Source organism: Dermacentor silvarum, unplaced genomic scaffold (assembly GCF_013339745.2).
Source record: "Dermacentor silvarum isolate Dsil-2018 unplaced genomic scaffold, BIME_Dsil_1.4 Seq1132, whole genome shotgun sequence".
Taxonomy (NCBI): domain Eukaryota; kingdom Metazoa; phylum Arthropoda; class Arachnida; order Ixodida; family Ixodidae; genus Dermacentor; species Dermacentor silvarum.
The window spans coordinates 1-59,519 of NW_023605597.1; the positions used below are offsets into that span (position 1 = coordinate 1).

The 59,519-nt window shown below is 46.8% G+C and overlaps 1 long non-coding RNA gene and 1 pseudogene across 4 annotated transcripts; one reads left to right on the top strand and one right to left on the bottom strand.

The window, feature by feature from the left end:
* Nucleotides 1-24,512: 24,512 nt before the first annotated feature.
* LOC125941703 (uncharacterized) lies at nt 24,513-36,508 on the bottom strand. 4 transcript variants are annotated; one of them, XR_007464560.1, is made up of 5 exons: nt 35,900-36,508; nt 35,141-35,234; nt 31,618-31,735; nt 30,302-30,566; nt 24,519-24,634 (listed from the first exon to the last, which is right to left on the bottom strand). It is a non-coding gene; the product is annotated as an uncharacterized LOC125941703 (long non-coding RNA). The 4 variants fall into 4 exon arrangements; XR_007464561.1 differs by having other exon boundaries at nt 24,513-24,631; nt 30,302-31,735; XR_007464559.1 differs by lacking the exon at nt 31,618-31,735.
* Nucleotides 36,509-50,715: 14,207 nt separating this feature from the next.
* LOC125941702 (zinc finger BED domain-containing protein 6-like) lies at nt 50,716-52,065 on the top strand (annotated as a pseudogene).
* The last annotated feature ends 7,454 nt before the right edge of the window (nt 52,066-59,519 follow it).

Here is a 59,519-nt window from a genome sequence, read left to right on the forward strand (position 1 = left end):
CGAGCGGTATCGGTGGCAGCTCCTCCGCGCTTCTGCGATATGCGTTTCACCAAGTGAAGAAGTTTCTTCCACGCAGGTTTTAGTTCTTTGAGCCAGGTAGCCGCCCCTCTATCCTCGTGAATTGGAATGCCGAGTATCTTGACGTGGCGTTGCAGAGCTCTCTCAAGCTTCTGGTCAGCTAAGTACAGCTCGACTTTTTCCTTTCCTTGCGCCGTGCCACCGGGGAGGATGTACTTTTGTTTTTTCCGGAGTCAGCTGCATGTCTGTTCCTTTCAAGTAATCCGTCAATGTGTCGAGCGCATGCTGCATTGACTTGGTTGCTATTTCTGTTGTCTTGAGAGGGCCGCCACGTTCCGTCCACAGTGTCACGTCATCCGCATAAATGGTGAAACGGACGCCGTGACCCTGTCGTAGACGCACAGCCAATCCTCGCATGACTAGATTAAACAGCGTAGGCGATAACATTGCGCCCTGAAGAACACCTACATTGTTCGTGAATGTCCTTGGACATGTGTTGTCACTACGGGTCTCGAAAGTCCGATGCTCCAGGAACGATTTCACAATGTTTACAATTCGTATTCCAGGGTGCGCTGCTTCGAGCGCCGAGATTACGGCTTCGTGTGTGACACTGTCGAATGCCTTCCGTTGGTCCGCGGCGACCAGGATGCCGGGAACCTTCTGTCTGCCCCGCCGCTTCCTGGTGCAATGACGGAGCAAAAAAGAGGCTGTCTGGAGTGCAAAGACCTGGTCTGAATCCAGTCTGACTTGGGTCAAAGTATTGTTCGTTGTGACTTTCCTCGAGATGGTAGGTCAGTCGCGTGAGGACTAAGCGTTCGAGAAGCTTGCAAAGTGTTGATGTCAACGAAATAGGCCGCAAATTGCTGACATCGTTTGCAGGTTTGCCTTGTTTTGGGATAGGGGTCACCACGGAGTGCTTCCACTCGGCGGGAATTTCACCTGATAACCAAACTTTGTTTATCTCTTCCTTAACTGTTCTTTTCCTGGTTCGCTGAGGTTCCGCAACCACTGCCAGGTAATACCATCCTTGCCCGGTGCACTCTTGGCATTCACATATAGCCATGATCAGTTCTTGCATAGTGAAAGCCGATTCTATATCTGCGTCTGGCGTGGGAACCATGCGTTAGTAAATTTTAGCATCAGGTAGTAGGTCTTGCTGAGGGAAGAAAGTGTGCGCCGCCTTCGCTTGGAACTCAAAGAGTGAACAGCCAGTAGCCAGCATTACATTCCTGACGGTATTGAACTTCTTTCTCTTTCCAGGCATGCCCTTGAAAGTTGACCACAGCTTCCGTGTCCCAGTCCGTTCGTCAAACGAGGCGCAGTGGTCGCACCATCGTTCTCGGTGAAGTTCCTTAGCATAACGACGCGCCTGCGCTGTCTTGTTACGTACCTTGAGCTAGTCGACGTGTTGCCGTGTTACTGTGTGTTGCTTCCCATTCTGGATGTATACCTGATGTAACATGGCTCGCGTGTCCCAGAGATGGAGGAGATGCTTGTCAGGTGTTCGAAGATGCTCGTCCACTTCAATAATTCTAGTGGCTTCCCGAGCTGCACTTGAGAGCTTCTCTAGGAGCGGTGTGTTTTGTCGCAGGCCTCAAAACAGGAACGGAACAAGTCCCAGTCTACGGCTGACGTCATTCTTTTCTTCTGTCCGGTGTCCTTCGCCTCGACTTCAATCCAGATTGGGTAGTGATCGCTGCCCATTGGGTCGGCGCCACACCTCCAGTCATATACAAGTCCCGGTGTCGTCCAAATCAAGTCAGGCGTGCTGTCACGCTGCCCCGAGTGGAGTGCGCGACGAGTGGGGTAGTCCAGGTCGTTCGCCAAGATAACGCCGGCTGCTTCAACTTCTTCAAGGAGTATACATCCCCTTTCTGAATTCCTGTCATATCCCCAGTTTTGATGTGGAGCATTGAAGTCTCCCCCAACCAATAGTCGATCCTTCGGGTAAATAATTCGCAGTTCACGCAACCATGCGAAATTAGCTTTCTTCGCACCACCTTTCTTGTCGTAATTGGTTTTTGGGCGAAAGTAGGCGGACACAAGTAATGTTTGACGACCTCTCAGTTTACATCGCACCGCCACCACCTCTTGGATTTTGCTACAAAACTTTGCCGTGTCGAGCTTTGCGTGCGGCACATCCCTCCGCACAAACACAGCCGCCTGTGCTTCAACTTGTTCTTCTCTCTGTTGGTCGCACTTTTAGGGGCGAAGCACCTTAGGGCCGAGCCTTGTCCCTGATAGTCCGTAGCTCTGGTTGGCATGGAGACCGCTATGTATGTATACGCATATATATATATATATATATATATATATATTGTTACGCGAAGGACCAGTCAGTAAGACAACCAACTATTTACAGGTTGTATTTACAACAGCGGTTGCAGCGCTGTTGTTGTTGTAGCCTATCACGCCTGTGTTGCAGCGCTGACCGGTTAGACTCACAGCGCGAGCCCACCTCCTTCTTCCTCTTCTTTTCTCGAGTGATGGCGCCCGCGCGCATCGTTTAAACAAACAAATACCACACGCGTGTAGCATAATTCCCCGACGGCAGAAGCGACGTCCCGGAGCGTCTAAATGTCATCACTGGTAGGGTAATACTGCTTCAGTCGTGTAACGTGCACGATATCACTGGACTGGGAAGCAGTTGGGGCGTCAGGGGCGATCTCGTAGGTGACGGAAGTCACGGCACGAAGCACTCGGTAGGGGCCCGTGTAACGAGACAACAGTTTTTCCGACAGGCCGACCTGACGCGACGGAGACCATAGAAGCACCAAAGAACCAGGCGGGAAGTGCACGTCTCGGTGTCGCTGGTCGTACAAACGCCTTTGACTCTCTTGGGAGTGCAGAAGGCGGTCACGGGCAATTTCCCTTGCGTGGGCAGCGCGGGCGACGGCATCAAGTGCGTAATCACTGGTGGGCGCTGCGTGAACAGGGAGGGTTGTGTCGAGGTTCAGTGCTGGTTCTAGGCCAAACAGAAGGAAAAATGGCGAATAACCGGCTGTGTCGCGGCGCGAGGTATTATACGCAAAGGTGACAAACGGTAAAGCGAGGTCCCAGTCAGTGTGGTCGGAAGAGACATACTTTGCGAGCATGTCTGTGAGAGTGCGATTAAGACGCTCCGTGAGGCCATTTGTTTGCGGATGGTTTGACGTGGATAGTTTGTGATTCGTGGCATAGGACTGCAGGATGTCCGCGATAACTTTTGGCAGGAATGTCCGGCCACGGTCTGTGAGAAGTTGTCGCGGAGCTCCATGTAATAAAATCACGTCGCGTAGAAGAAAATCGGCAACATCTGTGCCGCAGCTTGTAGGGAGCGCTCGGGTGATGGCGTAGCGCGTGACGTAATCTGTGGCCACAGCGACCCACCTGTTCCCAGAGGTAGAAAGAGGAAAAGGACCAAGAAAATCTAAACCAACCCGAAAGAATGGTTCCGCGGGAATGTCAATTGGTTGAAGGTACCCAGCAGGGAGCGTCGACGGTGTCTTGCGTCGCTGGCATTTCTCACACGCAGCTACGTATCTTCGAACGGAGCGAGCAAGCCCTGGCCAAAAGAAGCGTCGGCGGATCCGGTCGTAGGTACGTGACACACCGAGGTGACCGGCAGTGGGTAGGTCGTGAAGTTCGTGGAGAACAGCCGAGCGAAGGTGTTTAGGGATCACAAGGAGTAATGCTGGGCCGTCGGGGTGAGCGTTGCGGCGGCAGAGTACGCCATCTTGAAGTGTGAATAAGCGAAGGGAGCTGTCGGCAAGTGACTATTCCAGGCGGTCAATGATGATACGCAAGGACGGGTCACGGCGCTGCTCGTCCGCGACATGGACCAGAGGAAAAACAGAGAGAACGCAGGCGTCGGTGCCAGGCTCAGACGTAGAGGCCGGGTCTTCGACTGGGTAGCGAGAGAGGCAATCTGCGTCCTGGTGTTGGCGTCCCGACTTGTACGTCACTGTGTAGGGATATTCTTGTAGTCGGAGAGCCCAACGACCGAGCCTGCCAGTAGGATCCTTGAGCGACGAAAGCCAACACAGCGCATGATGGTCTGTGATTACTGAGAAGGGCTTGCCATATAAATATGGGCGGAACTTTGAAACAGCCCAGACGAGAGCAAGACATTCGCGCTCGGTAATCGAATAGTTGCGCTCTGCAGTTGTCAGGAGCCGGCTAGCGTAGGCTATAACGCGGTCGTGTCCGTGTTGCCGTTGCGCTAAGACTGCGCGGTCATGTCCGCGTTGCCGTTGCGCTAAGACTGCGCCGATCCCATAACCCCTGGCATCGGTTCGGACCTCTGTAGGTGCGGACAGGTCAAAGTGGGCCGAGATCGGTGGATTGGTCAGAATCGTGATAAGGCGTGAAAATGCGGCAGCCTGAGGGGAACCCCACGTAAAAGGCACGTCTTTCTTCAGAAGTTCAGTGAGTGGTCGAGCGATTGCTGCGAAATCTTTCACAAACCGTCTGAAATAAGAGCAGAGCCCCACAAATCTCCGGACGTCTTTGACATACTGAGGTACAGGAAAAGCTGTTACTGCTCGAACCTTCTCCGGGTCGGGTTGTACTCCGGAAGCATGGACGAGATGGCCGAGCACTGTAATCTGTCGGTGCCCGAAGTGGCACTTCGATGAGTTTAATTGGAGCCCAGACTTGCGGAAGACGTAATGGATAGCTGCGGCGCGCTCAAGGTGCGTCTCAAACGTAGGAGAAAACACAAGGACGTCGTGGAGGTAACAAAGGCAAGTTGACCATTTGAAACCTTGAAGCAGAGCGTCCATCATCCGTTCGAACATGGCTGGGGCATTGCATAAACCAAACGGCATAACCTTAAATTGGTAGAGGCCATCTGGAGTGACGAAAGCGGTCTTTTCTTGGTCTCGCTCATCGCCGGAAATCTGCCAATAACCAGATCGAAGGTCAATGGACGAGAAGTATTTGGCACCGTGAAGACAATCAAGAGCGTCGTCAATTCGTGGTAACGGGTAAACGTCCTTTTTAGTGATTCGGTTTAGGTGGCGGTAATCAACGCAGAAACGCCACGTGCCATCTTGCTTTTTGATGAGCACGACCGGCTCGACGAGGGCTCAACAATGCCTTTGGCGAGCATCTTGTTGACTTCCTGCTGAATAACTTGCCGCTCTGCCGTGGAAACGCCATACGGTCGGCGATGAATGGGAACACCATCACCAGTGTTTATCCGATGCTTAACAAGGGACGTCTGACCAAGTGGGCGATTGTCAGTGTCAAATATGTCGCGGTAAGAAAGCAAAAGGCGATATAGGGCGGCTGCTTGGCCAGGGGCGAGGTCCGGAGCGACCATGGGACGTAATGGGCCGTCGAGGTTCAAGGCATCCTGCGGGTAATCAGGAGGATCTGGAGACGCGTCGGCTGCAAAAGCAGTGACGTGGTCGTCTGTCACTGACTGGAGCGTGGCCACCGCTGTGCCTTCAGGTAACACTTGCTTCGTCAAGCCAAAATTTACAACGGGGCGACACATCCGATTAGCGGCAAGGGTAACGACGGAGTGTGGTACAGAGATGTCGCGCGCCAGGAGGACATCACGAATAGGGGCGACGACATAGTCGCCATCAGGCACGGTTGCCGTTGAGGCCAATTCGACGAATGTTAGGGTTTTTGGAGGCAACCGAGCAAACGCTGTAGTGCATAGGGTGTTCGGTTGTGCGGGGCGAACGTCGGAAAGAAGAGGAAGCTCGAGGCACAGCGTACCGGTGGAACAGTCGATGAGGGCAGAATGCGTCGTCAGAAAGTCGAGCCCGAAGATTAGGTCATGAGGGCAACTGGTCAGCACGGAGAACAGGACGGTAACTTGGCGGCCAGCAATTCCTACGCGAGCAGTGCACATACCACAGACGGCAACAGTAACGCCGTTGGCGACGCGTACGGCTCGAGTGACGGCAGGCCTAAGAACTTTTTTTGAGGCGACGACATAGGGTAGCGCTCATTATGGACACTGGGGCTCCAGTATCAATCAATGCCGTCAACGGGACACCATCGACGTCTACTTCAATTAGGTTCGTGTTCGTGAGAAGCGTCAACGGAGGATTTGGACAGGACGAACGGGATGCAGCACTACCTCCAAGAGCTGCATGGCCTAGTTTTCCGTCCGGCGGTTTGGCGAGGAAAAGTGGCGAGGTTGGGGTGACGGTGAGCGACGGCGTTGAGGCGACGGCGATCGCCCGTAGGAGTGGCTGTCAGGGTCATCAGTAGTAGGTTACGGACGCCCAGGTGAGTAACGGCGAGCGTCGGCGTATGGGCGAGGAGCAGGGAATGAGCTCCAGTACGGCGGCATCCAGGTGGTGCGGCAGTGGCAGGATACGTGACCACCTCGGTGGCAGCGGAAGCAAATCGGTTTGTCGTCAGGTGTTCGCCATTCAGCAGGATTGCGTGGACGGGGTGCGAAATACTGGCCATTAAAGGTTGAGGACATAGGAATGGGTGCCGAATCAGGTCGGGAGACAGAGCAGGTGGTAGGGATGCCAAGGTTGGCAATTTCTTGCCGCACCAGCGCTTGTATAACGGAAATAGTAGGGGCCACTGAGTCAAAGGTACCGTCGAGGGGTCGAGGATGAAAGGGGGCCGGACTCGCCGCTTCAATCTCACGGCGAACGATACGCGTGAGGTTCTCTTGAAATGGTCGGGTTGCAGGAAGAGTGGAGCAAGAGGACGTGGCAGGGGTGTTTGGGAGCCGGGAAAACTGTGGGATGACGCGGCGGCTTTTGGCTACCTCGAAGCGGCGACATTCTTTCACGATGGCTTCGACAGTAGAAACGTCGTTATAGACGAGCAAATTGAAGGCGTCGTCCGTGGTGCCTTTTAGGATATGGCCCACCTTGTCAACCTCGGTCATGTGCTCGTCGACTTTCCGGCAAAGCGCGAGCACTTCCTGTATGTAGGAGACATACGATTCTGTCGACGACTGGTCACGGGAAGCAATTAAGCTCTTGTCGCGCAGCCTGTTGGCGACCTGACGGCATGCCAAATAGGTCGCGAAGCCTCTCTTTGAAAGTGTCCCAGCTGGATATCTCAACTAGAGCACTGCACGGGCTCGGGCTTACCCGGGTAGAGGAGTTTTTTCACGGGCTCGGGCATGGCGTGTGCTTTTTGACCCGGGCCCGGGCCGGGCTCGAGTTTTTTGACGCGGGCCCGGGCCGGGCTCGGGCTTTCTGCGAGTTATTCTCGGGCTTCTCAACTCTGAAAAACCTGTATTTTTCGGTCTCGGGCCGGGTTCGGGCCGGTTTCGAGTCGGGCTCGGGCCGGGCTCGGGCTTAAGGTAAAGGGGTGGCAGGCCGGGCCGGGAGGGTAACGTAGATTATTTCCGGGCCCGGGCCGGACCCGGGTCTCACCATGAAAGTTTTGATCGGGCTCGGGCGGGCCGCTCAATGTAAAAACGGGCCCGGGCCGGGCCCGGGCCGCAAAAATCGGCCCGTGCAGTACTCTAATCTCAACCTCATGGGTGCGAAACCAGACACGCGGTGTCCCGTCCAGATAAAATAGCACATTGGCAAGCATGATGGTAGGGTCCCAGTGGTGGCTTCGGCTAACACGCTCATACATGCTGAGCCAGTCATCGACGTCAACGCCATTTTGTGCGGAGAATGTCCCAGGATCGCGGAGACTAGGAACCGTAACGTACGTTGTGGTTGGCGCCGCTGGTGTAGGTGGCGACGAGGTGTTTCAATCGGAAGCCATGGCTGAGAAGACGACGGTGCGGCCGCTTCGGAGCTCCGTGGCGAGGACGGGGAACGTTCCACCTCCACCACAATGTTACGCGAAGGACCAGTCAGTAAGACAACCAACTATTTACAGGTTGTATTTACAACAGCGGTTGCAGCGCTGACCGGTTAGACTCACAGCGCGAGCCCAGCTCCTTCTTCCGCTTCTTTTCTCGAGTGATGGCGCCCGCGCGCCCAGTTCAAACAACCAAATACCACACGCATGTAGCAATATATATATTGTGAGCGCTAACTGTGCAGTTCATCATCGTCTTCATGTGTATATACCCATCCTCACGATCATCCTCATTTTGTCGGGTTGGTGTTCGTGGGCTGTCTCGCGCTGTGTGACAATACAAGAGCTCTGCCTTCGTCTCGGGCGTCGTCTCACAAGTGGTGGAGCGTGCGTTGATATCCCCGTCCTCTTGCTCTACCGGTCACCCCTGGAGCTCCGCTCTGGTCGACGGTTGTGCTCGCCCACACCAGTCATGGCACAAACCACCGCATCCATTGCTGCCACCACCTCAGTTACGCCAGCTGGGCCTATTTGGTCCGTCACCGCACCGCAACGCGACCCTCAGGTTTTTTCTGGCCTCTGCGGCGAAGACGTGGAAGACTGGCTTGACTAGTACGACAGGGTGAGCGCTTACAACCATTGGGACGAGTCACACAAGCTCTGCTATGTTGCCTTCTACCTGGGGAAGGTCGCCCAAACTTGGTTTTTCAACCATGAGCGCAACTTCCATGATTGGCCAGCATTTACTGCGCAGCTTCGACAGATATTTGGCACATCTGCTGGGCGCTCTGAAGTAGCGAAACAGAAGCTCACTACCCGCATCCAGGGAGCCGAGGAATCTTATGCCTCTTACATTAATGACGTTCTGGCCCTCTGCCGTCGCGCTCAGAGTGACATGCCCGAAGCGGAACGTATCCGCCATATCCTGAAGGGCATCAACTCCGTTGCTTTTCACGCCCTTGTTATTGAGAACCCCACTTCCTTTAGTGACACCATCACGACTTGCCAACGACTTGCCACGATTTGCTCCTTTCGTCTTCCAAGCGCCTCCTGCGACGCTCACCTTACCGACAACGACGAATTGCGAGGGCTCATCCGCATCATTGTGCGAAAGGAGCTTCACGGCCATGCTCCGGCCAACACCGCCATTGCGTCTTTCCACGCTCCTCCTCCCAGTTTGCGCGAGATCATTAAAGAAGAACTGGCGTCCATGCCAAGTGTCACACATGCCCGGTCCCCTGAGCCTGTGTTTGCACCTTCTTACGCCGAGATTGCTTCACGGCCTGCGGTCCCAGTTCCGTCTGCACCTGCCACCGCTGTCTGCGACCACCTGGCCTCGATGGCAGCGAAGGGCCCCGTGCAACCATACGACTCTACCTGGCGCCCTTCCCGCCCAGTATGTTTCTACTGTGGCATACGTGGTCATATCTCTCGTTTCTGCCGCCGGCTCCAGCACGATGAACGACGTGGCTATTCCGCCTATTAGAGAGACTATGTGCCCAGATCGGACGCCTATGTTCCAAGACCCTATATATCCCCGTCACGTCGCTCGCCCGCACCTCCGTTGTTTCAAAACATATCCCGTCTTCTCGCTTAACCCGTCGTCGTTCCCCGTCTCCGTTCCGCCGTACTTCATCGCCCCTGCGTCCTGCCTCCACTTCTTTCGACAACCATCCGGAAAACTAGACGCGGCAGTTTTTGGAGGAGAAACTGCTTGTTTGCGAACTATCCCAATTCCTCCTACTCGCCCGACTAATTTACTCGCTCTTTGTGTGGAGGGTGTTTCTGTCGACGCTCTTATTGACACTGGCGCTGCCCTCTCTGTTATTCATCTCGAACTATGCTTCCGTCTGCGAAAAGTGCAAACTCAGTATGTTGGTCCGGTCTTATGTGGCGCCAATGACAGTCCGATTTACCCTACCGGACAGTGTACTGCTGGTTTCCTCATCGACGGAATTCGCCATCATATACAGTTTACTGTGCTTTAGTGGTGCGCTCATCCGATCATCTTAGGCTGGGATTTCTTGTCAGCTGCATCTGCTGTCATTTCGTGCGGACAACCACGGATACATATTACGGACACCGAGCTCTCTGACGCTGCCGATTCCTCGCCGCCCCACCTTGTCACAGCGGCAGATTTTGTTCTTCCACCTGGCCATGCCCGCATTCTCACCATTAGATCAAGCGAAAATATCGACGGCGACGCAGTGCGTGTTTCTTGTCTTGCCTAGTGCGTTTCTCACGCGGCTGCGCCAGTCTGACCGCCTACAACACGACATCAGAGCCACTTCTGCTGCCGGAGGGGTCCACTGTTGCCATGCTTATCGACGCAGCACCAGTATGTGTCGTCACTGCTTCGCCTCTTTCCTCCTTCGCCGAGTGTACGCCCACGGACGGTTCACCCAGTGCTCTCAGGGCTACTGTGAGTTCAGATCAGAGCCCAACTCAGACTGATGCCTTGCTGACCGTCTTAAGGAAACACCAACCTTGCTTTGACATGTGTTCGGATGGCTTGGGTAAAACAACCGTGGCCACGTATCACATCGAAACCGACGGATCCCGCGTCATTTGTCGCCGCCCTTAACGTGTATCGTCTGCTCAACGGAAATTTAAAGACCAAGTCGACGACATGCTCGCACGGAACGTTATAAGGCCTTCAGCAAGCCCTTGGTCGTCTCCTGTTGTCCTAGTTAAAAAAAGGACGGTTCGGTACGTTTTTGCGTCGATTATAGGGCATTAAACAAAATTACCTGTAAGGATGTATATCCTGTGCCTCGTATTGACGATGCTTTGGATACCTTACAAGGTGCCGAATACTTTTCGAGCCTCGACTTGCGTTCTGGATATTGGCAGACCCCGATGAATGAGCCCGACAAGGAGAAGACGGCGTTTGCAACACCTGATGACCTTTTGGAATTCAACGTAATGCCTTTTGGTCTATGCAATGCGCCAGCCACATTTGAACAAATGATCGATACCGTACTACGCGGCCTCAAATGGAAAACCTGCCTATGTTACCTGGACGACATTGTCCTCTTTTCGTCCAGCTTCTCCCACCACCTAGAACGTTTAGACAACGTTCTCACGTGTCTAGCCAAGGCCGGTCTCCAGCTCAATACTAAGAAGTGTCGATTTGCGAGCTGCAGCATCAAAGTATTAGGTCACGTGGTCAGCAAGCATGGCACTGAGCCAGATCCCGACAAGGTCGCTGCGGTACAGCATTTCCCAACACCAACCACACCTAAAGACCTTCGCAGCTTTCTCGGATTAGCGTGGTACTTCCGCCGCTTTGTCCTTGGCTTCGCGACTATCGCAGCTCCTCTTCATAAACTCCTGACCACGACCACACACTTTACCTGGACGAATGAATGCGAAGCCGCCTTTCAGACCCGCAAGCGATGCGTCACATCATGACCAGTGCTTCGTCACTTTGATCCCACAGCCTCTACTATCCTTCACACTGACGCAAGTGGGCATGGAATAGGCACTGTCCTACTGCAGCAGAATAACGCGGCTGAACAGCAAGTCGTGGCCTCCGCGAGTCGTACTCTTTCTCCTGCTGAGCGAAACTATACTATCACCGAACAAGAATGCCTCGCCATCGTATGGTCCATACAAAAGTTTCGCCCCTATTTATATGGCCGCCAATTCACAATTGGGACTGACCAACATACTCTGTGTTGGTTGTCCTCCCTGAAGAATTTGTCCGGACGCCTCGGCCGTTGGGTTCTGCGTTTGCAGGAGTACGACTACACTGTCACGTATAGGTCTGGCAGGCAACATCAAGATGCTGACGCTTTACCTCGTTGCCCGCTGTCGCCAAATTCCCATGACTTACCTTCCCTCCGTTCGGCACCGCCCAGCCAACCGACCACAACCATGGCCCCGGTACGGTTCGTGACCTCGGTCAACATTCTGTCCTCCGAAAACCTCGCCTACCTCTAACGTGCAGATACATACTCCCGCACAATTATCGACTGGCTCACTGGCTTATCCCGTCCTCCCAACAGCCGCTTAAGACGACAACTGGCACGGTTTAAAGTTCATGATGGCTCATTATTGCGGCAAGTTTACCACCCTACCGGTCACCGATGCGTCCCAGTCGTCCCTCGCTCACTTCGACTGCAAATTTTACAAGCTTTTCACGACGACGAAACGGCTGGCCACTTAGGATTTCATAAAACCTACGAACGCATTAAGACTCGCTGTTTCTGGCCTGGCCTGTCTACTAGTGTTGCCAAGTACGTCAGTTCGTGTGCGTCATGCCAACACCGAAAACGTTCGACCTCTCTTACCGCCGGCCCTTTACAACCATTGCCGTGCACGTCCGTTCCCTTTGAATTACTTCCCTTTGACACTATACTTCCTTTCGTCACGTTTGCATATAATACTGCCGTTCAACGCACAACAAACTACAGCCCCTTTTCCCTCGTGTACGGCCGTGCACCGTCTTTTGTTTTGGACACCACTTTTCTCTCTACGCCTTCTGTTCCATCCACATCTCTACCAGAGGAGTTCACCGCCCGCGTCGCCCACTGCCGCAAAATTGCGTGCGCCCACACCGCGACCATTCAGGACAAGAGCAAAGTCCGTTGTGATGCGACCTGTTGTGTCATTTCGTTCCGCCCAGGCGACGAAGTGCTCCTGTGGACACCACTTCGAGTGCCAGGGCTCTGTGAAAAATTTCTTCACAGGTATCGCGGACCATATAGCGTGCTTGAAAGAACATCTGCCGTGAACTATCGCGTAGCTCCTGTTACCTCGGTTACTCACCGCCGTTGCCGCAGCACTGAAATTGTTCACGTCTCTCGCCTTAATTAAGCCGTATCTTCGGCGTTCCGACCGTTTCTGACTCGCTGCCTTGCCGGCCGCTTTCGTGAGGGGGGGGGGGGGACTTAGTGTGAGCGCTAACTGTGCAGTTCATCATCGTCTTCATGTGTATATACCCATCCTCACGATCATCATCATTTTGTCGAGTTGGTGTTCGTGGGCTGTCTCGCGCTGTGTGACAATACAAGAGCTCCGCCTTCGTCTCGGGCGTCGTCTGACAATATGTATATGTATAGTATACGTACGCCAAGCTCCGGCTTCCGGAAGCCGGAACCGAAAGCCGACTTCCGCTTCCGTTTACACTTCCGGTTCCGGAAGCGAGCTTCCGGCTTCCGGAGAACGCTTCCGGCGTTTTTCTCTCTCGTCTGTAGCTAGGGGCGCTGCGGTGCACAAGGGCGTTCGTTGCCGACGCGCGCTCTCTTTCTCTCTCGTCCGTAGCTGGGGGCGCTGCGGTGCACAAGGGCGTTCGTTCCCGACGCGCGCTCTCTTTCTCTCGTTCCCGACGCGCGCTTTCTTTCTCTCTCGTCCGTAGCTAGGGGCGCTGCGGTGCACAAGGGCGTTCGTTCTCGACGCGCGCTCTCTTTCTCTCTCGTCCGTAGCTGGGGCGCTGCGGTGCACAAGGGCGTTCGCGACGCGCGCTCTCTTTCTCTCGTTCCCGACGCGCGCTTTCTTTCTCTCTCGTCCGTAGCTAGGCGTGCGGTCACAAGGGCGTTCGTTCCGACGCGCGCTCTCTTTCTCTCGTCCGTAGCTGGGGGCCGCGGTGCACGCGCGCCCGACGCGCGCTCTCTTTCTCTCTCGACGCGCGCTCCGTAGCTAGGGGCGCTGCGGTGCACAAGGGCGTTCGTTCTGGACGCGCGCTCTCTTTCTCTCTCGTCCGTAGCTGTGGTTTACCCGAATGATCCCCCGGTGCTTCGCCCAGTAATCATCATTCACTTAGTGGATATGCGGTGATTTTTTTCTTTCGTCTGCGCGTGTAATATGCTGGGTTGAAAATACCCTTCGTAACCCCGGATGCCAGGAGTGGTGCCCCTCGTTTCTTGCAACAGAAGCACCGCCGGCCTGCCCACTTGTTCAAAAAGGGCGTTGAGTTCGGCGGCGCACTGGTTGAGCGAGAGGCAATTCAACTGTAGGACATTCGGGGACTGTTAGGCACTGCATTGCGGCCGCTGCTCTTTGGTGAGCTCTTCATGCTGAGACAAAATGGCCATCATTTTATCCTGCTGTGTCTGCAGGGTTTGCATAAACTGTTGCATCATATCCTGCTGTGCCTGTTGCATTTGATGCCATTGCTTTAAAAGTTGTGTCTGTAAAACTAGCGTCTGTGCCTGAGCTTGCTGTTGCATTACCTGGGCCCTCGTATTGTTGACAAATTGCGTGATCCACTCGGGAGCGTGGTATGCCTGCGGTACGACTTCCACTGATCCTCCTGTTTCTTCTTTTGACGGCTCTTGTGGTGGATTCTTGAGCTTTCCCCCGTTCTTTGTGTGAGGCCATGTATTTTTAGGAGGTGGTGCAGAACCTCTTCGTGTTGACAGAGAATGTCGTCGCTTGGCTTGGTCAATAAGCATTCTCTCCTCTTTCCACTCTGCTAGGCGATGCTGGAGTACTAGTTTTTGCTCGTTTCGCTCCTTCAGTTTTTGGTCAAATCGTGTCCGAGCCGCGTCTATGGATCGCTCGATTTCCGACAGCTGCTTCTGGAGACGAGACAATGTATTGTCAAAATCACGGGTGCTGACTTCAGTTTCCATGTCAATCTGCTCCAGCTCCTTTGCGATCTCTTCTTCATACCGCGGACTGAAACGAGACGTTCTCTTCAAAGTCTTCTGAGCACCAGAGGTTATCGAAGCGTAGGAGACAGGAGAAGCCTGTGATGTTGACAAATGACCACCAGAATCCGGGAGTTTGCTTGATGGTCTTGATTTCGAGCATGCCTTCTGTTGCTTACGGCTTCCACTCCTGTCTTTAGATAAGTCCTTTGATTGACTAGACGACTTGACATTCTTGCCTGTTTGTATGGCACTGCGGGACTGGTGCCCCTGTGCCGCCTTGGCGTGTTTGGCAAAAAGCTTGCGCTGTGGGCACGCAGCGTCTGTAGCCAGGTAGCCGTCCTTCTCGCAGTTGCGGCAGTATTTTTTTGTCCGTCTGGGGGCACGACTCAGGGGGTTCCTCATGCTGGGATTCACATCGAGGGCACACTGCATTCCCCGCAGGGCACACGTCTTGCTTATGGCCCAACCCATGGCACCGGAAGCACACCACGGACCGCCGCTCGTAGGGGATGACATTCTTGAGAAAATCCCAGTATTTCACGTATCGAGGGGGGCGGGATGATGCGGAGGTAATCAACACCGACCCGCTCTTTCCCATAGGGCGAGCCAGGAGTACCTGCACATTCTCACTGTCAAGTGCTTCAGCCAGCGTCTACGATGTCTCATCGGGTGTGCAGCCGTATATAACACCACGTGACATGCCCTCGCTCGGGACCTGGTGCACAGACACTGGGAGAGGTGGCGTCGACGGAATTTCCAGGGTATTTAGGTTTAGTAAATCTGATGCTTGTCTTTCGTCGCCCGTCTGGACTGTGAGGGTGTTCGATGCGTCGTTGAACCGCAGCAGTTGATGTTGAGCCAACCTCTTGTGCGATAGCGTGCTAATGGCTTGTTTCACATCACGGGCGTTAAGCGAAACGATACTGCGTCGTTCCCTAGGCCGTATGGCTAAGACGAAGCAGCCAAGTTCGGTTCGCTCGACAAACCTCGCAGGTCTAGTTGAATTCCCTTGTTCACGCTGGGCCGCCTTTCGTCTCGAGTGGGTTGTGGCGCGTTCCCATAATCCGCCCCTTCAAAGCCTTCTTCAAGGTCATAGCTGTACCATTCGGCTTGGAGACTGGCTGCCTTGCGTATGGCATGCAGCATCATCTTCGAGCTGCTCACTCTCCATTCTTCGCAGTTTACTATCGTGGATTTCTTCACGTGCATTTTGGCGCCTAGCTTCTTGCATGGCTGCTGCAGAAGCTGGGAGCGCGCGCTGCGTTCGAGATTGCTATTGATTAGTCAGTCACAGGCCCGTATTCACAAACGGCCGAACTTAGGTAAGGCGTCAATAAGTGCGAGAAAAGTACAAGGGTTAGGAAAGATTTAGGAGAGTACTTCAAATACGACACTTAAGTATCGCTTTAGAAAGTAACCCTTTTCGGGTCAAGTATGTCGTCTGGTGTCGAGGGTACGTAAATAATTTACGTATACGATCGGTTCAATCGTAAAAAATTTTTTTTGCAGCAGATTACTGCGGATATAAATGTTGCAGTGCTTGCGCGCGCATTCTGTTAAGTAAAATCAAAAGAACTATTTCGTTTTAGCGCTTTACTCAAACTCGTCTGGCCACAAGTTCACATCGGTTCTCGCAGCCACTGGGGTTGTGTGTCGCCATCCCGACTTTCTTTTTTTTGCTGAAAACGTGCGGTGTTTGTTCATAGAGTGTGTGTGTGTATTGTGTGTTTGCAACCCGCGCGGGCGATGGAGAAAAAGAAAACTTTTCCGAAGAACACGCCGTGCCCCTGGAGCTCGTTTTACACATAAATTAAATAACGAAATTAACTAAACATTGAATAATTGATTAGTGCGGTTTATTGGCGCAAGGGCAAGATGTGTTCAACGAGCGCCAAGGCGAATAATTAATTAATGAAACATTAACGAGATTGACAATCTGGAAGGTTTCGGCGCCGTAGAATCGCAGCACGATCAGAAACTGGAGCAGCGGCGGCACGGGTTGACCGCGTTCGTTGTCTCTTCGGGCCAGTGAAAGCATTTCCTAACAGCCGTAGCACCGCTTGCTTGGAAAAGCGGTACCGCCACGAGAATTCCACGTCGTTGTATACTTCCATGGGATTCTGTCGACCCCTAAGCTGTTGCCGTATGGCAGCGCGTATCGGTATGCCTCATCATCCGTATAATATCGTGCACACGTCCGGCGAAATCGGCAAAGTCAGTGAGGCTGCCGTAACAGTCGGCTATCTTGCTTGCTAGGCGAGAGTAGCGAAAGTCGCACTTAAGGTTGCCAATGGCTGTACTTTCCGGCACGCAAGTGTCGATTAAAGTTTACCTTAAGTACAAGATTTGTCTATGAAACACGTTAAGCATGGACCGGCTACTTAAGTCGAAAGTTAAGGGTAAGTTCCGTTTGTGAATACGGGCCTCCCACTCACTCGTACTCATTTCAAAGGCGTGAGCGCGAGTGCGAGTGAGTGCCAGTGAGTGTGAGGAGGTGCAGTGCGAGGGAGTGAGTGCCAGTGTGTGCGAGTGCGATTGAGTGCCAGTGAGTGTGAGTGCAGGTGAGTGCGAGTGCGATTGAGTGCCAGTGAGTGTGAATGCAGGTGAGTGTGAGCGATTGCCAGTGAGTGTTAGTGCAGGTGAGTTTAAGTGAGTGCCAGTGAGTGGAAGTGAGTGCGAGTGAGTGCCAGAAAGTGTGAGTGGAGATGAGTGTGAGTGAGTGCCAGTGAGTGTGAGTGGAGGTGAATGCGAGTGAGGGCCAGTGAGTGAAAGTGAGTGCGGTGAGTACCAGTGAGTGTGAATGTGAGTGAGTGCCTGAGTGCCTATTAGTGCGAGTGCAAATGAGTGTGAACATTAGTGTGAGTGTAGGTGAATGTGAACATGAGTGAGAGCTTGGGAGTGGCAGTGAGTGTGAACGTGGTGAATGCTTGAACGATAAGGAGCGGTGATATCGGTTCATCTTGCTTGCGGAAAAATGGAAGCACTTGGTGTGTACAAGGTCACTCGCGCTGGTGACTTATCGCGCTAGCAGGTTGTGCACACAAAGATAGAAACCACTCAATAAGGTCGTAATAATCTAAGGCTCAGGCATAAGTGAGGCAATGTATAGTGAAGGAAGCGGTTACATTATATTGCGATAGCAATTATATGGACACTCCAAGCTCACTTCTGCCGTGGTCGTGGACGTCGCTGTGAGGTTCCGTATAAAGTCCAAAGACATCGTCGCCGCGGGCCGGTCGTACGCTGTATGTGCGAGTGAAAGCCTGCGAGGGTCAGCCGACGTTTGCTGTTCAATCTCGCGCGCGCGTGGGAAGAAGGCGGGGCGGAAGCGCGCTTCTTCCGTCGCGCGCGAGGCACGGGGGGGGGGGGGGGGGGGGTGTCGTCTTACTCCGGCGGCGGCCGCGCCAGCGCCGTATACATATCTTGAAAGCGATCTGCGACTTGGAAAAAGAGCGCGCCCGCGCGGGCTTCATCTTCAAAGCGATTTGCGACGTGAACTAAGCTCAACTATTGCCGGTAACTTCGTATGCGCTGTGTTTTAGACGTTTCGTTCGCGTTGAAGCGAGAGATGGCACGAAGGTCCATTAGCTCGCGGATTTCCGCGCCTCCTTACTCCAGCGTTCTGACAGCGAGTTGCCAAGGTCATCGAGTAAGATGTGTCCACGTTCACTTGTGCACGCGTTACACCGTGCTTGTTTTTTTGGTTAGTAAGGAATGCATTCAAATTTATACGACCGATAAAACTTCCATTGTTATCGCGATCGAGGCTTCGCCTTTCGGGCGAAACTGAAACATTTTTTTAATACGCCTGAGAGTAATGGATGGGCTGGAGCGCTCATGGCAGACATATAAAAGTCATGATCGGCAAATTTTGCCATGACTTCCACTGAGTATAGGCGCTTAATCCTGTGTAATTTGCGACAGCTTCGCTGGTCATCCCCTTCAAAGGGTGGAAGTGGTCCTCATTTTTTTTCTCTCCCTCTTAAACATACACGTACAGGCTCCGATAAACAGGCAGAGCGGAAGAGGGACTAGCCAAGTTAGCACAGAATAACAGACACGTACGCTCGCATACAAGAGAAAGAGCAAAGATGCAATAACAGATACCGCTTTGTTCTTTTTGTGTGTGTGTTTCGGCGTTAAGTCGGTGACTAAGTATACGGACAGTCAATCTCTCCCTCTATTTCCCGCTCTCTTGGCTGAATCCGACCGAAGGGGAGCTTAGTAAGCATGAGCGGCAAGCATGCACACGTCTAATGTCAATGACAGAGATAAACAGAGAGAGGTTGGTGCTGTAATGGTATTGATTAAATAAAAATGTCACAGTTTCGCCCTAAGGGCGAAGCAATGAATGCGATAGCAACACAGCAATGTCATACGATGTAAGGTGAGCGGCTTTGGTAGCAATATAAATTGTAGTAAACATGAGCTGATTAAGTAAGCAGGTGTGCTGCGGCGTAAGTAGACCGACATTAAGAGAGACTCGATGACCACGAGAAGGCGCGTGTGAAACGGTGGTGTTGATGAGAAGCGCTTCCCGTGGGCAGCGCGTGCGAAGGGACACACCTGTAGCGCTGCACTGCCGATCCGGGCAGCATTACATGTGTAGCGTGCGTTGGAAAATGTGGCCCGACTATTACTAACTGAATTAACAAGCGTGGTGTGAGCGCGCACAACCAAACATGAATAGATCACACTGAAAGACTGCAGACGACGACTGTCAAAACGCTGGCAGCAAGCGAATATATACGCGGCAGCGGCGAAGGCACGAGCGGTCTATCGCTTCAACGGAAACTGAGCGGCGAATGCACGGCGCATAAAGGTCAGAGCCGTGGAGAGATAAGAGACGGTGCGGGTGAGACAAGCGCGGTTGTTGGCAGAGTAGAAGTGCGCCCCCCCCCCCCCCCAGCTCCCTCCGGAGCTGGCTTCCCGCTTCCTTGCTTGCGCGTGGGAGAGATAAGAGACTGTGCGGACGAGCGACGAGCGCGGTTGTTGGCAGAGAAGTCCCCCCCCCCCCCGCTCCCTCCGGCGCTGGCTTTCCGCTTCCTTGCTTGCGCGTGGGAGATTGAGTGCGTTCGCTCTCCGTGATAGCGCGCGTCCCCGCACGCTTCCGCTGGGCCATACGGCGCGCGGTGAAGATTTTATCTATACGGAACCTCACGACGACGGCGACGCCGACGGCAGAAATCCGGTTGAAGTGTCCATATAATTGCTATCGCAATAAAACAGGGAAGTGACCAGCCTTGAACGTCGGCAAAGCCAGATTTGGGTCATCGTCTTTCTCACTTAAGTTACGCAGCTGCATCAGCGCCACGATTGCTGTCTTCGTCACTACTATGGCCCCTTGAGAAACAAAACAAATAGCCATCTTGACCACTCAGGCTCACGTGCACGCCGATGGAACTCGACCAAGTACATTGCCGGCGATCCTTGGCGTAGGAAGAGCGGGGGCTGGCTGTGTGTGTGGGGTGGGGTGGGGGGGGGTAGGGTTCAACTCCCGACCCATCCCAAAAGTTTTGCACTACTTTGTATGCACATATATTCACGCACACATGCAGACACCAGAGCACTGCACGGGCTGATTTTTTCAGCCCGGGCCCGGCCCGGGCCCAATTTTACGTCGGGCTACCCGCTCGAGCCCGACCAAGAGTTTTATGGCGAGACCTGGGCCCGGCTCGAAACCGGCCCGAACCCGGCCCGAGACCGAAAAAGACCACCGAGTGGCATTAAAAAAATAAAATAAAGAAGTGAATGAAATTAATTTATTATTAAGGCATAAATAGATGTCATATGCAATTATGAACACTATTTGAGCGGTCTGAACGCAAATACCAGAGCGCGAAGTTGTACGAATGACCCTGCCGAGCAGTATCGCCAGCAGTTTCCAACGGCGTGGCTTTGATGCGGCCCAATCCACTTCTATCGCCACGCCGCCACAGTATTTTTCCACGTCGGGCGCCTCACTGCAAAGCATGCGCCGCCCCAGCCGCTCGTCCCACTCAACCGTATTCTAGTACACTCTGTCTGAAGCGCAGCCACGACCACTGATCTCCACGCATCGACAGGTCCTGAGCGCAGCGCATGGATGGAGTAAATGGAGAAAGTAAGCTTCTCGTTCCTCCATGGTGCAGCGTAATGCCCTGCTGCTAGGCGGTCTGTTGAGAACATGCGTGCAATCATAGATGGACGCAGTGCCATATTTCAGCCGCGTCACGAATTATCTTATCTTACCAGTAATCGTTTTAGCAATTCACCTTTGAAGAATCCCCAAGTCGCGAACGCGCTTACACCGCACTGAAAGCATTAATTACATTGATTTAGGTAAGGTATACAATTGCATCCTTTGGTTTGAGGCGACTTCGGTCTTTCTGGACTTTTACATACTGTTCACAGAGACAAAGAAGAAAAAGGAAGTACACAGGAGTAGCACTGCTAGCTTCCAGCTGCGCCGGGGCAACAGGTTTTTCAGATTCGAGACGTTACATGCACAGCATACACGTTACATGCACACCACCAGAAAGTCGGAGCCCGGCGGCTCGCGTCAAAATACCTGAGCACGGCCCGGGCCCGGGTCAGAAAGCCCATGCCGTGCCCGAGCCCGGCTCGAGCCTGTGATAAAACTGCCCTACCCGGCCCACGGGTCGGGCCGGGCCCGGGCTTTCGGGTAAGCCCGAGCCCGTGCAGTGCTCTAGCAGACACACACACTCGTATAGGAGGGTGCTACATTACATGTTCATACATCGGTGACCTGGAGCTCCGGGCGCTATTAGGACGTTTTCTCAAACTGCCTGCCCCGGAGACAAGAGCCTCTGTCGTTGAAATGATGAACTGATCACGCACGGCTCTTTCCGTGAATTTTTACTGGAAGCGCGAGGCGTTCGCATGTAACCATGCCTCTCACATTCCAACTGCCCGTGGTTATGTTCTCACCCCGAGGACACGCTAATGGGAAGCCGCGGCCAGGTCACATTATCGCCTATAGTGGGCCGAGACAGCGTCATCGAAGCGGCAGGTATTCTACCTCGGGCAGCCCAGCCGACGACAGAAGCTGCTTGGGGGAAATCGGCTGCATTTCTAAAGGGGCGTGAGGCCGAGTCGCGTATGAAAATAAAGAACCTCGCATACCTTTCACAGAGACCACATTCCGAGACACCCCCAACATTAATCTTTGGAAGTCTTGGAGTGCACCATTTCGAAAGCAGATTCGATGGCAGATGCGGCGAGATTTCGAACTTGCCAGAACACAGCGAATTGCAGCTCCAATGCGAGAGCCGCGGTGACAGACAAACACCACTGGCGTCTAGAAAACACGCTGGAAGCCCGGAACAGCGGTGCTTTGTCTGTTCATCGCCAGTTTAGCGACTGAAACGGTGGTCTCCACCGCGCGGGGTGTAAGAAAGCGGCGTCATGGCGCCAAGGACTCAAGCACACTGATGTATCTTCGACGGAGACTGCAAAGCTGTTGTGACGCAACATAGTATTCGTTTATGCCCTAAAAGCTGTTATTGAATCTTTATGGAAGTTGAATGCAAGATAATCGATTTTCGTTCCTGGAATGCTTAGAAGTAAGTCGTGAGTTATGTTGCAGTGCAAGTGGACCCATAACGCCTAACTGCAGTTGTGCTTGTCGGGAACAGCCATACTTCGGATGAGCAGCTCCGTTTGCAGTAAACCCGTGGAAACAGTAGCGTCAGCCTTCTTCCTCGACATTTTTGTCGAACATGCCCAATTGCGCTGTAAAGGAACTCGTAACCGACACAGGGCAGCATCGCTTGGTGGTGCGGTTATATTTTTAAAATATTTTCTCTTTGAATTAGTTTTTGCATTGCTCAATAAATCATGACGCGCAGGTAATCAAATAATGGAATGCCTTTTAAGGATAATCGGAGATCACGTCCTTATATCTTTATTCACCAGAGTTATGTAAAAAATGGCATTTAAAAGGATATTAAAATTTTCGCATTTATGGTGCATGAATTACACATGAATCAGCGAACTTCTCAAATATAATAATATAATCTAAGAAGAAAAGCAGGAAAGCAGGAACTGATTTGCCACAACCATTCCTCCCTTTAGGGGGTAAGTGCATGATGAGAGAGGATGAAATGTTACTCGCCATGCGGAGGACTAACAGTAGCTCTTTTCCGGTGCTCCTCAAGGAAGCAACGGTTATTCTTTCCGACGCTCCTCGAAGATGGAATTAATTAAATTCGCAATTTATACGCTGATAAAAAAATGACTGGGCTGAAAAAAAACGCGCCGGCAAGTAGGATTCGAACTTACGTCCTCAGCTCACAAGTCGGGTACCCTACACTGTAAAAAAATGTGGTTGATCCCTCTTATATAGGAATCGGTATAGAACACGAAAGTGAAACGTGTCTTCACAGAAGTAGTGTAATGTTTATTGCACATTGATATATAATGTCTATTGGTGTTTTGTGGCTAAAGCGCCCTTAGGCGTTGATGCACCCACGCTGACGCCTGGTGGCACGTCTCCTCCATCACGACTACCAACGTCGATGACCATGAGCAACCGTCGTGCATATGGAAGCTGCACTACGCTGCACACGCTAGCACAACGCGAAAGACGAAGCACGTAACTGACACACTAATACAACGGGCAAGACAAAGCACGTAACTGAATCGTCACCGAGTCAAATCAGCGCGTACAGCGCGTCGTAATTGCAGCCTCCGCGATCAACTTCAGAAACATTTTCAGAGCTAATTGCGGAGGCCACGCTCCGCTGTGCTGAGTACGGTGAACGCCACCTAGGTGGCGTTGGTAGTGCTTCTTGATGCCAGCGTCCCTTCGAATGCTGGCATCGAGGCGTCGTAGTGCTGAGACCACCGAAGCGTTCACTGTCGGTGCGCGTTAGTGTCATAATGCAGTACTTCTCTTTTCTGCTCGTAGGCGGCGGCACCGCCCCGAGCAAGAGCGCGGGTACACGGAGGAGTGTTAGATATATAAGGCGCGTCTGTGTAGCTCTCTGCAAATGCGTTTGTGGCGCAATGGGTTAAACGCTCGGCGATCTATCGTCGCGGACCGAGAGGTCGTGGGTTCGATTTCCAAATTTTGCATGTTTGTGGAAATTTTTCTTCTGGTTTCTTTCTTTGTATTATGTTCGTGTACATTGTAAGCTGACGTATTTCCGTGACGGAAATGCACTGCACTTCACTGCACTTCAATGCACTTCACTGACGTATTTCCGTGACGGAAATACGTCAGTGAAGTCTTGGTGGACCCCGGCATGAAACACTTTCGTGTTAAAAAAATTGCTTTGGTTTTACGGCAAATCTGCTGGTAATTTGTGACCGAACACTTTCCGTAAGTAAAGAACGGTCATTTTCGTAGAAAGGACAACCCTAAAAATAGAGACCGTATTACAAAATACGAGTGCTTATGTATTCAGAAAACGGAAGACTCTGTATGCTGAATCGTATGGTTCGACCGTTAATGTACAGGTGCTTTCCGTATTCAGAAAACGGAAGGCGCTGTATATTGAATCTGTAGTATACGGTCCAACCGTTAAAATACAGGTGTTTTCGTATCCAGGAAACGAAAGGCTCCGTATGCTGAATTTGTACTATACGGTCCAACCGTTAAAATACAGGTGTTTCTGTATCCAGAAAACAAACGACTCTGTATGCTGAATCTCTACTATACGGTCCAACCGTTAACATACAGGTGTTTCCGTACTCATAAATAAAAATGGCTCCGTATGCTAAATCTGTACTATACAGGTCCAATCGTTAAAATAGAGGTGTTTCATGCATTATGTTTTACAGAGCATATTGATTATTTAGAGAATGTACTATCGGGGACAGAAGTGCCCAAAATGTGCGAATGACGACCGAATTTTATTGGTGCACTTTCTGCTGGGATCAGCCACGCTAACATTTGCATTCGGAAAGTGGTCTGCAACGCAGATGATAGCGGCTGATAGTGCAGAGATGCAATTTGGTCGACACTCGCACGTCCTGGGCACTTTTGTCCCCGATAGTACATATCCTTTAATGCAAATGTCATGAATGCAGCTCATTGCAGAAGCAGCAGGTCGCTATGGAGAAAACTGTCTGGCCAACACATTGAAATAGCTCAAAAGATCAAACACTTTGCTTTTTGTGATATGAATGAATTGCACGACATATATACAAATAAGTGCAAAATTTTATTCATCAAGTACTTTAGATCACAGAAGCAATTTTATTTTCTTCGACCACTCGTCTTGCACTGTTTCCTGGTGAAAGCTGTTCGCACATGCCTTGCAAGGATAAACTTGCTGCTGTTAGGAGAAACAAATAATGTTGGTGAATTTCCATCCTAAAGGAAGTGGCAACAAAAGACAATCACAGAACACAACAAAGCGGTAACTGAAGTATTAAAAAACCATGAACGTGGTTCAACATTGTCAAAACAAGGGATGTTGCTGTAGCCAACATTTCGACAGATACGTGTCATCAGGGCAGCAACTGTTTTCCTTGGCAGCGGTTTTGGATGTGCATAGCTCACTCGCCCCTACCCTCATCTGGTGCATATAGTAGGTCAAGAGAAACTAAAGTGTTAAAATAAAGGTATGAAGGGTGTGTTTCGCAGTGATTGTGATGGAGTGTGTAGGGGCACTGCTGTAAGTTGTTACAATGAGTAGGGATGACCTAAACAGAAAACGATCTGTAGACCTAGTAGACCTATTCTTCCCAGAAATCAACATAGGAATTAAAATAAACTGTTTGGACATTTGGCAAAAAAAGCAATGAAGAATTAGGCAAAATAAACTTTTAACATGATGTGTCTGGTTAAGATCAGTGGAAATGGCAAATGAAGGTACGTTATCAATAAACATTTCATCAAGATCCGATAAAGAAAAAAAGATATTGGTCAAATAATAAATAAGTAAGGACACCAAATTAAACTGGGTATGACCATAAATAGTAAAGAACAGCCTGTGAAAAAAAATGGGACGGGAAATGATAAAAGGTGCAAGATAGGGAAAAGTTTAGCACTGTTTACTGTATGTTCATGCCACTACTGACGACTTGAAGTTTCAGTCTTCCTGCTGAAGCTGTATTACTTGGATAAGGAAATGGATCACTTTGCAGACAAGTCTATGTTCAGATTCTGTTCAAATCTTCAATGTAATTTTATGGAAGAAAATGGTATGGACAGTCCTACTGGATGGGCATTCATTCAGCAGTACCATCCACAGGTATTAGCTTAAAATTTATTGGTCTCACTGGACCTTAGCTCTTGGGAAATCATTAGCTGTTTTTTTTATCACAGATGCCTTCAAGTTATATCGGTTGGCAGGAGTGCTAGCAAACAACATTATACTTGTTGCCGCAGTCAAAAGTGATATTTGGTAACAATGAGTAAAAGAAGCAAACAGCATTCTACAATACTGATTCAAGTCAACCGAAAAAGCTGCTAAAATGAATGTACCCTGGCCCCCAATACACAATAATTGCACATCACATTGATGCTCATCGTGTCGATCATGCTATTAGAACACTAGGCATCAAGTGAGGAGAATAAGGAGATCAAAAAAATTAAATTGTGGGGTTTTACGTGCCAAAACCACGATCTGATTATGAGGCACGCCATAGTGGGGGATTCCGGAAATTCGGACCACCTGGGATTCTTTAACGTGCACCTAAATCTAAGTAGACGGGTGTTTTCGCATTTCGCCCCCATCGAAATAAGGGGATCAGAGGGCACATCCTTTTTTTTCGAACATTAAATGTGCTTCGCATTAATGTTGCCTTCCAACTCCGAAAGGAGCAGTTTGCGAGATGGTGACCGACACATAAGAAAACTCATGACATTCTGTGCAGCAGAACATCACGCGCAAATACACTTTTTCCTGCAAAATGACATACTGTAGTGAAACCTTGTGCACATGTGCCAACCTTAGAATTTGAAAAACACCACAGTGGAAGACACAAAGTGTTAACTTTGCTGGAAAATACTAAAATTATATGATTATTCATTCAAGATTCGCCGACTTTGCTCTCTACAGGTGCTGTAAACAGGCACCCTGCTTTTGCAGTTGTAGCAACAATGATCTGTAGAGCAGATGAGGAGAAATGGTTATAAAGTTTACGCAGGAGTATACGCCGCAAATGACAATCCACTTCACATTTTAATCTGGTGGAGGATGCGTACTCCAAAATAGAAGAAACTAGTGTACCCTAAAGATTTCTGTGGCCGATGCCTGTGCACTAGCAGGTACACATAACATGGCAGTTGCAATTATATTTCCACAAGCTATAGTTACTGCAAGCTACTGCCAGTGTACTGGTCCACAGCTGTAATACATTTAGGGCAATTTAAAACTCTCTAATGAATTTATCTCATATGACAGAATTGGAATGCAATATCTTGCAAATAAGTGATGCTGTATGTGCCGTCCCATACAATGAAACACCTTTGAAAAACCTGAATAGCCACCTGGGCCGTGACGAGACGTGAAGTGTATTCTGTGTAAACTAGTACAGCTGCATAGTGTAAAGCTCTGGAGAGTGCATTTAGTAACAGCTGTGAAGCTTTTTTCTTTTTTTAAACTGCACACAGTAAAAACCTCCTTACAGTTTTGAAAAACTCTTTTTATTAAAAAAATTTTCTGCGCGCAAACAAACAAGGACGAAGAACCATTTGCTTAGGAACCCAGAGATCTGCTCAATCCAATCAACAGGACACATCAACAGCGCATATAACAACACGTGTGATAAAAATGCCACGGATCAGCGCGACCCCGTCAACATAAAAACAGCAATGCACATAAAACGAGCACTTAAGATGAAACTATGTTAAAGATAAGATGACAGGAGCGAATTCTCTTTATCTAGCAATGAAACAGAAGGATGACTGATGCATTTTTACTTTAGTTTTGCAATCCAGTGCACTTCCACAATTTCCCTCGCGGTTTGATTTCGTTGCCTAAACAATGTGCCGTGCTTCTAAGACAAGGTGAGCACGCATGTTCTTGACAATGCATGGCCAAATGCTTACTAGGGCCACCTTTCAGACTGGACAAGTGTTCCCTTAGTCTTGTGTTAATGCATCTTGCAGTCTGCCCTACGTACACATGACCACATGTCATAGAAACCTGATACTCAACATTCTTCGCACAATCAAGAAATTGGTTCTTATGCGGATGTTTAATACTACATTCTTTCTTTGCATCACCCTTACTTTCGAACTTACTTTTTACTCTAGAACACACATTACCTCTTTTGTTTTTAGCCGAAAACACCACTTTTACTTCATAACTCCCAGCCACCTTTTTAAGTCTGTGTGAAAGGCCATGCACATATGGAATCACTGAAACCTTGAAAGCTAATTCTTTCTGCCTTAAATTTTTTGTGCATAGTTCCTTATCCTGTTCAAGTTTTTTCATTAGTCTAGCGCATGACACCAGCATCACAGCGAGCAGGTACCCGGCCTCTCTCAACTGATCAACTTGCTCAAGAAAGGCAATGTTTACAGTGCGGTAACACGACTTCAACAATGCTGAGTGGCAACATGAAATGACTGTGCCATTCTTTACAAGCCTGGAATTGCTTGAGGCATAGTTCATGTAGCTTGTTAACAAGAAACTGTAGCTTCTTATCTACCAGTACTTGCAAAGTAAAATTTAAGCCCTTGCCTAGAGTCAAAGGCTTCTACTACTATTGAAGGCTTGACTTTTACTTCGAAGTACCGGTAGATAACAAGCTACAGTTCCTTTATGTCAAGTTAGAAATTCTACCAGAACATGTGTGTTGGTCATTCACGCCCCGAGCTGGAAAACCGCTAATGAACTATGCCTCAAACCATTCCAGGCTTGTGAAGAATGGCATAGTCATTTCATGTTGCCGGTCAGCATTGTTGAAGTCGTGTTACCGCACAGTAAACATTGCCTTTCTTGAGCAAGTTGATCGGTTGAGAGAGGCCGGGTAGGTGCCTGCTCGCTGTGATGCTGGCGTCATGTGCTAGACTTATGAAAAACTTAAACAGGATAAAGAACTATGCACAAAAAAACAAAGCCAGAAAGAATTAGCTTCCAAGGTTTCAGTGATTCCGTATGTGCATGGCCTTTCACACAGACTTAAAAAGGTGGCTGGGAGTTACGAAGTAAAAGTGGTGCTTTCGGCTAAAAACAAGAGGTAGTGTGTGTTCTAGGATAAAAAGTAAGTTCGAAAGTAAGGGTGATGCAAAGAAAGAATGCAGTATTAAAAATCCACGTGAGAACCAATTTCTTCATTGCGCGAAGAAAGTTGTGTATCAGGTTCCTATGACATGAGGTCATGTGTACGTAGTGCAGACTGCAAGATGCGTTAACACGAGACTAAGGGAACACTTGTCCAGTCTGAAAGCTGGCCCTAGTAAGCATTTGGCTATGCTTTGTCAAGAACATGCGTGCTCACCTTGACTTAGAAGCACCGGCATATTGTTTAGGCATCGAAATCAAATCGCGAGAGAAATTGTGGAAGCGCACTGGATTGCAAAACTAAAGGAAAAATGCATCAGTCATCCTTCTGTTTCACTGCTATATTCGCTCCTGTCTTTTCATCTTAAGTGCTTGTTTAATGCGCATTGCTGTTTTTATGTTGACCGGGTCGCGCTTATCCGTGGCATTTTATCACAAGTGTTGTTATATACGCTATTGATGTGTTGTGTTGACTGGATAGCACAGATCTGGGTTCTTAAGTAAATGGTTCTTCGAAAATAAAACCAGTTGTTAGAACGCGATCGTGCTTGTGTTGCTCCTTTTCTTCGTCCTTGTTTGTTTATGCACAAAACATTTTTTTAAATGAATCTGTTCCACTTAGGCAGACTCGCAGTTTTGCTTCCTTTTTTTTAAAGGTAATGACACGTATGGCTATCACATACATGTACAGTATGACCTTCATTCCAAACAAAGTGAACAGCACTACCCTATGGGTCAGGTGCCTTGTTTCACACATTCTCCCAAACATTATTAGCGCGGGACGCTGATGTTGGCAGGGAAACTGATTTATGGAGCAATATAAAGTATTAAGTACTCAGCTCTTAATGTTTTCTCTGCTGTTTAAGCATCGTTGGGTCTTATAGTAAGAAAATACGGAATACAACATGCATAATTCACGACGCAACCCCTTTGGAAGTATTTAGTAGTCTGAATTATTATGGATTGCATATTTAGATTAGAAGAAGGATTTCATTCCACTGCAAGAATGGCATCATCCCAATAATTCTTGCATTTGGTGCTATATTTACTTTTATTTCAGTTGGAATGTAGATGCATCGACAGCGATATCGCTTGACATGTCTTCGATTGACTGTTTCTCCAACTTAAGCAAACTCATATTCTGAAATGACCTTGTAGATGATACCAAGAACTTGCTCAGCAGGAGTATGTCTAACATTCACGAGATCTGAGGCTCTTGAACGCATATCTAAGAAAGCCTGGGGTGCATGCTGCTCTCTCATTTAATCAGCAAGTTTCTGGAAATCATCTATAAGTTTTCTTGTGATGAATGTAAATTTGCTTGGACGGGAGAAACATGGAACTTGAACAGGTGAATTATGCAGCATAAGAATGATCTCAGCAAGAAGCAGGCATCAAGAAGCATTGTCGCTCAACACGCATAAACCGTCAATTAAAAGAATTATTGGGATGATTTAAAATTCTGGTAGTGTAATGAAATTTGTTTTCTAATCTATATCTAAACTCCTTGATTATTCAGCCTACTACCACTACCTTTGCCAGAAACATTCATAGTCATTATCCTACCTATGCCAAATTATTCCGACCAATATTCAAGCCTTCATAAGCTGTTTTTTTTTCACTGCCAATTCTCTGAGGGAGAAGAGGTGTCCTATTTCTCTCTACCTATTTCTCGTTCACTGTTCACTCTCAAACTGCATTAAGCTTGAGCAGGTTCTATGCTTAAAGCTGTGATTCCCTTTCCCTCTGCCATCTTTGACCCACCTGGTTAGCTAAGTAGGTAGAAAAACTGCAGAAGAAAGGTTGTGGCGCTGAGTTGGACTTGTGCCCCAAGGAACCTTTGCACGGTGGCTCGAGGAGCAACTGCTTGTGGCATGGAGTGGCTCAAGCTGTGATGAGTTCACTTTGTAAAATCCTGCTGGTTACTGCTGGCCCGTCTTTGCCGGAACAGGAATGAACGTTGGCAGTCTACAGTCTCGGTTTCTTCCTTGAGCGCCATGGCCATGTAAAGAAACCTTGTCTCGACAGGCTGCATAAAAAAGGATAATTTTCTGAGCTAAGTCTTTTTTCCTAAAAGAACCCATTCAAAGTTGTATTTGTAACTTTGCGACACTTTCCGGGTGATGCCAGCGGTACTTCATTGCACAATGCCACAATCATGACTGAGCTGTGGCCATTCTGAATACAGCTTGCAACACGTGACAAGACCATATATACAAATGCAACCAAAATAGTAAACATTTGTTGTAGCTTCTGTATATGGCACTATTCGAATGAGACAATTGTAGCACTCTTCTCAGCTCAGTAAAGTTATTTCTAGTTATTTTACTTTTCATGAGGAAATTGCCATGAGCTTCTCTTGAAAAGTAAGTAAACATTCTTGCTTCAGTTTATTCTTCAAATTCTTGCATCACGAATGGATATCAGGAACCCATTTACACCACAGGCAGAGCTCCATATGTTTAAAAACATTATAAATCAAAGTACAATATCACAATTTTCATAATCGTGTCATGCTAGTATTATTGGTGGCTATGGCTGCTTCAAGCAATTATTTTTCATTAAGGCGGAAACAGTTATCATCTCAAATTGTTTGCAGCAAGGGTGTACAATCCACAAAATCAATCAAAAAGGTCACGTTGTGTTCACTATTCAAACATTTAGGATAGGTTACATACAACAGCTAATAAAGAATGCAAACTTGAAAATCTCAACTGAAGAAGAAACCAGTTTTTGAATATGGAGCAAAATGCCACCAGCTCATGTGGAGTACACCCTTACTATGTACTCCAAGCGAAGAATGTTGTTACAGCAATGCTTGAACACTATATGAATGTAATAATCAACAACCTTAAGCAGAATCTTAACACCACTAAACAAATTGTGCTTCGAAGATTCCTGATCCGAAATTCTCAACAAATTGTTCTGGTGTTGTACGTGTTAAGCTTGTTGTGCGTTCTGAAATGCAAGCTCACAACATCTACAATTTCTCTAAAGGCAATATCAGCTTTGTCAAGATAGGTATGACGTGCAGATAAAGTGGATAATGCATGACATCATGAACACTCAGATGTGTTTACCATTGGGCTCACTCTTGCAGCCATGAAATTATGAGATGCAGACACATTTTACGTTGAAACCGGTTTTGTGGAGTACTGCATGCTTCCCAGGCTTCTCCAGTTGTGAGAGCCGTCTCCCCTACACAAATGAGTGATGAGGAATAAAAAAAGAATTTCAACATGCAACAATATGTTGGTCATTTGCTAGTATGCAGCAGGCTTTTTGACTCCTAGCTTGCCTCACACAAATCTACCATGCACAGTATTTGCTTTGCCCAAGCATCAGCCACTTTACGATGCAATGTGTACAGAGCCCTTGCCCTTAGTTTTTCTGCTTTGGAAACAGTTACCGTGTGTTCAGCTGGCATCGAGAAAGGGGACATAAAATACTATGTGCACCACTGATCTCTACTATGTTTTGCTGGATGCCGCTTCGCTGCCCACAGAGCCAGGGGTAGATGAAGCCAGCGGAAATGCAGTGTCGTGCAGCGGCTTGTCCCAAAAGTAGGGCATACGCTGCACTTACTAGTGTGTGCCGTTGCACAATATTGCTGCCATAAAAATTTTTCTTCGTGGTTTTCCACATCTAGGCGATGTCTCCACATGTCTGGTGAGAGCTGTTACGATGTTCTGAACCCGTACGTGATAAGTTTTTCTTACAGAAAGCATTTTCTGATTGACAAGTGTTTTCAGCACGCGCCACTCATGTTAGCGATGCTGTCAGTGCTGTGATGGAAAATTCTGGACGTCTTCTCGAAATACTTCTCTGGATTGCTTCGGTAGCTTGCGGCACAAAGGGCAAGCATTATAGCAGAAGAAATGCCGCACTCCTGTGCAGGTGAAATGCCACAGCAAAGTCGTGAAGTACCAACTTCTGGGACAAGGTTGGCTTCAGTCGAAGGCGCTCAATGCGCTATCCAGCCCCCCATAGTAGAGCTCAGTGGTGTGCAACCTTTTATACTAGCTTTGCTATCTAGTCGGAACATTGGAAACAGCTCCCACCTTACTTTTCTCAACCTGTGACATGCAAACCGAAAGTCGCATCACTGTATTGATTCTATGGCTTTAGTTTTCTAAGCGAACTGCCTGCATATTCTAGCATGTTGTTAAAAATATAGTTGGCACATTTTTACTGTTACAAGACAGGTTAGTTGGCTGACAGAAATGTGAAACATGTTACCAGCGCTCTGATAGGATGCAAAAAGCAGAATTGAAATTTACTTGGCACAGGGGCTACAGCAGGCACGTATGGTTACTGTATGCTCTATTGTTGTTTCAAGTAAAAGTTAAGTTTTTATGCTGTATTTCTACTTATTCTGAACCATCAAACTGCACAATCAATGTTCCAAGTTTATACATTCTTGGCGTTTGATTGCCCATGTGATTTATTTCCTATGAACACAGGCAGTAATCCCTCTATAATAAGCAAAATGAGTTAGAAAAAGAAAAGCCGTGATAATAGTCCACAATTGCCGAGGGCAGAAGTAATGGCTGATAGCACTTAATTGAAGCTACATAAATATTCAGTTTTCTCACAGCTTGTTCAGCAAGTAATAAAGAGGTATGCTGTGCACCTTTGCATGACCAATGCAATCTGGTGAGAGACTGTGCACTGAGTCTGCTTGGTTGTGTTCGGCAATTTGACTTTGGTATTTTGCTATACATAATTCCTTGGGTATTCGTAGCTTACTTTGCGATAAAATGGAACTTGGAGCAGTGGTCATCTATACATAAATATTTGCACATAAATAATGCAACCACAATTACAGCATGATGAGGGGGGGCAATATGAGACTCTCAGAAAACGAAAAAAAAATATTACGATTATAATGTGACGTGATGCCACAAGAAAACAAAGCAATGCATAGAAGCAGATGGCGCTTCCATGCCACCAAGATTATTTACTAAATAGGCAGCGCTTCAGAAGTGCCCGCGACACAATTGAACAAGGCAAAGCTGCGTTTGCTCCACACGCGGTAGCGATCACAGCATTGTTGCCAAGTGGTTTAGATCGCCGCAGTTTAAGTTTCCAGAAAATGTACAGAAGAACAATCTGCTTTATAGTCTTAAAGAATATAACATGAAGTACATTACAAGGCCAGAAACATTCCTAGAAAAGTTGCCTTATATTTGCTTAAATCGGCAAGCAGCATGGCTTGTTTTACATAGAATAAATTTTCATGATACCGCAGTGTGCAGGGTTTTATAGACAAAGTGAAAAACATTCAGCCCATATACCACACTATGACGGTATGCAATAATTGTAATCTCATAATCTAAAAGGTGTAGTTGATTTTACAAAAGTTGACATTCTTCAATCTGAGCCCTGTAAATTTTAACACGCAGGGGCACCCCTTGGCTAAGCAATAGGGATGTAATGTGTATGCATACAAGCATTACCCCATGCATTTGTACCACATCGCCCAAAAGAAATCAATTTTCCCGTCCAAGTCTGCCTCATGCAAGACTGGAATTAAAGCATAAGTTTATACAGTCATCCAAACAATAACACCTCATTTTCACATATGAAATTCATATAAATAGATCTCTCTTGATGCCAGCCTCCTGGAATGCTGAACCTTGCTGCATGCTTTAGAGAAATTATAGTAGTAGCACTTTACTCAAAAGTTATTTAGGGCTGCAGGGCTGCAGTGTTGCAGAACACACCTACAAATGCCGCATTTCATGTGTAACAACTTGGTTGATTTGCTTGAACAACCTACCAAGAGCAAATTAAAATTTCTTCCTGTTTAGCATTTTTGCCTGCTAGACCACAATCGAATGTCATCAGTATATTAACTTGGAGAAACAAATCTGGCTTATACGGGGCGTCCCAACACACAAAGGTTTGAAAATATGCAAATGCTACGTATCTGGACACAACCAAGGTAAAGTTTGCCATCACCTGGAGATACTCACTTTTTTTGCATTCTGCCTAATTGCATAATTAAGTGTAAATTATTTAATCAACTTCTCAAATATTATAATTACATGAAATACGTGCTACATGAAAGTTTTTCTGAGCGTGAAAGAAAGCCACGAATACACGCAAAGAGCCTCGAGCGGCCATTCATGCGGCAATTTTATGTGTATTCGCGAGCTTCTTTCCCGCTCGGAAGAACACTTTTATGTAGCACTTTTTGCACAACAGGATGCTGTATCGGGAGTTGTTCATGGTGTTCTACAATTTCCTCATTTACACTTTTCATCTGATTAGAGTAATTGAGAGGTTGATTAATTAAGACTAATGATCTAATTAGGCAGAATGCAAAGAATATTCTCAGTATCTCCAAGCAATGGCAAACGTAATAACTTGGTTTTGTCCAGCTACGTGGCATCTTTATTTAAAAAATATTTATGCATCATAGTTGGGACACTCTGTATATTAACAGCTTCACATATTGCCACAGCTGTGTGTTGTAACATTCAAAGGGTGCTTGTCCACCAGCACTCCAATGTCACTAACAGTGATCACCTACACAGCTAAGTGGATTGCCATGATGCAGGTTGGTAGTAAAATGCTGAGAGAAACAAATCCACTTACTTTGAAGGCAACAATATTGCGGTAACTTGAGAGACATGGTCTCATGGCAGGCAGCAGATCTCTTCTCAGCTCCAGCAGGACACCAGCAACTAGTCTTTCAGTAAAAGAAAATATTGAATCAGTAATGTTATGTTACCTTGTTCTTGCTAAGCATCAGCACAATCATCTGATTTTCATGCATATCTACTTTCTGCTTAAGCAGTTCAACTGAAGGATTTATAAAATACAGTCTATATTGATTGCATTTGCTTCTCTGGCATGTACAATTTTTTTGCAACTGATACATTTACAGCTAGCTACACGACACGAACGCTTGGATTGCCCAGACATCATTAGAAGCAAAACGTCTTGCTGCACCACAAGCAGTTGCACCAAGGAAAGACACAGCAGAGCTAACAATTTTTTTTTGGTAACTACAATGAAAATGCATGCAAACAAGGAGGCAACTATCGCACGTATAGTGACAGTACAAGCGTCAATAGGAATTATGTGCGCAACTGAATGCACTCTTATTCTAAGTTTTTAACGCGCATGAGCAATAGGTTATACGCGCCACACAAAAAATTTCGATCGCGCTACCATGGAGATCGATGTGAAATTATGTGATCCTTTTTCCCATTCACGCGCCATTTTTGCCCTATGACGCTGTTTACTGGCCTTTTGAAAAACAAATAGTTCTGTTCGCCACGCCAGCTTACCACACATCATCTAAACAGCTACACTATGCAAACCGAACAAATAGAATTACAACGGGCTTACCTCATACGTACGCGTACGCGCAGCGTGCGTACACTGTTGAACATCCGTTGAGGGCAGGCTATCCCGTATCCAAGCGCATACGTGCACCCGTACACAGGACTTCGATGCCGCAGCGTGCAGAGTTTTGTAGACGAAGGGACACATTCCGTTCAAACATCCCCGCGCTCTGACGGCACTTGACGAGCACAGAAGCGTACACCACACCGCGACAAATTCGGAACTTTGCCAGTCCTAACATGCCGAGAGTCGTACAGCCGAGAGTCAAGCAGCCTAACCATCCATCGCGTCTGTTCTTCGCTCACGATGCGTCAATCTCTGTTCCATAGGGCCTTGCTCCACTCTTGAGTACAAATCAAGACATATTTACGGTAAACTAACAAACTGTACAACATAAAAAGATAAACCGGCTGGCTACACAATGCAGCTTCGTCAACCGCTCGTCTTGTTACATCCTCCGAGATCGGAAGCGCCGCGCGTGGTTCCACCTGGTGCTGGGAGCGCGGAGAACAAAACAAAATCGGTTTCGTTTTCCCATTTATGCAGTAGTTGTTGGAAGAGTAAAATGATTGCTTGACAAATAATTGAACTCTGGAAGAGGAGATCGCTTTCTCTGCCACAGGGCATTGTATACATTGTATACATTGCCCAAAGAGATATCTGTTTGTATACATTGTATACAAAGAGATAGAGAAAGCAAGGAGAGGAAAGGCAGAGAAGTCAACCAGACGAGAGTCCGGTGAGCGTTGCAATGCCGTGCTAGAGTGTAATGCGATGCGTCAATAAGCTCTAGTATAGTGTTAATTTGGACTGGCTGGTGCATGTAATGAACGGGCAAATAATGAGTTGTGCCATTACTTTTACCCACGGATAAAGCTCATGTAATAAATGGTGTTACATGTCGGGTTAAAAAAGAAATAAAGGTTGAATCATTATGCCAACTCGGGACAGGGCGTTTTTTTCTTTTTCTTTCTTTCTTTCCTTTTGACAGTACACACAGTGCTATATCCCTCATCTTCGATCACCTTCCCGTAGTTTGCACACGTATTGGTGCGTGTTCGATGCCGCAGCGTGCAAAGTTTTGTAGCCGAGTGAAACACATTCCGCGCAAGTATACCCGCGCTATGACGGCACATGACGAGCACACAAACATACACCACACAGCGACAAATTCGGAACTTTGCCCATTCAAACATGCCGAGAGTCAAGCAGCCTAACCATCCATCGTTTCTGTTCTTCACTCACAATGCGTCCATCTGTTATTGTACAGCAGAATTCCGTACAAGAAAGTGTGCGCTCGCCGGTCTTGTTTCAAGATGAAGCGCTAAATGATACATGATGATATACATTAATGACATAGCATTAAATATTAATTCAACAGTTCGCCTTTTTGCCGATGATTGTGTGATTTACAGAGAGATATATGGCTAGCCCTAACGACATTATAACACTGCAATCTGACCTTAATAAACTAACGGAATGGTGCTGCAAATGGCAGATGCAAATTAACACAGAAAAGACCAATCACCTGAACTTCACTTCCGTTCCAAAGTCTCAAACTAATACTTATATTTTAAACAATAGCATAGTAAACTCGGTTACATCGGCTAAATACCTCGGTGTCTACATAAATTCTAGCTTAACATGGACTGACCATATAAAAAAATATATCACAACTAAAGCGCAAAAGAAACTTGGCTTTCTGAAGCGACGCTTGCATCTGGCCGACAGGGACACCAGGCTTCAAGCGTACACTTTCTTCGTGCGTCCCTCCCTGGAATATGCATCAGTCATTTGGCATCCCTACCAGATCGCCCTTACCAATCTACTCGAAGCCGTCCAGAATAAAGCAGCGCGATTCATCATGTCATCCTACTCCCGATTTCAAAGCGTTTCATCTTTGAAGCAAACACTCAACATGCCACTCGCAATGCGCAGAAAATTCGCCAGATTATGCTTTTTTCACACACTGTATCACAGCAACACATCATTTGCCCGGTCACACATTTAACCGTCACCTCATACTTCACATCGCATCGATCATGCCTACAAAGTTAACCATATCTTTACCCGGACGGAAAAGTCCAACAATTCGCCGTTAACCTTATCAATAAAAGAATGGAATCAGTTACCCTCCAGAATTGCCACGATAACACACAGTCTTCCTTATTTTATTCAGCATTACTAACGTATTTACAATCCTAGCACTTTTAGTAACATTTTTCTCTCCCAGAGCACTTATTCGCTTTCGCTATTTTGTTCTTGCTTCGTTGAGTGTGAATTTTGTAAGAATATTTACCTTGTTAATATGTTTCACGACTTGCTGTACCCCAAAGTGCTGTATTTACCACCTGCGATGCTCCTTCATTTGTGAAAATTGTGCTCTGCTTTATGTCCCCCCCCCCCCTATGTAATGCCCCTGTGGGCCCTTAGGGTATCTAAATAAATAAATAACAATAAATGCGTGCGATTACATCTTACCGCAAAAATTGACAACACTGTCAACAATTGAACAGTGCAGAATATGCGTGATGGGGGTGTGTCAATGAATGGCAGTTGACAGAGATGAGATATTTTGCAAATACTATGGGGCGATTGAAACCAAATACTGTACAGATCAGTAAAACCCTTCCACTCCTGAGTTAATTCTTTCTCTCCGTATAAAATTTCATCTATAGCCGCAGTACTTGGATTTATAGGCCGCCAGTTCTCTTCGCGGCCATTTCTTGTTAAATGTAAACGCAATCGTGGTCATTATACTGCGTTTCGGTACTGATTTAGAGTGCGCACAATTTTTGCATAGCGCACCAATTGTAATTGCCAATGCACCAGCACCTGAACGGCGCAGGTTTGTTTACGTTGTCATGTATGGCCACCGCTCTTCGTTCACTAAAACTTATATATATATATATATATATATATATATATATATATATATATATATAGTGCTGACACCAAATAAACGTCAGTACAAACACAGGCGCCATTTGCCTTGCAATAAAATATTCTTAGAGGAAACTTTTCCTTGCAAAAATACGGATGATCGCATAACAAAAATACGGAATTCTGTCTGTTTCGTACAGAACAGTGTAGTCACCGTATTATTACGGAAAAATGACCGTAAAGCTTAAAACGGGGAGCACTTTCCGTATTTTAACGGAAATTTTGCTGTATTTCTGAAAATGAGATATTTTCCGTATTCTTACTGCAATTTTTCCGTGTTTATTACGGAAAATGTCCGTAAAACTTAAAACGGGGAGCACTTTCCGTATTTTAACGGAAATCTTGCTGTATTTCTGAAAATGAGATATTTTCCGTATTCTTACTGCAATTTTTCCGTATAATGACGGAAATCCTCCGTCTATTGACGGAAAGTTTTTACAGTGTACAATTGTCATCTGAGATGGAAACGCGATGGCTTAGAATGAACAGTTCGTCAGCAAAACGCTGACAATTTTTTCGAATGCATCTACAACCATGTGCTCCACAATGACCGAATAGCGGTCGTTCAAGAGATTTGTCTCTGATGACCATCACACAATCTTTGCCTCTGGACATGCAATGCCAGTGCACTGAAACTCATTTCCGCGATAAAGCAGTTAGTGCTTGCTCCCTAATGAGGTGGGCCTTTTGTAAACTCTAAGGAACAGACACGGCAAAGCTTTGGGAACCCCAGTCGATGATGGCTCTTGAGGCCCGTCGGAAGTCGTCGCCTAGCAGCACTCCGTCATGAGGTAACTGCTTAACCACGACAAATTCATGCTGCGATGTTTGGCCGTCGACTGTTACAACAGTTTTGACTTGACGCAAGTTTTCCAAGTCATGGCGGTTTGCTCCTACCAAACGAAGGAACGAAGGCCCATTAGGTAGCTTCAGTCTCCAAACCAGTGGTGCAGTATTCAAAGTTTTCACAGCACCTGAGTCCAAGATGCCTTTAAGTGTTGTCCGTTGACGATGAGAGGAACGGAAAAAAACAACAGCTTCAGTAGCACAAGACACGTGCTCAATTGCTGATGACTCCTCGCGGGCGTTGGCGTCACCAGTTGATAGTTTACCTGCTCTTTTGGGCAAGTAGACTCAAATTCCTCCTGCCAATTCAAAAACTCTGCAGTTAGCGGCAGACGATAGGTCGGATGTCTCGAAGACAGCTTCACGTTCGCATGTTCCCTTTGAGGCAGGTTTTTCCGTGGCAGGTGATGCTCTGAGGAATCGCTCGACTCTGCGATTTCGTTGCGCTGACGATTCCGCATAGACTTCCGAGACGACAAACGCTTTTCCAAAACGGCGCGTTCCGTGGTCTGCGGTGAGGGAGGTTCAACAGAAACCAGAACTTTAACGTGTTCCTCGGAATTACTGCTCTGGTCGAAGCGCAGAAAAGAGTCTATAATGTCACCCAGATTCTCAAAATTCTTGTCAAATTGTTTCTTGGCCTTGGCTTAAAATGTACTCATGATGACCTGACACTTCTTCTGTTGCAATACTGGATAACTGCATTTTTCCATGAGGTGCAATTTGCGGTATGCGATGTCTGTACATGACTCTCCTGCCCGTTGTGTAGCTCCGAACATTCGCTGCTTAGAGGTTACATCACAATCTAAGTTGCAACGGCGGCGGAATGCTGCCTTCAGATGAGCCCAAGTAATGATATTGGCCATCTTGAAGTGTTGACGCATCCATGTGAAATCCTTAGCTGGGAACTTGGAGATAATGAAGGGTATCGCGACCTCTTCATGAACGCTGAAGGTTCTGAACCAAAAATAAACTTGGTGAAACCAGGCGGTGACATCTTTTCCAAGATGTGATAAGGAGCTTGCCGCGAAACTTGAAAGTCGGTCGGGAGCTTCTTCACCGAGCCGCTACAGACGCATTACGTAGCTTCGTCTTTAGCTTTGCCGCGTTGGTTTTGCAAGCCGCGTTGAAGGTTTGTCGACGCCGCGCTCGTTTCCGTACGCTTGCAGGATTCGGCGTCCGAGCCCTCCCGCGTTTTGGACTCCAAGCGCTCGATGCGTTCCACAATCGGAACAAGTAAGTTGCAAAATAAGTCGTTACTTGCCTGCAACTGCGGGTCAAGAGGTGGCTTTGGTGGGTCGACTTCTTTGGCCTTATCGTGTCCCTCCGAAAATATTATTCTCAATCATTCCAATTTGCGCCTGAGCTCATCCACTTCGGTACTTAGGGCACCTGCTTCGGACACAGCTGCCCTGTAGGCCTCCACCCGGGCGGCGTCATCCAACTGTTCGAACACATCGATGGAACACTGGGCGGTCACCATGTTGGGTTTACGGAGCCGCGCTGTCCTGATCTCAGTGGTTCTACCAAAGGAGCGTGTAGCGAGCGACGTCTCTATGTAAAAAAGGACTAAACGTCTTCGTAGCTCACACCGAGCCATTGGGGGCCAAATGTGACGTTCCGTTGTGGCCGTCGGTTTCTATGGGCTCTGGGGTGGCCTAAGACGCATTCATGCACAGTGGATACCAGGAATAGACTTCCTGACCCTTCTTGTTTATTGCTCGAGCCCGCCTCGCGAGCGCTAGCTCGGCGCTGATCTTTGTAGTTTTCTCGGCGCCAAGGTGCGAGACACGTATGCACCAAGCGTCGTCCGCTTTCGCTCGTGACACAACGATTCACATGTTGGCCGAAGTTCAGTGTTTTTCTCTACATCTATTAACAACACAGAATTTGGCCATCCTGTTGTCATGAAAGTCGTAGAAATTCAGGGGAAATAGCTCTGACCTCCTTGACTCTCAAAATCTACGAGAAGCGTTCATGTTTGGGCATTGCTTTAGTTTGACCTCTGCTTTAAAATTCCTTTAGGCGAGGCTGGATTCTTTAAAAAAAATTTGGTTGATCCCTCTTATATAGGAATCGGTATAGGACACGAAAGTGAAACGTGTCTTCACAGAAGTAGTGTAATGTTTATTGCACATTGATATATAATGTCTATTGGTGTTTTGTGGCTAAAGCGCCCTTAGGCGTTGATGCACCCACGCTGACGCCTGGTGGCACGTCTCCTCCATCACGACTACCAACGTCGATGACCATGAGCAACCGTCGTGCAGATGGAAGCTGCACTACGCTGCACACGCTAGCACAACGCGAAAGACGAAGCACGTAACTGACACACTAATACAACGCGCAAGACAAAGCACGTAACTGAATCGTCACCGAGTCAAATCAGCGCGTACAGCGCGTCGTAATTGCAGCCTCCGCGATCAACTTCAGAAACATTTTCAGAGCTAATTGCGGAGGCCACGCTCTGCTGTGCTGAGTACGGTGAACGCCACCTAGGTGGCGTTGGTAGTGCTTCTTGATGCCAGCGTCCCTTCGAATGCTGGCATCGAGGCGTCGTAGTGCTGAGACCACCGAAGCGTTCACTGTCGGTGCGCGTTAGTGTCATAATGCAGTACTTCTCTTTTCTGCTCGTAGGCGGCGGCACCGCCCCGAGCAAGAGCGCGGGTACACGGAGGAGTGTTAGATATATAAGGCGCGTCTGTGTAGCTCTCTGCAAATGCGTTTGTGGCGCAATGGGTTAAACGCTCGGCGATCTATCGTCGCGGACCGAGAGGTCGTGGGTTCGATTTCCAAATTTTGCATGTTTGTGGAACTTTTTCTTCTGGTTTCTTTCTTTGTATTATGTTCTATGACGTATTTCCGTGACGGAAATACGTCAGTGAAGTCTTGGTGGACCCCGGCATAAAACACTTTCGTGTTAAAATTTCCACATTAAGCACATAACGGAAGTAACGCTCCCTGGAAAGACATGTTGCATGATTTGTTTGGTTGTGGGATTGCAAGACAAGGAATGAACAGAATAAACGGTACTGCCTGAAGCTGTCACATGTGGAATCCATGCGTACTTGTTGTCGCAGCTTCCTTTCGTTTACGTTGCGAAAATGCTACAGCTTGCTTCGAAAAGCAAGGAATGACGAAAGGGCAAATTTTTGGGTGAAGATAGCGCATAATTATCACTTTTTAAGAATATGGAGTTCTTATGTAGACGCACTGACGACCATAATTTCCATCTTTATTGCTTAAAAAGAATATTGCAAATTGATACTTTTTTCATCACACAACAAACCAAATATGAAAGGACCTCAAAGGCGCACATGTTGTGGTGCAAGGCATACTTTCTTTGCATTGTTACTCATTTTTGAGCTTGCCGTCTGGACAGTACCTCTGGCTTGCTTGTTTTGCATCGGAATTGTACAACATGCGTGGTTTGAGCTTGTTTCAATAGTGCTTCATTGTTTTGGGAAACAATAAAATCTGCAAGGTTGTCTGTTAGAGCAGTGAAAGTTAAAAGCTATGGTCCGCAGTATGTGGTCGTGGTAGCTCTACCTACATGCACAAAATGTAATCGCTGAATGTCAATGTGCACGTGACTTCTTTGCCTGTTCTAAGCAAACCAGCAATTGACTTGGGAGTTTCCATCTGAAGCTTTTCATGTTTTAGGGCTAGAAACGCATACCAACAAGGCTGAGTATGAACCATTTCTTTTGACGAGAGCACTATTTCCTGATTTCCTGATCGTGAATAAGAAATCATTTATTGTTTATGTATCTCAGTAAAAATGGTGCTGATGGTGGCGATAATAAAGATTCTTAATCTATTGGTGTTTATTTTCCGTTTCAGGCAAAGCAGAAGACATCGGCAAAGCAATCAGTTATTCCGATTCTCAACCAATATTTCTTCTAGTCAATCCATTTCTAGTGTCTTGTCATGCAAGTTCTTTTTTTTTTCAGTAAAGCAGAACAAACACGCCGTGTCTTTCAGATTCAGGTGGCTTGTTGCTTTTTTGTGTGCGAATTTGTATGTATGCTTTGTACATGTGAAGTACAGAACTCAAATACTACATGACAACACTGACACGCAGATGAAGCGGTGTAGAAGACAATGACACAAGGAAGAAACCTGCAAACAGCACATTCAGGGTGGTATATGCCCACCTACGTGCATTGATTTCTGCCACGTTTCAAGCTATATCTGATGCGAATTAGCCATGTTGTTATGTACGACTTGGTATAACTGATTTCAATCAAACAATTTTCTCATTGGCTGGAGATATGGATCCGCATTATCACTTACAAAATACTGAAATATTGCAAACAGAGTTGGCACCTGTTGATACGAACCAGGATAAAGCTGAACAAGTTCGTACGGACTCTTGGTACAGAAATGCAAGCATAGAAAACAACGACACAAGAACAACGAAAAAAAGGTGTTTATTCGTTTTTTGTTCTTTTTGTGTGTTTTATGTCAATACCTTTGCTCACCACAGCCTCTCCGTTTTTTTTAGTTAGGAAATTACTAGCATGTACTGTAAACACAAGTACGCGGCCCAATTTACAGAATTTTCGTTCTGCGGAGCTCACCGTTTTATTCTTATTTGGAAAATACGGACGATTCCGTGGTCACAACTACGGAACTAGCCGTTTTTCATTCTACAACAAAAAATTTTATACAGGCTGCCCGTTTTACGAAAACTCAGTTTTTCATCTACGCAAAAGTGCCCAATCTTTCACCCTCAACGTTCAGCGTGAACTGAAGAATTTTTTTACAGTGTAGAAGAGAACGAAAAGGTAGGATGGGAAGAAATTCATATTATATCTGGGTTGATTTTAAAACTGTAAATCAACACATCAGCCAAAACCAATTACAGTCAACGCTGCAGGTACGAGTACAAAAATGAGTATGACCATGAATACGTTTATCAGCAAAAAATTGATGCCCCAACACGGAAACGTCACAATATGGTGTGTACGCGTCATACCCCTTTTGCACAAGCATATCCTCGATCTTCATTGAATTTTGAAAGTGCGATCAAAGCTAGACGCCACAACACGAGCCAAATATAAGAAGAGCACTTGAAATGTGACCGAAAGTTGCTATCGATCTATAATCAGTTGCTTCAATTGTTACTTTTATCACGGCGCTCTCTACGAAAGTCTGACAACGTGGCACACTTACCTGAGGCTAGGTATCGCACTGTAACCTGCACCTGTGCTTCTGCCGATATAGATCGCCGCATCGTGGTATTTTCGCTTCGTATGGGGGTCCCACGTGCGACAGCAGTTGCAGAAACTGTTCTTAGCTGACACGCAGTAGCCTCCAGTATTCGTCGAGGTCAGTGTACAGGAGCTCTTTGTACAGCAGGTTTTGAATTCCCTACTATTTTCTTCAAATTCCGTCTTTCTGGCAACAAGATAATTTTCGAGGAAACAAATAATCTTCCTTGTCAATTTCCGTTTTCCGATAACACGAACGCCACTGCGGCCAAATGCCGTTTCATGTGAACCTTCATCGTTTTGAGTACTCTCAAACCAGTGTGTTGGTAGCGGCTGCACGCGCTGCGGTCGAGAGTAAAATCTGCTAGGGCGTCGTCCGTCGTTGGGTGCACTCACATCCAGATGGTACGCGGAACACTCGTCCGCTTCCACGAGAAATCCGGATTCGGTGCGTCCTTAGATACACTATTATATGCGGTCCCCGCAAAGAAAGCTTAAACAAGCACAAATGTCAACACACTATTTCAAGCCGAGCCTTTTAGCTTTACTCTCATAATAAATTCCCCTATCTCACCAAATATTGTGACTTCTCTGCAAGGCACTCCAGCTCGCGCTAGTTGCGGTTGCCCTAGGTGCTATTGAAAGTGAGTGGAGAGCAAGAAATATCTCCTAGAATACCTGGTGGTTGTTATTTGCAGTCAAGCTTACACGCAGAAGGCACCTAAAGTTTTACCCAATGTAAATGTTGTGCCGAAGCCTTTTTAACCTCAAATATTATCTTCACCACTTCATTTCATCCTTAAGTATCGTTGTCTATCTTCGCTCTACTGAATCTGTTAAGCGCTCCATAAAGGTACTAAAAGTACGGAATGCTTGTAGAAACTCGGTTCAAGTATGGATATTTCGTCAGCTGTCTAAAATTTAGTATAATGTGGCCAATATAAGTTACAGTTGCTCTTTTATTGCTAAATACCTTGCTATACAGTTTTACGTCGAGGTCTACTATGTTGGGGTCGTAGAAAACTTAATATTTTTACACCTTGCCAACCGCAAAACACAAACTGATGTGTATAGAAGACCTGCATACGGTAAACAACACCGTATGCAGGTCTCCTTATATTTGGTTTATTCAAACAAAAAAGCAGATGCTTAACGCTTTATTAACTATGCAGCGGGATAATCAGTCTTGCAAGACTCATTAAACACTTGAATATATGGTGGATTACTTCCGCAGGAGTTGTTATACATGCTTTGGCATGCTTTATCAGTCCCGTTGCTCACAGCGTCATCAGTGAGAAGGACCATACATCGCTTCCCTGCGAAAGAAAACAAAATAAAGTCAGACACTATAGCGAGAAATACACCATGAACAAACTCCGTTATGTAATGACACTCCTGCGGCATGCAATTCTTAATCAATATTTTCCTTTTCGAAACTTCTGGAGTAAATTTGGCTTCTCATAACGCATTCATTCTCCATATAGCACATATGTTGTCGCCTTGAAAGCATCACTGTCGCAATGCTTTCTATCTTGCTTTTTTTCGTTTTTCTTTCTCCATATATTCCCTAGCCGCAGCCCAGGGTACCGAACCGCACGTGCGTCTGGTTCACATTCCTGGCTTTTCTCTCTTCAAACTCACTCTGTCTATTCTGGCTGTCACGAGAACATGCGCCGATCTCGAGGTTGCGTCCGGATGTAGTCTGAGTATTTTCTAGGTTTTATTGCTGTTTTCTTTATATATATATATATATATATATATATATATATATATATATATATATAGATAGATAGATAGATAGATATCATGAGCCTATATTTATGTGCACTGCAGGACGAAGGCCTCTCCCTGTGATCTCCAATTACCCCTATCTTGCGCTAGCTGATTCCCCAAACTTGCGTCTGCACATTTCCCAACTTCATCACCCCACCTAGTTTTCTGCCATTCTCGACTGCACTTCCCTTCTCTTGGTATCCATTCCGTAACTCTAATGGTCCACCGGTTATCCATCTTACGCACTACATGGCCTGCTCAGCTGCATTTCTTCCGCCTAATGCCAATATCGGCTATCCCCATTTTTTCTTTGATCCACACCGCTCTCTTCCTGTCTCTTAACGTTAGGCCTAACATTTTTCGTTCCATCGCTCTTTGTGTGGTCCTTAACTTATTCTCGAACTTCTTTGTTAATCTCCAAGTTTATGCCCCATATGTTAGCACTGGTAGAATGCAATGATTGTACACTTTTCTTTTAAACGACACTGGTAAGCTCACAGCATTTGGCAATGTCTGCCCTATGCACTTCAACCCAATTTTATTCTTCTGTAAATTTCTTTATCATGATCAGGGTCCCCTAGATAATAGTACTCTTTTACAGATTCTAGAGGCAGGCTGGCGACCCTGAATTGTTGTGCCCTTGCCAGGCTATTGCACATAATCATTGTCTTCTGCATATTAATCCTCAACCACACTCTTGCACTTTCTCGATTAAGGTCCTTAATCATTTGCTGTAATTCGTCCTCATTGTTTCTGAATAGGTCAATTTCATCTGCAAACCGAAGGTTGCTGAGAAACTTGCCGTTGATCCTCATTCCTAAGCCTTCCTAGTCTAAGAGTTTGAATACTTCTTCTAAGCATGCAGTGGATAGCATTGGAGAGATTGTGTCTCCTTGCCTGAACCCCTTGGGGCCTAGGCTTGTACAACCTTCATTCTATACCTCCTATAAAGCTCTATTACGACGACTGCCACCCTCTCATTAATGCTGTAGAATTCATCAATGTTGCCCGCTATAGCCTTATGGACTATAAATCCTACCCCGAATTCTCTCTTATCTGGAAGACCTATGTAGCAGAGGAAGAATTAAAAAGCATCGACGTACCTAAACACTTTAGAAACCTTCCCACCGTTCCAAGCCAAATCAAGCACCCTCTCAATGTCAGCCAAAAAAATGTCGCATAGAATCGGAGTCGCTCAAGACCCAATATACACTATGGTTTAGAAAAGGCTGCTCGTTAAAAACAATAAATGTTACACGAAGATAAAATTCTAAAAGCGTTAAAAAATTATGAACCGACAAGGAAGCAGAGTTTTGGAAAACGCATTTGAATATCTGTTCAATTGAACAGAGTGGCGATGACTTTTTAATTCTTTTAAGGAAAGAGGACGGTTTCCGTGCCTCTGGGAGCATTTTAAATGTTTTTATTCAAGCAGGGCAGGGTTTGAGTTTCACATATGAATTGCGTGGCACTGAGTGGTTACAGTTCCTGCATCTCAGGCTAAGGTTTAGTGTAGGCCATGTCTGCTGGGAATACCTCCCACGGGTCAAGAAAGGTCTCTTGCATTTTGACTCTGCCCACTCAAAAATTGGAAAAAGGGACATCGATTTTCAATGCCTGAATGCTGCGTGCCGTAAGTCAGGCCCGCATTCAATGCAGCATAGCTTTAAAAATCATATTAGTCGCCTATTGGCAGCAGGATTCCCTAAGTTGCTTGTTGGTGCGGTGGCCGAATCTCTCCTGCAGAAGGTGAAGAACAGAGCTGGAGCAAAAGGGCTGTGACCCAGCGAAAGACGGCGGGACCCTTAGTCATGCGTTATATGCATAAGGTCTCGCACTACCTGAAGAAGATCGCGAACAGGCATCGTATTCCTGTGGTCTTCACGGCTCCTAATAAGCTATCCAGGTTCCGCCCTCGAATTTGCGGTGACAGCAAACGAGGTTGCGAAACCCGCCGTGATAGCCGCTTCGTAAGGTGTGCGACAGGAGTGGTATACTCAGTTCCCTTGTTGTGCGGGAAGGTGTACATCGGCCAAACCGAACGGTGCATTAACGACCGGCTCAGGGAGCATGCGCTAAAAGTTAAGAAAAAAAGAGGACAAGTATGCACATTTGGTTGCCCATATCACCACGTGTGGTTGCGAGGCCCGATTTTATGAGACCACCATCTCAGGCAAATCTACAAACTACACGGCTTGAGTGGCTCTAAAAGCCTTCTATATCCACAAGAATTCCGCTATTTGTATAAGCGAAGCGTCAATTCTTTTGCACAGTACCGAACTGAGCTACTTGAGCTCTGTTGTCTAAGGCGATAGTAGTGTTGTTAACTTATTTAGATTTGTTTTTATCACCTCGCATTGGAAAGGGGGCGTGACACTGGTGTGCGTGGTTCACCTTATAAATCGGAAGGTTTGTAGATTCTAATAAACAGTTCGTAGTACCGCTCTTCCGCGTCTGTCGTGTCGTCTTATTGTGTGTGTGTGTACTTATTTGCGCTTTGCGCTATATCTGAACGTATATTTTACACTGACTAATACAGGTGTTCAGCTAAAACTAAACGCTCACCTTCAATGAAACAACGCAATTCAATCGTGCAATCAAGGGAACTTTTAATTCCACCCCGGCAGATCATAGACAGAGTCCTTCTTATGGTCACCCTCCTAGCTCGACAATGGCACCACGTGAAAATCGCCAATATTGACAAGGTAGCGCTATCGCTCGAGAGAATAAGGTACTACAACATCAGGTGACCCCCGCCACCAATATTTCTTTGAGTACTTCTCATGCAGTTTCGGATCTACAAGATACGTCCATGGATTAGCGATGCAAGCAAATTAAGGTAGAAATCGCGAATGGAACTGCTAGATCCATCCGCGAATTCGCGAAACGAAACTGAATACGCTCGCGGACGTACCAAACAATCAGAAAAAGCAACATCACTGGTATATGTCACGTGGATGTGCAGTACTTCATTCTTGGAAGCGAGGGCGCTGCATTTTCAACATAGAAACGAAACCTCCAAGCGACCGCGCTCGCAAGCACGCGCTCGCAAGTAATATGACTGCGGGACGGTGTCCATGTGCAATCCTGGGTCTACCTGTCCTCGGCGCTTAGCCATGTCAGACTGCCGCAAGGAATTCTTAGCATATCGTTTGGGAACTGCTTCGAAGCACGTTTGCGTCTTGACACTAAATGGCACCCGCCCGCAGTGTGATGTATGCCAACGACCTTTGTTAAAGTATTTTGTTCTTGCGAGGAGACATCGCAGGCCTACGTTTAGTATTTATCATGAACACCGTTAACTGTGCGTGTTCTTTCATTTTGTGAAGCTTTGACTAGCAGTTCCGATTTCAGTGTAGTGTATGCCTCTCTTTGTAACTTTGCTCTCGGCTAATATAATCCTCTTTCGTTAACGAATTTCGACTCCCTCTGACGTTGCCACGTTTAGGGACGAAACATCTGCACCAATGACCACTTACCCCCTTTGCCACTGCATTTACGAGAGGGCTCTGACATTTTTCTACATAGGCATTGTATTTCGAGCGGTGACGAGTCATGCAAAAAGGGCGGTATATTCGTGCGGCATAAGAAGAAGCAATTAGGCATTGATTGCTGAATAATGGTGCGTATTGGAGATTAACATCAACTATAAGATCATAATCTAGTGCCGTGGATTGATCGCCTTCTTAGGAACCGTCTTCATAGAGACATACCATGAATTTCCTAGAAGTGGATGAGCCACATCCATCTGCTCAAATATTGCATTTATACCAATGGTGCCAACAGTAAAGACGCATTGCTGTTATTTCGTAAATGTGTGGTGACTGTTGTTGCGTTATTCCAAGAAAATATTGCAAAGCCTGAATGCTGTACACGAAAAGAATATAATAAATATACACATTCGATTGGGTAGAGTGCTTTTTTTTTGTTATGCATAAACATAAAAGTAACTGGTAAACCTTTGCTCATTTTCACTTTCCTGCTCATAATCGTCCAAGATGCCGAAATCTAAAGCGGCGGTTTGGAATTACTTCGTCAAACATGCAACGGTTGTACATGCCAAGTGCGCATTAAGCGACAAGGAATATAAAACCAGTGGGTATACTTCTAATTTAAGGGACCACATGAAGCGGGGCCACGCTAATGCGCCATTTCACGAGAATCAAGGACAGTGTGAAAGAAGTCGCAGATACATGTACGGATGCGGCTGGCCCCTCAAAACCAAAACAAAGCAGGTTGAATTTGTTTATTTCAGATAAAGGAGCAAAGTATGGGGAGCCAGACCGATGAGAAAAAGAAGCTTGACAAGTAATTAGCTCTAATTATAGCAAGAGACATGCAGCCATTTTAGATCATCACTGACAAATGATTTCAAGATTTCGGGTACGCCCTAGATACATAACATGAGCTGCCATGCCGAACGCAGCTTTGTAACGTTATTTTGCCGAACTTAAACGAGAAGGCCAAGGTGAAATTGTGTGTTAAGCTGACGTCGACAAGCTATTGTGCCGTAACAGCAGACATTTGGACATTATGCAACGCTGACAAGTACATGAAAGTAACGTGCCATTTTCGGCAAGGCACAACTATGCGATCTGCGGTGTTCTCCACAGAAGTTTTTCAAGGAGCACACACGGCACAAAACGTCACCGACGTCATTGAAGGTGTGGCTGGGGTATTCGCAAGGAAATCGTTGCGCTTGTCACAGACAACGATAAGAGGTGGTTCTTGCAGCCCTACTACTGGGTGTCGAGTACCAACCATGCTTCGCTCATACGCTGAACCTCACTGTTCAGAATGGGCAAAAAGCAGTTAAGAATCAGAATCCATGCTTCTAAGGTGCAAGAACATTGTGCGCTACGTGAGGTCCAGCTGCAACGCTACCGCTAAGCTCCGAGAAGAGCAAGAGCGTGTCGGTAAGTTCCCTCCGCTAAAACTCAACCAGGAGACACCGACACGGTGGAACAGTATCTTGTATATGCTAAAAAAGGATCTTGGAGGTTGGAGAAGCACTAACCTTAACACCGTAAAGTTACCCCAGGCAATAAGCCCGTTAGCCGCAGAGCATATGATGGTCATTGAGGATGATGTGGAAGTACTGGAATAATTTGAGGAGGCCACGAAATTAGTCTGTGGAGATGAGTGCACTACCATCCTTGATAGTTCCTGTGGTCTGCAGTATCGCACCTGAGCTGGAAGAGTGCATCAAGCCAGCGCTACGAAACCGACGTTGGTAAAGAAATTCTTCGAGAGTGCATCTCCTCCTTGCATAAAAGAATGGGCACTTATGAAGAAAGTCATATAACATCTCTTGCAACAATGCTGGATCCACGACTAAAGGAGGAGCTTTTTCGATCAGAACAAACGCACACCGCGCCAGTGCTTGTTTGATTGGTGAACTAAGCCGATGATTGTCGGAGAGCCCAGCTGGTATTGCAGTGGAACCATCTAGGCAGCAGGCGGTTCCAAACGCAACTGCGGCAGGAAGCCTAATTCTGCGGTTCCTTCAGAGACAGCAACAGAAGCCCTCAACCGCAACCTCGAACGCAGAGCTAATGGTTTGCCAGTAACCTGGAGCTACATCCACAGGAAAGGAAGAGCAACCCTTTAGAATTCTAGAATTCTTGGAATTGCTCCACAACGCCGCTCTCTGAAGTGGCTAGGAAGTAGTTGTGCATTCGAGCAACGTCGGTACTCGCAGTACGCGTATTCTCAGCGGCTGGACAGATCATTTCAGAAAGAAGCAGCAGGCTGAAGGGCAAAAACGTTGACATGCTTGTGTTCCTTCACCAGAATGCTTGGCTGACACATGCATGATAATTAGGTTGAACTGTTCAGCTGTAGCGGAAAGGAAACCGTTACATGTTGCGGAACGGCGCGGCTTCAAATTTATATTGCATTTTGTGATTTCAAAATAAAGATATCATGAACTAAGTGTGTTAGTAAGGTATAACTGGTTACGTTTGAGTATGAATTTATTGATAAATATATTCCGTCATTTTCACTGCGGAAACAATTTATTTCGTTCGCCATAAAATTGCTCATAAATTAAACGAACAGAGCATTGCTTATAGTGGGTTATCGCAAATGTTTTGGCAATATCGACAACCAGAAAAGCATCACTATTGAAAGCACTATCGATAGTATTATCGGTAGTAATACTACCGATGGTACTATCAATAGTAACACCGATTGCACTATCAATGGTAACAATCGATAGCACTACCGATAATACTATCGATATTCTTTTTGCACTATCGATAGTTAAAAAATATCGATGCCATCGATATTCAATTTACTGATGGTTTTGCATCCCTAATGGAGGCGCGTAGCAATTTAAAAGGCGTGGGGTTCTGCTACCGCAGGCGTGAGTCTTCGCTTCAAAGGCGTAGCATAGAAACGTGGAGAAACACTGGGGAGCCAGACTCATGACGACATTATTTTCAAAGCATCACTTGCGCTTACCACCGTCCGAGCATGGTCTGTTTTTTCGTCAAATCAGCTTTTGTGTTCGTTAAACTGCGCTGCATATTTTCTTGATAATTTTTCTTCCGCTGTCTTGCACCTATATAGGATGAGACGAGATGTTGTTTCGCGGGATAGTTATTTCTCGCGTGTTTGTTTAGTAAAAACTACTGGTGTGTGTATTTCGTGGTGCAAGAAATAAAGAACATTAGCATCCACTCCAAAAGCCGAGTCATCGCTGTTCCTTGAGGTTTACGTGCACTATTTTGTAAGATTGTGCGGTTCCACGTCGTTACACTGTTGAGACTCGCCGATTGAGTTCTTGCCGGTCTTTTGAGAGGCAGAAGGCATATTAAGCAGAACGACAGCATCGGCTGGGACCGTCTGCCTTACAATGGGCCGTCATGGTCTTAAATATGGTTGGTGTCCCCGGCTCACAGTTAGTCATTGGGCACAAGATGGGACGGATTCTGTCCACATGGGAAAGCAGTCGCTGCTGACCCTGGACGCTCGTTTGATCGCTTTCACATGCATGCAGGGGCGAAATAAATCACTGTTTCCTGGAAGATGCACCCAAATGCGCAAAATCGGTGTCGGAGGGTGGCTTGGTTGCCCTCACACGATTGAAGGGTGAAAGGTTTCCTCGTTTCCCTGAACCCAACCCGAAACGCAACCAGTCGTCCTTGAGGTGGTCCTTGCGCGTTGTTGGGCACCATGCCGGTTACCTGACGCCTTCATTCACTACAGCCTTGGCGCCTGTTGCTGCTGAAGGGCGAGCCGTGTGGTTGGGCGGAGCGTCACCTGACTGACATAACACAGACTCGACTGCCTCGCAACTTGAATTCCTTCACTAACCTCGGCGTGCGTTTTCCACGCCTACTAAGTGTACATATTCGTAAACTTTCGCACCATACGCAACCAAAGCGAGCCTACTAAATCTACCACTGGTCTATCATATGAGGGCCTATTTCCCATCTACCAAATCTTCTATATTTTTTATGACTAGGCTTCAAAATTGTCTTTTAGCGCAAGCTCTTGGGCTAGTTGTGCATTATGGATTTGAAAACAGGGGGTACAAGCGAATACGCAAAGACGCGTACACAAGGAAAAGGCGTTAGACACGGACGGACGCTGGTCTCCGTGTTCCTGTATAACGCCTTTTCCTTGTTTACGCGTCTTTGTGTATTCGCTGGTACCCCCCCGTTTTAAAGTTCAAGGTTGTCACGTGACGCTCACTCGTATTTTTTTTCCTCCATGCCACGGCCTTTCGCGCGACAGAAGACAGCGCGTTTCCTGTATGCTTCTCTCTCTTGCGCGCGGCAGATTGAGCCGTGATCGCCGGCTCCCCTCGCACGCTTTCACTGGCACATACGAGCATACGGCGCGCGGCTACGGTGTTATCGCCCTTGGACTTCATAGGGAACTTCACGGCGACGACAACGGTGACGGTAGAGATTCCGTCACTTTTTCATGAAAATACTGCAGATAACTCGTTACGGAAAGCCTCTTTGTGCAAGAGAATTCCAGTGGAGACATTCGTGGACTGATTTCGGCATCTTTCATAAACTTAAAAATACCTTTATTTCGCAATCCAATATTCATAAAAAACTTTTTTTACTTACCCGAAGAAGCACTCACTAAATGCTACTTTATTTAGTGCCTTTACAAGGTGACTGGACAGATTTCGTCACCATTCAGGAATTAAAAAATAGTCATATTTCGGCATACAATATTATTTAAAATTTATCGTAGTTTTCTTTTACTGAACTAGAAGAAAATTTATCGGCCCTTCCACTCCGTGAAGATGGTTAACAAGCGAAGCTGAAACGCGGCCCTGGTGTTTATCACAGGGTTACTCCCGAGGGTTCATTAAAGTATTTCCCAATGTGAGGTTACATACACGTTCGGCTGCGATGCAGAGAACGACGTCACTGACGGTATGCCCGCGGTCTGGCGTTGTCGCTTGCGTTCGGTGTCTCGAGCTTGCTTGGCCGCGTGGTTCGCAGCATTCGCCCACCATTGCCACTTTCGATTCTTCGAAATTGAATTGCTTCAAAATTAAATCTGTCCGCGACGTAAGAGAATTAATGGCTCATACCCCCTTAAGCAATACCTCATACCCCTGTAAACGTGGCCTCCCCATCAAGACGACAGAAGAGAAATGAAATGCTGCGCTGGAATGATGAGTGGCAACGTAGCCAGTTGTGGAAGACGATGATGAACGCGGGAGCAGTGGCACGAGCGCCTGCCGAGCACGAGCCGAGCGCAACCTGAGGGCGCCAACGAGCCAGCTGCGGAACAAGACAACGACGCTCGAGTGAATGCTGATGATGATAGTTTTCTGTACACAGGCGATTTCGCCTAAACATATACGATTTCGCCTAGACATATAAAGCTTCGCTTTAAAAGCATTCACTCAAAGCTAATACATTTAGTTGCTTGACAAGGTAACTGGACTGATTTCAACACCTTTCAGGAACCAAGAAAATACTGTTATATCGGAATTTATTATTATTTTAAATATTAGATTTATTTTCACTTAACCGGAAGAAGCCTGCACTAGAAGCTACACTATTCAGTTGCTTCGCACGGGGACTGGACTGTTTCCACCGCCTTTCCAGAACTAAAAAAATACCGTTATTTCAGGATCCTTAATTAATTAATGAGGTTTGCGTGCCAAACCACGATGTGATTATGGGGCACGCCGTAATTGAGGGACTCTGGAATAATTTGGATCATATGGGATTCTTGTGCATAAATCTAATTACACGTGTGTTTTCGCATTTCGCCCCCTTCGAAATGCGGCCGCTGTGGCGGGGATTCGATCCGGCGACCTCGTTATTAGCAGCCCAACACGGCAGCCAGTTATTTCAGAATCCAATAATACTTAAGTTACTTTTATTCTACTTAACGGAAGACGCATTCAATAAAAGCTACTGCATTTAGTTGTTTGACAAAGTGACTGGATTTCATCACCTTTGGGGAACTAAAAATACCATTATTTTTCTATCCTATAATAATTAGGGTTTTCTATTAGTGCTTTACTTAAACACAAGAAGCATCCACCGACACGGCAGCACAAGTAGGGCTGCTATAGTTAGAACTATAAACTGTGTTCTGTACAAGCATATGTGGAATCTTTCTATAGACTAAGCTAATGATAATAAAAGTGAAATCGTGAGTAAGAAAGGAAAATAAATAGTAAAATATGAATACCCACACACGGCCTGTTCATGAGCACACCAAGCAAACAAATGCAAATGAAGACAACGAACTGCATGCTAAATTACGTTACACATGGGACATAGGGGCAATTGAAACGAAGCCATCGCAATAATGAAATCAGAGGAAAAGTTTCCCTTTGCATGTAAGATATTTGTCACAAACATGTGTCTTGTAGCTATTTCATTGTTATCATTGTTTTTTCAATATGTTCATGAGAAGTTCATTAAACTGGACACAGCGCCAATGACGTCGAGTCAGCTTTTCTTAATTTATACGACAAAGACTGACAACCAGTTGTTCGAGAATACAAAAACTAATCCCATTGAATTCGACGGTTTTTATTCCGTTATTTTTTCCCATGTACTACATAAATGCGAGATAGTTACAATTGCTGCACGCGGTCGTGTGTCAATTTTGTTGAGATGGCTAACCTTTGTCTTAATGACCTTGTTGATCATTACAAGAATGACATAAAAACGGTAGGGGCTTCAGTGTCGCACAAACTATTGTATGTAAATGCTTAACAATACTCTTCCGCGTGAATTAAAGAAGTTCTTTGAAAGAGGCGTTGATCCATCAAGCCTAAAACTTATCGAGCTGACCAGCATTGTTTCGGTGCAGATTGAAAAATTTATCATATTGTGACGGGGCGTCAAATAGATAAAATATGGACAGAATTTATATACCGGGACTGTTCACAGAGATAGCCAAAATGGCTGAACGCGCGCAGCGTTTCCCGGCGATCGTCCTCTTCTTTCTTAATGCAAGGACACGGCCCGTAACAATATTCATCTCATCTGGGAAAATTTGTCAAATATTTTATTTACAGTCTTTTTTGAGACCTTGCGCTTAATTTGGATGGGATACTCGCTGAACCCATTAAAAAGGGGTCTCGTGAGTAGAGAAGCCCACTGTTGTCGGCTAAGCAAATCTCCAGGAACTGCTGAGAAAAAGTGTACTGCAAATCAAACAAAAACGGCCTGTCACAATATTCATCTCATCTGGGAAAATTTGTCAAATAATTTATTTACAGTCTTTTTTGAGACCTTGCACTTAATTTAGATGGCATACTCGTATTTCTTTACTTTTATTCTTATTGCTACACCGATTATGTTATCGTGTTTTCTTGGTTCTGCCAGGGTTCCAACAGGGGCGCGGGATATTTCAAGCCGTAAGTGACGGGCCTCTCCTCTCTCCTGCTTTTATTTTTATAAAAGAACAACAATAACCTATGACAGGTAAAGTGTGAAAGAACTAGTTGAATTCATTAGCCAGCTACGAAACTTTTAATTAAACCCCATACCTAATCGTTTTCATATTGGCTCCAGCATTTGTCCAATTATTGTTGTAGGCTTACTCCATGCGACTTGCGATCGGTCCTCACATGAGCAGAAGACTTGTGAGTAATAAAGTTTCTTTGCTGCATGGAGCTCCTTAGTTACCTGATTTCTACATGTACTCTATAAGCTTTAGGCATCTCTAGAGATCTCTTTCGGACCAATGTATTATTCAACGTTGTTGCTGATCATAGTCTTTTAAATAGTGGAAAACAAATGAAGTGACAAGCTCAGTTTTCCCTCTACAGCACACTACTTCTCTTATAACGAAATTAATAAGCAGCGGCACTTTTCAAGCAACGGTTTCTTAGCCAACACTTTTAGATTATGCTGAAATTTGCTAGATAAAGGACACTTTAATAGACATCAGGAAATATCTCCAAATAACAGATGTCAATCAATCGCTTCTAAAGTATGATATGACAAGAAATGTGAAAAATGAAAAAATTACAATCAGAATTGCACATACAAGAAAATGTCTGTATTGTGCATAAAAATTTCAAGACCGGTCTACAATGAAAACAGCATTGATCACATGCAGTAAGTTTCAAGGGTAATTCACAAAAAGTTACAAAGACTTGCGTCTTCTTACCCACATTGAGTGCGAAAGCAATCTTCTGCGCGACACTTTTCACTTGGTAATGTGCTCGCATCGGGCATCGGGCAATTTTCAGTGTGGCCCACCCAAATTTTGGGGGTAGGCCAAGTCAATTTTGGGAGTAGGCCAGATCGGTTTTGAACGTGGGTCTCCTCAATTTTTGAACTGGGCAAAGTCAATTATGTCGGTATGAGCCACGGCGTTGTGGGATTTCGCACTGCGAGTCGCAGCAGGTCCTGTGCCGGAAACGTGACGTAATGACTTGGTCGCGTGGGTTTTGGTACCATCGGGTGTTACACCAGACGCTCGCCGGATTTTACGCTTCATGGGGCATATAAGGCTTTCGCATTAAAAATTGTCACCGACACACACTAGCATTATTTCATGGGCATCGACACGCGATTGTTTTTAAGCATGGAGGAAGGAAAATATAGAGGGAGCATACCGCAACGTGATTGTCGCCGATTGTGGTGGCCCAACACGTGATTAAAACGTCGAGCACGGAGAAACGTCAGAGAGCGTGGTAGGTTTTAATACTCCCGGTTCATATTTTTTAATACTCATGCGAAACCACTTGAAACTCTTGACAAACAAAAAGAAGAAAAAAAAAACAAAGCAAGGAAAAATCTTTTTCCTTCCTCCATGTGAGCAGCTGTCTGCCGAGCGCGCACCGAATAAAAACTACCGTAACAAAACGTCTTGGCAAATATCGATTCTCCGTGATCTCGACGCAAGAGGTCACGTGTTGGGCCACCACTGCTTGCTACACGAAGCGTTTGCTTGCCAAGGCTGGCTGCATGACGTAATGCTCCCTCCTATATTTTCCTTCCTCCATGTTTCCTTCCTCCACGCCGTGGTGGCGTGAAGTAGAGGTAGAACACCCGACTTCAAATCTGAAGGTCGTAAGTTCGAATCGTGCTCCATTCCACTACATTTTCAGGCATGGAGTGGTGCCTGACACCGTCAAAGAAAAAAATACTATTGCCGAGAGCTAGTGGGGCTATACTAGTTCAGATGCAACCAAACTAGGCAGGCCCACTAAGCTTCAATCAAAGTCACTCCTCACCAGAACAGGAATTGGCCTCCCTCGGCAGTATTCGGCCACTACCTCCTGATGACTCCGACAATTAAGCCAAGACCCTCAGTCCCCAGTGGCTGCGGAGCACCTGACCAAGGCGGCGGTCAGACCTGCGACGTGGCAGAGGGTGCTAGAATCTCTG